This window comes from Phragmites australis, chromosome 16 (genome assembly GCF_958298935.1).
Source record: "Phragmites australis chromosome 16, lpPhrAust1.1, whole genome shotgun sequence".
NCBI lineage: Eukaryota > Viridiplantae > Streptophyta > Magnoliopsida > Poales > Poaceae > Phragmites > Phragmites australis.
In genome coordinates, this window is record NC_084936.1 from 17,889,100 (window position 1) to 17,961,188 (window position 72,089).

Below are 72,089 nucleotides of genomic sequence, written 5' to 3' on the forward strand. Positions count from 1 at the left end.
AACGGAGTACCTCTGGAGCCGGGCAACGGCTAAGGGCTGATGGGGTCGCAGACCGCCTCTCCCGCCTAGCGTTTGGCTTCGCCTTCGACGCGCCGTCGCCAGGCTCCGGACAAAGTAGCTCCGGAGCCAGACAACGGCTAAGGGCCGAGGGGGTCGCGGACCACCTCTCTTACCAAGCCTTTGGCTGCGCCTCCGACACATCATCACCTTCAACACGGACAGTCACTAAAGAACCCGAAGGGTCAAGGACCACCTCCGGAGTTCGTCTCCAAAGGTTCCAGAAGGACTTCGCTGAGTCGGAAATCTGAAAAAAAACTAGGAAGGAGGCCCTACCAGTCCCAGGCCCAAGGAGTAAGTTGTAACCAGGGACAACAAGGTCGCCACTGCTTCACCCGGTTCTCCTTAGTTACCCTACGTATCCATCACCACCAGATTCTCGAGGCCACCTCTCCCTCAGAAGAAACGAAATCCGCAATGATCTATACGAAGGCTCAGTGAACCGGTCGTAAAAAAACTAGCCATCACCTTCGAAAGGGACGAAGAAGCACGGTTTGGAGTCACGAAAGCACGCACGCATGCGGTCACCCGTTCAAAAGATCCCCTCGCATTCCGATACGGAAGGAGACACGACCGTTCCTAAAGGTCCACGTTATATTATTAAACAACCAGTACATCCAGGGGATACAAACTAAAACAACAGTACAGAAATTGCCGCGAAGAAGATAAATCCCTACGGAGCAAAACAAGGCGAGAAAGAGTACAATGTGACTAAGTTCAGTCGTGACATGGATATATCACGGCATCACCAAGAACGCTATCCCGGTGACCGCCTTCACCTCCTACGGGTCCCGGCAAGGGCCATGCATGGGACGATGTATGCGCCTCATCTGCGGCCTGCCACTGAGGAAGCTGATACAGTAGCCGGTTCTCGAGCTGTCGGAGGACGCTGAGGAGTCTGAGGAGGTCACCAACGGGGCCTTCTCCCTCGCCTTCCCGGCCTCCTCCTGCTTCGCCGTCGAGCCCACAGACACCGGCACACTCTCCCTTCGCAAGAGATCCTAGTTGATCTCCTCATCGTCATCAGAGATATCGATGATCTCGACAGGCATGCCCTCCCCAGCCAAAGGTCGGGCCGGAGTGGTGGGCAACCGCCTCCCCTGCAGAGATGGAAGCGGTGTCACCACCGGCGTCTTTGCCGACAACCGAAACGGTCCGCCTGAAGAAGCCGTCGAGATCATCGACATCTCCAAAGAGGATAAGGAGGAAGATGATGCCATACTCAAGGTTAACTGCTTGCTCGTGGGGCTGTAGAGACTTCAACCGGGTAACCCCAGCTTTATACTCGGGCCACGCAACCATGTAGGTCCGGAAGATGAAGCGGGACGAACATCGCCGTGTCCTCCCATTGAACACCTGGGGGGGAGGCGTGGCCATATCCGGGTTCCCCCAACACGTGGCAGCGCTCCACGACGAATACCTCGTTTTCTCGCGCGGACGTCCCGTCACATTAATAACCTAAACCCCTTTCAGCGCGTGACAAGGTCGTGGGCGCAAGACCCTATGACCCCCGCATTATCCCGTCAGAACGCAGCATTGGCACGTCTTGTCCTGCCAGGCAAACGCGTGGGATTCTCCAAACTCACACGTAACCTTTACTCTAGCGACTTCAAAGGACAAAGAATTACTATCAGGCATCCTTGATACTCTACCAGGCTGGGGTTGATTTTTCCTCTGCATCCTCTCCCCCCTCCGAAACATCAGGGCCCAAGAATGAGGGGGTACTGTTGGGGAGAAAATAAACCAGCCTGAGGATAATGGTTGAAGATCACCATCCAGGTCCCTCCGGAGCCTTGATCTCCGAACCCTCTGTTAAAAGCTCGATCTCCGATGTCATCAGATCTTTTCACGGTACCCCTTCATACCTACGAAGCCTTTCCTTGGCTCCGCCGGCTCGACCTCCCGAAGGCTCCCGAAGCCTCGATCCTCCGAAGCTTCGGCCTCCCGAAGCCCCGGCCCTCTGGTGTCCCGCTTCTCAAAGCCTTCACTTCCCGGTTCTATGCCTCCCGGGGCCCCTGTCTCGGGCTGATCAAGCCGTGCCTTCCCGAAGGCAGCGGGGTGAGTCAGCAGGCCTTAGGAAAGATTCACCGGAAGGGGAGCACCGGTCGTGGTTTACCTGCAAGGAAGTGACCTGCATTAAATGTCTAGGCTAATGGACGCCACTCTGACACCCCGACGTGATGAAGGTTATCCTAACACCCCTGACGGTGCGCGCCGGGCCACAATCGGCGACCAGCTCGCCCCCTTCAGGGGTAGGCACCACGATAATTACTACAGTGTATATTTATCTCCCCAATAGGATAGAAGGTAGTTATCCGGAATAAGGTCCGGTAATTTAGTCAGATCCTGATATTTGTACACTATGATAACTTGTACGTCAAGCTACACATGTCCATATAAATAGAAGGCCATGGTCCTCTAGGCAAAGCACGGACACAGCGGGAAAGAACAAGCAACACAGCGAACGTTGTGATACTCCTCCCAAAGTGATACATTTTTACACCATTAATATATTCATGGTGTTCCTTCCTCTCAAACTTCGTCTCCAAACTTGAGTCTACTTTTTAGAAAAAACTCTTGCTGTACTTGCTGGGACAAGATGAACTCTTACTCCAACAATAGTTAAACCATATTGTAGTTGAATTGTTGATTTCTATCAGATTCTATATAATTTTTAGCATATATGACTGAATCATGTATGTCTGAATTGTTAATTTTTTGGTTCTGTATAATTTCAGTTTCCGTGGTGTTCCCGGCGGATTTTGGATCCTCGCGGGGTTTGAATTCAGAATTAATTTTACACCTATTACGTGTTTCAAGTTTCCCTTCAAGTTTAGATAGGATTTTTCATTCAGATTTCAAGTCAGTCAGGTACGTTGTTACTACATTCGACCCCGACTTACTATGTTGCGAGGCCTATTCCAATTCGTGTTGAGTCTGGCCTACACGTTTTCTCTTTTCAGAGGAAGAATAAAGCAAAACCCGACGAAAAAGAACCACCGCGTCGCCACGTGACTGGGGTCCAATGCCCTGGCCCCACCCACGCCAGCCCCCTTTGTTTTCTGGGGCCCACCGCCGCATCGGTCGCCCGTTTGGCTCCTGCAGCCACACCGCGCGCTCATCAGTCAAGCCATCACGACGCACCAACCCAACCCAACCCAAACCCAGATCCTTGGTTCCTCGCCACCGACCAGCGCCCACCACCATGCTCGCCTCCTCCGACGAGCGCCCCCTCGTCGAGCTCGCCACCGCCGCCCCCTCCACCCCAACCTCTTCCGCCCCCTTCCCGGCCCCTGCCACGCCGGGGTTCTCCCGGACGGTCCGGTGCAACGCCCCCTCCTCCTCCTCATTCCCAGCCGATGGCGGGGGCGCCGCGCAGCCGGCGTACCCGGGGAACGCGATCTCGACCACCAAGTACACCGCTGCCAGCTTCGTGCCCAAGTCGCTCTTCGAGCAGTTCCGCCGCGCCGCCAACTGCTTCTTCCTCGTCGTCGCGTGCGTCTCCTTCAGCCCTCTCGCGCCCTACCGCGCCGTCTCCGTCCTGCTCCCGCTCGTCGTCGTCATCGGGGCCGCCATGGCCAAGGAGGCTGTCGAGGACTGGCGACGGAAGCAGCAGGTAAGCGCCCCCCGCCCCTCCCCGCCGCTCCCTTCTTCTTTGCCCCAGGATGGGGGTGGGGGCGGGGCATAGGGGACTGGCGGTTGCTGATCCCGGCCCACCGGGTGGTTGGACTGGTTGGTTGGTTAGTTCGTGGGGAAGTGGGGGCGGATTAGATTTGTTCCATCCTTCTCGGGACTACTGTGGTCTGAATTCGGTTTGTGCATATACAAGGCAGTTTAATAGTCGAAGTGAAGCTCTGAGTCATTTTCTTTCATGAATCTCGCACACGTACAGTCCATATCCTAGAACTCAATTGCTTTTTTTTGTCTTGCAAACGCACTATCATTTCGCTGTAAGATGTGAAAGGTCATACATATTTATACGCTTGGGATTATCAAAGGGTCATATTTAGTTTGTGTGTCTGATCAAAAGCTTGCATTAATTACTGACAATAATATAAGAGAAAGCGCCCATGCAAACTTGTGGGTGTGTCAAATTCACTATTGCTTTTAGTTAACATGCATGGTTTTACCGCACATTAACAATTTGCATTGTGTTTCTGAGATTTGAACTAATACATATTTTGTGGAAGTCATTTTTAAATGTTTGTCACTCCTTGAGGCTTGAGCAATGTATTCAGATTCTTTTCTTAAATTTTCGACTGAACTAAGCTTGTTTTGTCCTTTTTCTTAGGACATCGAAGTGAACAATAGGAAGGTTGAGGTGTATGATGGGGCCCAATCATTTCATGAAACAGAATGGAAGAAGCTTCGAGTTGGTGATATAGTTAAAGTTAAGAAGGATGAGTTCTTCCCTGCTGATCTTCTTTTGCTTTCATCGAGCTATGAGGATGGAATATGTTATGTTGAGACAATGAATCTTGATGGAGAGACAAACTTGAAGCGGAAACAGTCCTTAGAGGTGACTATGGGCTTGAATGATGAGCATTTTTTGCATAGCTTCAAGGCTTTCATTCAATGCGAGGATCCAAATGAGAAACTATATTCTTTCCTAGGGACGTTGTACTGCAATGAGCAACAATATCCTTTGTCTCCACAACAGATCCTACTAAGGGACTCGAAACTTCGGAATACAAACTTTATATATGGCACTGTAATATTCACGGGGCATGACACAAAGGTGATGCAAAATGCAATGGAGCCACCATCAAAGAGGAGTTCAGTCGAACGGAGAATGGATAAAATAATATATCTTCTTTTTGTGATTCTCTTTACTATTGCATCTTTTGGGTCAGTTGTGTTTGGAATCAAAACAAAGGGTGAGCTAAGTGCAGGAAACTATGCATGGTACCTTAGACCAGATCAATCAAGTATATTCTTTGATCCAAACAGAGCATCATTTGCAGCCTTTTGCCATTTTCTCACAAGCCTTTTGCTGTATTTGTGCTTGGTGCCTATTTCATTGTATATATCGATAGAAATTGTCAAAGTGTTACAGTGCACATTCATAAATCAAGATCAGGATATGTATTGTGAGGAGTCTGATATTCCTGCAAGGGCTCGCACATCAAATTTGAATGAAGAACTTGGTCAAGTCCATACTATACTCTCTGACAAGACAGGAACATTAACATGCAATTCAATGGAGTTCTTGAAATGTTCTATAGCCGGTGTTGCTTATGGGAACAGGCCTACAGAAGTAGAGATGTCTTATGGAGGAATAGATGAAGCTTCTGGCTGTAATGGGCCTAAAGATGCTGCTAAATCTAAGAGACTAGTCAAGGGATTCAACTTCACTGATGATCGTTTGATGAATGGGGAATGGACCAAAGAATGTTCTCTGGATGCTATAGAGATGTTTTTCCGTGTGTTAGCTGTTTGTCATACTGCAATTCCTGTGGTAGATAGAAATTCTGTTGGTATATCTTATGAAGCTGAGTCTCCTGATGAAGGAGCTCTCGTTACAGCCGCAAGAGAGTTTGGTTTTGAATTTTATCGTAGGACACAGACGACCATATCAGTTCATGAATACGATCCTGTCTTTGGTAGAAAAGTGGATAGGTGCTTATCGTCTCTACTGTTCTTAGTGATTATTCTTCAAAGCCGTGACCATTGCCTCTTACATAATGCCTAATTTTTATTTCAGAACCTATAAACTACTCAACACCTTAGAGTTTAGCAGTGCTCGTAAGCGTATGTCAGTTATTGTGCAGACTGAAGAGGGTCGGATATTTCTGTTCTGCAAAGGAGCTGACAGGTTCGATAAATTTGTTTCAATATGTGATGTCAATCTTCTATGTTCCACAAAGTGTAACATTGAAGTATTTATTCATTTCATTGCATTGTATTGTATTTACCCTTCTTAAGCTGATTACATGTCCAAATCATGATAGTATTAGCTTTCAAGTTAGGCAAAGCACAATATGTGAACTATTACAGCTATCTTGAGTGGAACTTACTTAAACTTACAAATTTAACTTGCTATTCATTTCTTAGCCTTCTCCAAGTTATGTTAAAATGCTATTTTTTTCTTTTCATATTTGTTCTTCAGTATAATACTTGAAAGGCTCTCCAAGGATAATGAAAATGCTTGTCTGACCAAAACAATGTGTCACATCAATGAGTACTCTGAGGCAGGTCTTCGGACACTGGCACTTGCATATCGTGAACTTACAGAGGAAGAGTATGTTGTATGGAATGAGGAGTACTTAGTTGCCAAGAATTTTGTACATACCGATCATGATGCAGCTGTGGAGAAGGCATCAGAAAATATTGAGAAAAATTTGATTCTCTTAGGTGCTACTGCTGTGGAGGACAGATTGCAGAAGGGGGTACGTTCATTTCCACTTGGTACTTTTTTTTGAAGTCTTATATTTATTTGAACAGACGAGCTTCTTCTATGTTTGTTCTCAGTGACTAACAGACTATTGTCCTTCGGAAAACCCCCTCTCTTGAGCATTTATATGGTTACTGTCACATAGTTTGTACTTGTTATAGTTTTATTTGTTCACTTGTTTTGATATCCTTTGAGGAAAAATCTTCCCTTTTGAAGTTTTTACCATGTAAGCGAACTGTCCAACTCTTCTGCAGTACAGGATCAATGCTTGTATCAACTCTAATTTCTTTGCAGGTTCCAGAGTGTATTCACAAACTTGCTCAAGCTGGAATTAAGATCTGGATTCTAACAGGCGACAAGCTAGAGACAGCTGTCAACATAGGGTTAGTATCATATGTTGTTACATGCCTGAGAACTGAGATCTCACCACCTTAAAGTTTAATATATATTAGTGCTTGGTATCCAGTTATGCCTGCAACCTATTGAGGAAGGAGATGGAGGAAATTTTTATCACGCTGGATAACTCAAGTACAAATGATGGCGAGTGCAATGGAGAAGGCAATAGAATGGTATGTAATCAAGAAAAAAAACACTTATTTGCTGTTACTTGCACGTATGGATAAATAATAGCGGAATTATACACCTTTTTAAAATGCTAGCAAACTTCGAAGATATGTCTTTATTAAATGTGAATGCTTGATGTCAATAAGTATGGGTATTATTAGATCATCTTAGTAGCGTAGTGTGTGGGGGGGGGGGGGGGACGAGCACTTGCTTGGTTGGTAGAGGGTGCTGTCAAGCACCAAGCCTGCCCAGGCTTGAATCCAGGTGCCTACCTTCTTAATTTGCACGGTAGAGCTCCTGGCATAACTGTAAAAAAAAGCATACTGGGCAAACAGATGGGATGTATAAGATCAGATTACATCGTGTATGCTCTACTGTTTCTAACTTTTTGTATCTGCTCATATAGGCTCCCTACGAAGAAATTGATAGAAAATTACAAGATGCTAGAAGAAATATTTCACAGAAAGGAACTTCGACTCCATTTGCTCTTATCGTTGATGGCAATGCTCTAACACATGCTCTCATGGGCAGCCTTAAGAACTCATTTCTGGATCTGGCCGTTGATTGTGCATCTGTTTTATGTTGTCGGATTTCCCCGAAACAGAAAGCTCTGGTGAGTAACAACCACTACATATTACTCTTGTTTGATCACTTTCTAACAATTTCATGTAGGTTCTTACATTCATTGTTGAATGTCATTAGCTGCTTGGTACAATTGCAGATCACCAGGTTGGTTAAAATTAGGACAACCAAAACTACACTAGCTATTGGTGATGGAGCAAACGATGTTGGTATGCTACAAGAGGCTGACCTTGGGGTTGGAATAAGTGGTGCTGAAGGAATGCAGGTCTGTAGTTCCATGCCTATATTCATTTTTTTAAATCTGTCAATATTATTCTGTTGTTATGACTTTTTGCCTATGTTTCGATTCTTGAAATGGACCAAAAAGAGCTGCAATCATAATGCTTTAAGTTTTTGCTTACAAGACCTGACAAAAATTACTCACTTGGAAATCAAGTTGGAAGTTCGTAGCTGCCTGAAAAAGCTTGTTCTGTACTGTGTTTTAGAACTGAGAGTTACTGATTACTTGAGTGGACATTGAGATTAATTACCAGTTGACCATATATCTTGATATTAGGAATAAGCCTTATTTATGTCATGAGAAGAGCACTGTGTGCCATCATGCGAGAATTGAGAAGAATGTTGCATTTTAGCTTTGGTGCTTCAAGGGTTTTTTTTATCTGTCACCATGGGAGTTATTTGGTGATGCCAACAATGGTCTGCTCACCTTTTTCATTATCTTGTTTGAATCACCTGGTCATATTTCTCATGTTTGAGTTGTTTTGATGCCTTGAAACTGTGAAATTAATATCTGGCAGAAAATTGCATTGACAACAGACTTTGTTTTTTTTTCCAAATTGACAACAGTCTTTTCAATTGAACTCCAGGTTTTCTACAGTTTTACTCAGACTAGCATCCTACCTTTTATCCCGTCCTCACAGCGCTGATTTTTGGTATCTGCTTTACATTATCTACAATCTGATTTTTTGAGAGAATTACCTAACATCTTACGGCGCTTTGTATTACAGGCTGTGATGGCGAGTGACTTTGCAATAGCTCAGTTCCGTTTTTTGGAGCGGTTACTTCTTGTGCATGGTCATTGGTGTTATCGCCGGATTACAGCTATGGTAAAGTGCTGCCTCTTCTGCTTCTTTCACTCTTCAGTGAACTACTCCCTCCAGTCTAATTTGCTTATCATTTAGTACAAGACACTCTCCAGTACACTGCTTTAACCATTATATTCCCAACAGTATGTTTAAGGATATTTATATAGAAGTCCTTTTGATGATGAATCTAATTTCTATGTGAAAAATTAAATTCTTGTTTGTGTAGTAGTGAACAGAGTTTTAAAGGTTAATTGCACACTTCTCAGGATGACATTAATGTTGGACTGGAGATGAATAACTGTTAAGATATCATGGTATAATAGATCCACCTAAAACATGCATAGAAATTACCGATTTCTTTGCAGTAACTGAAGTTCCTTGATTCTGTTCATAAGTATGTCTGGTTTTTCCTTTTCTTTTTACCTCCGAAAGATTGTTATTTGTGTATCAGACTAAAATTTCATGCGCATCTCAAGACACAAGATATCTAATTTTTTTTACGCATTTTCTTATTCACTGAAGTCCTGTATACTTGATCATATTATTCAGCACTGAAGTAGCAAAATTTGTAGTATTATTCTCAGGTTCTTAATTTAGCTCTTGCAATTTCTAAACAGTCTGCATTCTGTTTGTGATATGGACAGATATGCTATTTTTTCTTCAAGAACATTACATTTGGCTTAACACTTTTCTGGTTTGAGGCTCATGCTATGTTCTCAGCCCAACCTGCTTACAATGATTGGTTCATATCTTTCTACAATGTTGCCTTCACATCTCTTCCTGTCATCGCTCTTGGTGTGTTGATAAAGATGTCTCTTCTCGTGTTTGCCTCGAGGTTTGTAATCTCCTGCCAGATTCAAAGTTTTCCTTTTGAGATGGCTTGCCAGATTCATGTGTGTGGTTATAATGTATATCTGAGCTTACTTTAGAGTTGTTTCAATCTTTGCACTTGTTCATTTCCCTCCCTTCCTAAACATTTTTTATTCCTTTCCATCGCAGGTCCCTTCATTACATCAAGATGGTGTGAATAATACACTCTTCAGTTGGCCTCGAATACTCAGCTGGATGTTAAATGGGATGTGCTGTTCGATAATAATATACTTTGGTGCCCTCAATGCTGTTCTCATTCAGGCTGTCCGACAGGATGGTCGTGTTGCTGGGTTTGATATCCTTGGAGTGACCATGTATACTTGTGTAGTGTGGACAGTGAATTGCCAATTGGCACTCTACATCAGCTACTTCACATGGATACAACACTTTGTCATCTGGGGAAGCATACTGATTTGGTACACTTTTCTGGTCATTTATGGCTTGTTTCCTGCAGCAATATCAACCACTGCGTATCATGTTTTCTTGGAGGCTTGTGCTTCGAGCCTATATACTGGTTATCCACTCTGGTAATTGTTGTGACTGCCTTGATCCCATTCTTCGTCTACAAAATAATGTGGTCACTGTTTTACCCACCGTACTATGGTCAAGTGCAGAGAAATAACTCAAAGAATTGACGATGCCTGTGGTATAAGATGTTGCTGAATGATATGTACAGTCCTTCTATTTAACATACATTATGGTTCACTCTCTAAACCATGGTATCAAAGGCAATGTATATTAACAAAGTTGGCTGCTAATTAGATTACGTGCATACATGGGTTTATACCTGTAAAATTACAGATTCAAGCTATAGGACTGGGACTGTCAAACATCACAATGGAAGTGGTGTCTCTTCAGAATCTCGCTGTCAGGTGGAAGGAACTTCAAGCAGCAAATTGATTTTTGGGTCATGCCGTGGGTATATGACGATCCTCTGGGACCTCCCCCTTTTTTTGTGGTGGGCTGAGGTTATCGTGGGGCAAATTGCAACCTGGGTTATATAACATGATACATGGCATGGAGGAAACTGCAAGTATGATTGATTGATTTCCATAACATACTGTACGTAGTATTATACTAGGGAAAATACTGTTCTTGTAATATGGAACATATTTTGGTCACAGTTGATATCCTTTGATGGTCCAATGGTTTCTGACTTGTCCTTGCTCAGGCTTGTCCAGTTCCAAGTCATTTTCTTCTGATGATTCTTGACGGACTACTCTTGTCTGCCTTCTTCGTCAGTAGAAGCATTGTCCAACAGTGCGCATTCAGATTTATTGCTGCTTCAACAATCGTTTTAGAGCCCAAGTACCTGTCTGATATAGTAGTTTGATTTAACTTTTGATTTGGTTTGGTTGTTAAAAGATGAGATGATCTGCCAGCTCGTACAGTTACTCAAAGGTGAGGCTCTTCTAAGAGTTTACATTTTTTTTTTTTTGGCATGATTTTTGTCCTTAAGCACGCGAAATTGCAAGTATGGATATCAGAAATTTTTGTTCTGCGATTCTTGCAAGGGCTCTGTGTATACCTGTGATCAGTTGCTGGTCCATCATTTTTTGTTTGCCATTAGTAAGAGGCAAACTGAAGACCAATGTTAAAGAGGCATCTGATGCAGGGAAGAAACAAAGAACAGGGACACTTGGAAGGAACAACTGAATCCAGCAAGCAAGCTAGAATGGGATGGCCCATACTCACACTGGCTTCTTTCTCATATGCGTCGTCTCAGTTTTGTCGACGAGCTCCTTGTCTAAGCACATTTTTATCAACCAAATACTATCCTTATCATCCACTGTCATCAAACCAAGTGGCTTTCACCCACGTGGCATATGACATGGACAAGAGAACTGACGGATAGAAGAAAAAAGGTATCCTTTATTATTGTTATTTTTGTGCGGTATCATGTTTCTAAATTAAAGATAGCTTAATCGATGAATTCCATAATGAAACGATTTCTATTTTTTCTGTTCTAGAAATGTTATCTGGAAAAACGTTTCGCATTTCAGTCCATTAAATCTCGTTGATTGAAAAGGTCATGCGATTTTAGGCGGTCGCCTCATAATCCTTCCGTCCTCAAGGGCGCGTTTGGTTCTAGAGCTTGCCTCGTCTTTCCGAGGTCTCGCCTAGCCATGCCCGCGTTAAAGAGCTATATTTGCCGGCGAAGAAAATCCTAGAGTAAAAGGAAGCCAGACAACCTTGGTCAGGAATCAAACACTAGTTGAACACTGATTTTTCGCCCATCCCGGCCGGCTACTAGGCTAGGTGAGCTTCATGCCAAGAGACAAACACATTCGAAGTCGATGAGTTCATCCGAATACACTCGAAGCTGATGTGTTTACGTGCAAATGTATGGGTTACGATCTTAGATTAAGATTATAGTTCTGTTTGGCCTCCAGCTCAAAAAAAATCTTAACTAGGTATTTCTAATTTTAGAAAATTGTGAAGCTGAAGTTGAAGCTGTAGATACATTAAAGATATTTAGATGAGTCATCTTATTTCTATTTTATATTAAAAATTGATCATTAAATTATTTTATTTTAACCTATAATATCAAAATTTAACATAAAATTGGAAGATAGAGCTTCGCTAAATATGATGTAAGAGGCATCCAAACTATCTCCATATGTAGAAGACTCAATTAGGCTGCATACATCTTTGGATGTAGGTGATTAGATAGCTTTATTCCATTATTGGAAAAACACTGGCAAAATTGATTATGGAGGATGCGTTTGGTTCCTTTGCTAGCTTTTGTCTCAGTCTTGCTCTATGAGGACATGAATTAACCACCTAGCAGAGATTTTCTTGGCTCTGTTCGAGCATGTTTGGTTAGGTTGACACTTTTTATTTTTTTTTCTGAAAAACTACTTTTTTTAGCTTCTGATTTCTGGTTATTAGTTTTTATGATAAATTTTTAGCTTTTTAGTACACTAAAAGACAGAAATGCTTCTTTCGATCAGCTCCTCAGCTTTTAGTTCGTTTTATTAGAAGCTAACTTTTCTTTTTTTTTTAAAAGCCAACTCAACAACTGAGATGATTGGTTCAACTTTTGACTTCTGAGAAACTAAAGACAGAAAAGCTGAACCAAATACAGTCTTAAGCCAAACTAGCCAACCTGCTTAGATAGGTTGGTACAGAACATATGAACGGGGCAAAATGCTTAGCGGCATGGCTCAAAGGTCTATCATCAAGCGCTAGAACGTGGAGGACTTAGATTACTTGTGGGAAGTGCTTTAAATATAGGTTCACACTACTGTAGAAAATATTATCACTATCGATTCAAAAACTGTATTACTACCGATTTTTGAACCAGCAGTGGATAAGTAGTAGTGAACCAGTAGTAATACAAACTTTCACTGCCGGTTATACTTATCACTGCCGATACCAGCTACGAACCGATAGTGATACTTAATCTAAAATAAAAATATATAGATTTAAACATTTTTAACCAAGATTAATATTACTAATCACAATAATAATAGAGTTTATATCACACTAATCATACTGTACACCATAAGCTAACGTCATTCATACGGCTGTGTGCAAAACCCTAAACATGCGCATCTAAACTACATGCGCTCAAGATGATATTCAATCCAGAAGCGGAAGTCGTTGTCGTCTGCGTCCTCATTGTTGGCGGCGTCACCATTGCCATCGCCAAGGTTGTCCCTAGCCTCCTCCTCCTCTTTCTCCTCATCCTCATCCTCTTCCTCTTCTGACGAGCTCGACCAAGACTTCTTCGCCTTTGGCTCGTCGATGAAGAAATCACACACCTTATCCTCAAAGAGGGAACCCACCGAGTCACCAAAGTCTAAGGTCGGACGTGCCTCATCTGACCACCACGATGGTGGGGCCTCCTCCTCCCCCAGATGAGGACGCGGGTGTGGGTGGTGTCCTCGGAGAAGGCAGTGGAGGCAGTGACGGATCCATGGATCGTGCGGTGCGACGACGATGGGAGACAGTGATGGTGGCGAGGGTTGGTTAGAGCGAGAGCGAGAGAGAGTGAGCAATATTTAAAGTCGCTGGAAGATATCGAGCAACCAGGCGCGTAAAACCAAGCAGTCACGCGCGTGAAGCATACGAAATTAACTTTTGGGAAGAAAAAAGAAAGACCACTATCATTGTTGGTTCTTGTTGACTCAATTTTTTATGTGCGTCTGAAGCTTCTGAACTGATAGTGATATGATATCACTGCTGGTTATTTTTTAACCGGCAATGAAGAAGGGACGCAGATGATCTTTTCTGTAGTAGTGACATTAATAACCAGCGATGAAGAAGGGACGTAGATGATCTTTTCTATAATGGTGACCAACAAAGATTGACTCACAGTGTTTCAAATTGTAATCGGGGGATGTGCGCAGTACGAATAACAAGTTGTAACTCACAGTGTTAGCTTCTCGTATTGCAATTATGTATTTATGGACGTGAAGTTGTAACTGGTCTACCTAACAAGTTGTAACTCAGTGTTTCGAGTTGTAACTGAGGGATGTGCGCAATACGAATAACAAGTTGTAACTCACAGTGTTAGCTTCTCGTATTGCAATTATGTATTTATCGATGTGAAGTTGTAACTAGTCTACCTAACAAGTTGTAACTCACAGTGTTTCGAGTTATAACTGGGGGATGTGCGCAGTGCGAATAACAAGTTGTAACTCATAGTATTAGCTTCTCGTGTTGCAATTATGCATTTCTGAGCGTGAAGTTGTAACTGGTCTATCTAACAAGTTGTAACTCACAGTATTTCGGATTATAACTAAAGATGTGTACAATGCAAATAGCAACTACGCATAAGCGCAGAATAGTCTTTCCGTGTATATGTATATCATGTTGACTATCACAGAGACCAAATGCGCCGTCAAATATTCAACAGGAAGGGGCTCCAGGCTCCAGTAAAACAATACGGTGACCCAGATTTTGCTTAAGCTCAACTATGGACGCACAATATTGGACTCGTTTTGCATAAAAAATGGCTTTTTTCCACTCAAGTCCACTATTGTTTATTAAACGAAGACTTTAGGTGGATTTGAGACTTAGGGTTGAGAGAATTAAGCTATAAACACGAAGGAGTAGGAGAAACTCTAATTCGATCTTTCATATATCTTTTTTATCTTTGCTATATTTATATTTTAGTCCCATAATATTCGGTTAGATATATGCGCGTATCCTACTATATTTAAGAAAAAATCTAAGTAAAATTTAAAGATCCAACTAAATAAAGGTAGGGGTGTATCTTTTAGTTTCACATTACTAGCGGAGGTAAAGAAAGATCAACTTAAAATGAATTGTCTCTTCCATTCACTTAATATGTGTGGATAATGTGTGGATAAGAGAACTAGAAGAACACACGCACTGCTTGCCTCGCTAAAAGCAAAGGGTGCGAGCAAATAACACTTGCATGAATGGTCCAATAAAATCAGATCTAGTAGCTTGCACATGTGCCGCCTCCTTGTGCAGTTTTTTTTTGTCAAATGGATATATATGGAAATCGTGGCACATAATCGAGTCCAATCGTAACATGTAATTAAATCTGATCATGACACGTCTCTACCACGTAATTCTCACTCTATATATATCTATCGGGCGACGTTATAAACTATACAAGCAATTATGGTTTTGCTCGTCTCTCTGTTGCGTTATTGCACATAGTCTACTCCATCCTATAGCGCCGGTATTCACCGACGAATGAGAGAGAAGGTCTCTAGAACCCATCGCTCTTGGGATCCTACAGCAGAAGAGAGAGAATAAGATTTTTAGAAGCACTCGTCGCAACTGTTTATTGTCTGCTTTCTCTACATCATCACGGTCTGCTTCCTTTACGTCACATCTGCCGTCGTCTGCTGCATCACTATTACAGAGACACAGCATCTCACATTGTCGATAGGTATGTTCACTTTGATCTATCATATTTAGCATGCCTGTTTTTTTTACTGTTTTTGTTTTAAAATATATTAGAGATATATGTCTAAGATAGACACTTGTAACATATGTAATATGTAATGATAATAGATATGTTCCTACTTATATTATATTTAGAAATTAAATTAAATCTAAAAGTAATAATTTATCCAACATATTCATCATTACAATAAACTCACACACCAGCATCCGCCCCGTAGCTTAACTACACAAGCCAAATGTCATCGGCTCCGGGATTTAAACCCCACGATTTTTAGGCCACCTTAAAAAAAAAGGTGACATCCGCTATTTGTAAGGTGTGCCACATATGATTTTTTTTATATGGAGTAGTGTTCATAAATAGAGAGAAGAAAATGGTCTCTTGACAAAGAGTCTGTAGCACGTCAAACTAGGTCAAATTTATTGGTTAAAGGACTCTCCGTTGTAAAAGGTGTTTTTTTAAGCTGTAGATAACATGGATCGTCTAGGTGTGTTTGATTCACCGTACAGGAGTGGATGGAAATATGAAATCGCCTCGTGCAGATTTTTGGACTTGCTTGCTATTTGATTCATGGATAAGGGTGAACAGGGTCATTCAAGATTCCTTTAAAACCTGACGAGCTGGTCCAGAAAAAAGACCAGGATATGTTCCTCTGCTCGCTAGCGAGAGTGGGCTGTGTTGTATGTACGTGTGTTGGTGTTTTTTTATTAAATTTTTAATTTTATCTAAAAGTATAAAAGTGGTCTAAAAATTCTAAATATTTTTATAGTTAAAGTAGAATTCAATAGTAATCCGTTTTAATTATTTTAATAAAAAAGTCTAAGCAAATATTTAATTAAAATTCTCTAAAAAGCCTACTTTTATATCTTCTATCAATTTTTAATGCTGAAAATAATTTCCTTAAAAAAATTACTAATATTCTTCTCATGTGATGTACTAATTTATAAAAATATTCCAATCCTAAGTTATTTAGTGAAAAAATGAGTTCCTTTTGATACTCTCTTTTCAATTTGATTTGAATTCAAACAAATTCAAAAATACACAAATTTATCCAAATGCTTATGAAATGCATATAAATATGAATGTGCATAATTTGGGGTGTGACAATTCATCCAATCCAATCCATCTAACCAAATAGAAAACAGCTCATCCTATCCACTCTAATCCCACAAATCAAACAGAAAACTGACTCATCTTATCCATCCAACCAAATATAAAATTAAATCATTCCATTTTGAAAAATAGAAATGACCCTATCCTATCTAAACTTATCTTCTAACTAAACACACACATAATGAATAATAACTGTCTCTCCACTATTGCACATACAGTTAACATGAGAGGAAACAATTACTACCTCCGTTTTTTACTTGTCACTTTTTTACTATAGCAATTTTGATTATACATTTTTTATAATTTTTTTAAATACTTAAAAGTATAAAATACTAATGCAGTATATTTTATAACAAATTTAATGATAAAAAAGTTTTGAATATTTATAATTTTTTAAAATAACATAAGGTCATAATTATTACCGTAAAAAGTTGCTGGCACGTGGAGCAGGTGTCGCGGGCCACAACAAAGACAAGCCCGAGCATGAAGCCTTGAAGACGAAACGCACCGCGGCGTGGGCCCCACTCCTCCCTGTGCCCGCGCAAACTCCCAAACGCCCCCACGGCCCCACCTCCTCCTTGCAGTTCCGTTCCACACACTTCCCATCCCACTCCTCTGATCCCGTGCCGCCACTTACCCGTGCCCCTCCCTCTCCGCCGCCGACCCCGACCCCGCAATCCTGCGCCCATGGCGCCCCACCTCCACCTCCTCCCTACACCAGCCCTCACCATCACGACCGCCGCCGCCCCATGCTGCGGCGGTGGCGGCGCCAGATCGGCGGCCCTGCGGTCCCGAGCTCCCTCGTTCTCATGCTCGCCAAGGAGGGGGCGGGGGTGGGGGAGGACGAGGACAAGGCTTAGCGTTGCGGCGGCGGTGGAAGGGAGGGATGATCACGCGTCGGGCGGGCCCGCGGGGCCGATGAGGCTCAACGAGTACATGGTCGCGGTGGACCGGCCCCTTGGCATCCGTTTCGCGCTCGGTGCCGACGGCCGAGTCTTCGTCCACTCGCTCAGGAAAGGGGTAAGTGGCCGCGGGCGGGCGCGAGCCCCGAGCTTCGCGTCTGAGAGGGATCGGGGAGTGACTCGTTGGTGCTGCATGTGTGGCAGGGGAACGCGGAGAAGTCGAAGATCATCATGGTCGGCGACACGCTCAAGAAGGCGGGGTCTGCCCATGGCGGCGGAAGGCTCGGCACCATCAAAGACCTAGGTGACACGGAGTACGGCACTAGTAATGTTACGTTTCGACAGTTGGAAGACAATTGCCCCTTTGAATGATCCCTATCGTTTTCCGTCAGAGTGTCATATAAGATTATTTATGATAGGAGGTGTTCTTTTTGGTCTGTTACCTTTGAACTTGGAACTACTATGCCCTAAAATTTCGTAAAATTTAACTGTCTAAGTGAAATTCCCATGTTCGCCAATCAGGCCACAAAATGTACTTCGAACTGATAGTTTCTGGACATTGCCCGAAAGCTTAGTAATTTTAAGATGCTGTTTGAATGGTTCAGTTGAAATGTTTCGTTAGTTATTGTAAAAATTTCATGGTACATTGCAGTGCTGCAATGCACAAATCCTTATAGCATGGTTAGTATTGTAGCAGTGGGTGATTTTAAATCTAACCCTGATTAATTGCTTGATAAAGTGTTGCCTTTCCTTAACTATTTTACGGTTACCATTGGATCACCTCCCTCAAGTCAAGACATCAGAAGTTCAGCACCCTTTGTTAAACTATTGCGACAACATCATGAGATGAGCTTAGCTCAGGACATCCTTGGTCTAGAGAATTTCACGAACATGTTTTATTTCCCTACCAAACTGAAGAATGTTGGATGGAACTACTGCATAAATTACGCTTTTTTTTATATGTTCTCTTTAACTTGTATTCAGGATTGCGCTGAGTGACAAGTCAGGACCATGCAGCCTTGTCCTTGAGAGACCATTTGCTCCTTTTCCGATCCATCAGTTACATCAAAATGAAGATTTCCACATCCTATTTAACAGAGGGCGGGTTCCTATTGCTTCCTGGAATAGTGCTCTATTGTCCACAAAACTGAATGAGTCTTCTGTGGGGAATGGGAAATCTGGTTTTGCTATATTTTCCCCAAGGCTGCTAAGTTCTCAAGGATGGGCACTTTTGTCTAGTGAGAAAGGTGGACTAAATCAGAGCAGTACGAACCTTGTGAATCGCATAAGTGAGATAGTCGGTTTATATTCTGATGAGGATGATGTAGACGCTGAATGGGCGCATGGCAGCTTTCCTTTGGAGGAATACATTAAAGCACTAGACCGTGCTAAAGGGGAACTGTACTACAATCATTCACTTGGTATGCAATACAGCAAGGTAGGGAGGACTGCTTCTGTTTGCTCATGTTATTTTCTTATAAATACATGATATGTACCTTTATGAAAGGTGTGTCAATATGATTTCAGTTTCAGGAGTTCAGGATCACTTTATCAACGAGTATCTATAACCATGGCATTTGTTTGACATATTTTTATTTTTAACAGATTACTGAACAAATATTTGTTGGGTCATGCATACAAACAGAGAGAGATGTGAAGATGTTATCAGAAACTGTGGTAGGCTTCTAACACATGCAGTGAGCAGATTTATCAGATTGCCTTTGAATTGTTGCATTTATGCTTTCTTTTTCTTTATAATTCAGTTAAGTTTCTGATACTTCAAAAGACTTCAGGGTATCACTGCTGTTCTGAATTTCCAAAGTGAAAGTGAGCGCATTAATTGGGGAATCAATTCTGAGGCGATCAACAATTCTTGTCGCGAGAATAACATTTTGATGGTTAATTATCCTATACGGTACGCTGTCATTTCCTCTGTTTCAAAGATGAAAGGTTAAGATGTTTGATTCTTGGTCTCCACAATAGTTATATTGAATTAGATGTTGTTGTATTGTTTCTCTGAATTATTGCAGCAGTTTTCTTAGGAAATCTTTTATGTGCTCTTAGTGTCTAGTTCAAGTAAATATGGTTTGATTGCTGAACGAGACCATAGAGTTTTTCATAGGTGCGGATCAATATTTATTTATACAACGATCTAGGTGATATTTTGCCCACTATAATACTTGATATTCAGTGTTATCCTGTTATGTACTGCTTTTTGGGGTTCAAATTAATGTTGTTGGCACTGTGCGTGTTATTAGTCTGTTAAGGTTAAGGACATACTTGTGGTAACAAGCTTGCAAGATCATCCTGCTTCACCTTAGTTGTTACTCGCTCCAGCCCGAAATAAGTGTCATTTTGGACATTGACACGGTCCCCAAAATATAACTTTGACTATTACTTTTTGTTGTAATATATTGATAAAACATAGCAAAAATATATTATTATGGAAGTACTTTTCAAGACAAATCTACCCGTGTCATTTTTTAGTATCCAAACTCAATACATAAAAAGTAATTTATAGCCAAAGTTTGAAACAGTTGATTACACACAACCCAAAATGACACTTATTTTGGACTGGAGGGAGTATTTGAAAACAAAAAGAAGGAGCGCTATTAAATTTTGGTGAAAATCTTTCTTGGTCTGTAGATGTGAGAGGTTTGCCAACCTTACTGCAACCTGACAGTCCTTAAATTATAAATGTTGAATTTTTTTCAGAGAGGTTGATTCCATGGACCTTAGGAAGAAGCTTCCTTTCTGTGTTGGTCTTCTATTGCGCCTGATAAGGAAGAACTACCGTATATATGTGACATGTACCACTGGATATGATAGATCACCTGCATGTGTGATTTCATATTTACACTGGGTTCAAGATACACCTCTACATATTGCTCACAAGTTCATCACTGGTTTGCACTCTTGTAGACCTGACAGGTAATTATGGTTCAAAAAAGTTATATTACGATGGTCACTGTTGCTGTTATGACTACTGGTTTGGGATCTAAAGATTTGATTAAACATGCAGAGCTGCAATTGTTTGGGCAACTTGGGATCTTATTGCGTTAGTTGAAAATGGAAAGCACGATGGCAGTCCCACACATTCAGTATGTTTTGTTTGGAATAGTGGTCGGGAGGTAAGTTCCTTCTATACAAAATGTGTCACTGAACAGGGAGTATGTGGCATGAAAAGTCATTTGTTCAATTCGGTGTGAGACTTCATTGTATGATCTTGACAATCTATAACCTGAGGGGGTTGACTTGAATTTGACAAATTGCTCCAGGGAGAGGATGTCGAATTGGTTGGAGATTTTACAAGTAACTGGAAAGACAAAACAAAGTGCATCCACAAGGGTGGGTCAAGATACGAGGCTGAAGTTCGACTTCGACATGGAAAGTAAGTTGCCACTTCTTTGATCTTTCTTGAAATTTAGTAATAAGTAAGATTCTTTTGTTCCTTGGAATTTGTGCCCGAGGAAATTAGGAATGGCATCTGTGTATCCTGTCAGACCTTCTCTTCGCTGCTGATGGTTATGGAGTTAACTGACACTAACCCCGAACTCATTCAGATACTATTACAAGTTCATAGTTGGGGGGCAGTGGAGGCACTCGACTTCATTGCCGACAGAAACAGATGAACATGGGAACGTCAACAATGTGATCAGAGTAGGTGGCATTGCTAGGATTCGCCCTGCTCCTAGCCAACTACATATAAGGGTATGTAAACCCACTGTCTTCAGTGGCTTCGATTGAACTTATATCTATGCCACCTGCCTGTTTGTATGCACATTCTCTCTTAGTTTCATTCCGTCATTGAACCATATACGACTTTTTGAAGGTAGTAGTCTAGAACCTATAATATGTTGGCATCTCTCATGGCAGGACCCAACTGTTGTCAAGGTAATAGAAAGGGCGCTAACCGAGGACGAGAGGTTTTCATTGGCTTTTGCAGCGCGCCTCATGGCATTTGCAATCTGCCCAATCAGATTGTCCCCCAAGCAGTAGACATGTCATCCCTTCCCAGTTGAACCAGACAAATGGTCATCGAGGATCAGCAATTTCGTAGTTACAGAAAACTCATGTAACAACAAAGGGACCTTACTGTATGTGCCCGTTCACACATAAATGAGGCGTCCATAAGTGGTTCAGCAATCATCACAATGTACAACTTCTGTAATTCTACAACTGTACCTGAAATAAACATCGTTTTAGACAGGCTCTCAAATGGCCAGCGAACAAACTCTGCAATTTACAGCTCTAATGGAGTCATGGGATGGGAGAGATGACTACTTTGCCGGTAGCTCTCCCGGTCTCAAGGTAGGAGAATGCCTCCACAACCTGCGAGAAGGGGAACTGTCCCTTCGGATCGAGGACCGGCTTCACCTTCCCGGACTCTAGGTAAGGGTTGAGCTTCTCCAAGACGGAGCCATTGGAGGTGACCACGAACCGGAACCCTGGAGGGGTGACGGCGCCGGTGAGGACCACCACACTGCCTCCTTCCTTCACCACCTTGACGGCCTTGTCGCCCTGACCTGGAATCCGAAACAGAGAGCATATCGCCTCAGCTGAGGATTACAGACGACATCAGATTGTGCCGGCCTTTCGACGGTGATCTTACCTACTGCGTCGAAGACGACGTCGTACTTCTCCGGCAGGTCTTCGAAGTTCTCCTTGATGTAGTCGATGGCGACATCGGCGCCCAGGCTCTTCAGGAGCTCGAGCTTCTTGGTGCTGGCCGTTGCGGCCACCTTGGACGCGCCGTAGACTTGCTTTGCCAGCTTCATTGCACATGATTAAGCGCAACATCGTGTCAGAAAGTTCAGTTCAGTACCCAACTACGGCAGAGCTGAAATTCAATCAGCCAGTGGGCAGTTGAGCAATGTCCGACCTGGATGCTAAGGGAGCCGACCCCGCCGGCGCCACCGAGGACGAGGATGGACTTGCCAGCGGAGAAGCCCGCCCGCTCCAAGCCCTCGTTGGCGGTCTCGACGGCGAGCGGCAGGCAGGCAGCCTGCGCGAAGTCGAGGCCCTTGGGCTTGAGCGCAAGCAGCTTCTCCTCGACGGCGGTGTACTCCGCCAGCGAGCCGGACTGCTTCGGCCTCTCCAGGGGCTTCTCGCTGATCATGCCATACACCTCGTCCCCTTGTTTGAAGTTCTTGACCTGGCTGCCCACCTTCACCACGACGCCGGCGACGTCGTACCCCGGTACGGTCTGCGCATCAATAATTTTATTTCAGTCGGTCAAAATTGATGAACGATTCGATCGGATGGAAGGAAAGAAGTTAAGAAATGGAGTGCTGCAAGAAGAAACGAGGAGAGCTTACAGGGAGAGGTGAGTCGGTGGCCTGGAACTTGCCGGCCCGGCGCTTGGAGTCGACGGGGTTAAGCGCGGCGGCGGCGACCTTCACGAGCACCTGGTCCTCCCCGACGGCCGGCACCGCCACGGCGCCGTCGAGCCTGAGCACGCTAGCGTCCCCGTAGGTGTCGTACATCCACGCCTTCATCTCAGAGGGCACCTCCGTCGCCGCTGCGGCCGTGGCCGGGGACGATGACGCGGACGCCGCCACGCACCGCCCTGGCCGGCCTACCTCCGTGGCTCTCCTCGCCACGGCGGCTGCCGCAGCAGCGCCGCCTAGTTTCACTAGCCCCGGCGCCGGAGGGAGGAGAAGTTTCACGGAAGCCTGAGGCTGCGGCAAGAACGACCTGGTGCAGGGAGTAGCTGGGATCGAGGAGGAGAGGAAGGACGCTTGCATCTTTGCTGGTGATGTTACGGGATCCCGCGCCTTTGCTGAAACGGATCGGAGGAGAAAAGGATGGAGCTTTGCCTCGCTGCTGCTGCTGCTGCTGCTTTGGGGTGTGTGTCAGTGTGAGTGTGTGACTGTGTGTAGTTCGCAGCTTGCCGAGTGGTGTTATCCGTTGGTGGCGGTTTGGAGTGGCGGGGAACGCTCTGGCCTCTGGGGGAGATGCTCATCGCACGCGGTGGCGGGACGGGCGAGTGAATCTGGTCCAGATCCGCGTGTTTGTGCACCGGTCCAGGAGCTTCGAATGCCTTTTTTTTTCCTTCTCTCCTTCGGCGGTGACGTCGCGTCGTGTCTCCAGAATTTTTTTATTTTTATATTTTTTCAATTAAAAATTTAAATAAATAGATTCATCGTGACAAGAATTGTATAAGTAGTCGTCTACCGTCCCCTGAGAGAGCATGTGGCCTAACCGCTCTCTGAGAGGACGGTAAGGGGTCTAACCACCCTCTCAGAGAGCGGGTAGGGGCTTCCCGTCTGCCCGCCCCTCTTACCGCCCCTGAGAGTGCGGTTAGATCCCTTGCCGCCCTCTCAAGGGGCGGTAAGGAGCCAGTCCCGCGTGTCCCCCTCTTCTCTTCTCTATAAAAAGGGTGAAAAATGAGAATAAATCTTTATTTTAATCTGAAAAAAGAGAAAAGTCTAAAGAAGATAGGAGAGGAAGAGAGCGCGGCGAAGCTTTGCTGTTTTTATCTGTGGATTTGAAGAGTATTTTCCGGTAATTTCTTTTTATACTTATATTATTGTTAATAAGTAAAGTAGCACCGTATGACATAGGGTTTAGACATGTATGATCTAGGGTTTATAGTTTAGAAAATACTGTATTTAGTATAATATTGTCAATATTAATTACGACGTGGTAGGATAGCAATTAAATACATAGTAGTATTTGTAGTATGGTAGTTTCAAATATGTAGATTGTACAGAGTAATAATTGTAGGTTAGTTTGGTTAGGGTAGTATTGTATGACATAGGGTTTAGCACTGTATGATCTAGGGTTTAGCGGTATGACTAGAGTTTAGGGTTTAGAAAATATTGTATTTATTATAATATTATCAATATTAATTACGACATGGTAGGATAGTCATTAAATACATAGTAGTATTTTTAGTATAGTAGTTTCGAATATGTAGACTGTACAGAGTAATAATTGTAGGTTAGTTTGGTTATGGTAGTACTGTATGACATAGGGTTTAGCACTGTATGACCTAGGGTTTAAAGTTTAGAAAATGCTAGTATATTGTTAATATTAATTTTGATATGGTAGGATAGTTATTAAATACATAGTAGTATTTTTACTATAGTAGTTTTGAATATGTAGATTGTACAGAGTAATAATTGTAGGTTAGTTTGGTTAGGGGTATTATTGAAGAACCTATTGTTAGGTATTAATCGGTGTCGGTAATTTTTTTAGTTTTGATAATCAGAAATATAGTTTACCGGTCTTAACATTGGTTATATTTGCGGATGTTTCTAGGGATGACAGATAAATTATTTTTTCAGATATATTATGGTGAGGGTGAAATTAGTTATGGTCCTAACGGTGTAGATCTGTCTGGATTTTGTTATGTCGTCAAGGGTCTTAGTAAAGCTAATGAGAGGACCATTGTGGGTGTGTGCAAGTGGCTGATGTGGTTTTTTCAATTGGATCCGCAGCAACATGATCTTAAGCTGAAAGCTGTTCTTAGCCGTGCTAGTTAGGGATACTTTGGCGAGCTTGTCCCGATCGAAGCCACATCTACTTGGAGGCAATATGTAGATATATCATGTGAACATGGGCTGCCTCTGATTTTGTTAGCTGAGGCGTACCAGAAGGATTAAACAGAGATAAACTCTGCGGAGGCAGTAACGGGACCAAGTGAGGCAGTGGCAGATGAATTAGACCCGGTAAGTGTCGGGGTTAGGGCAGATGTTGGGGATATTCCTGAGATGCAACCGATGGGTGTTGCCGATGAGGGGGAGCATATCCCTAGCATAATTGAAGAGATAGAGTTGGAGGATCAAGAGCTGGAGGAAGCCGTTGCCGATGAGGATTCATCTGACGAGGAGGGTAATGCTCCAGTTCCTGCAGAGTGGAGGGATCAGAAATTTTCAAAGCTGGTAGTTAGTGAGGCTGATCGGGCACCGTGGGAGTATCATGAGAACGAGCCCAGTGCCGACACCCTCACCACTCACAGGCTACTCAGGTACTGGTGACACTATATTACCGTATTCAATATATTCAATAGTACATCTAATATTGTCCACAGATTATTTCGGTGATGAGGCCGGGCCATCTTCAGCTGCATCGCGACCGATCCCACCACCACCGTTCGACCCCTACTACGGCACGCACGCTTGACCATATGCTACTGCACCGGCATACCACATAGGTACAATAGTGCATTTTGTACAACTACTTTCATTTCCACATTTTCCATATCTAATATATTCATCTGTTCGTAGGCCCCTCCAGCCAGTACACATGGACGCCCGCGGATCCTTCTCAGTCTTCATACTCGAGTCAGGAGGATGAGCCTGAGCCAGACCCCCCGTTCAACCTCGTGCGGGATTTCTTCGGGGGCACACCAGACTACGACATCCTCCAGCAGTCCCAGGTACCCAGTGCTCCACTTCGGACACAACACACCCAGGAGGAGGCCTCGACACCGGTGTTCCCTACTAGGCCTACCAGACAGGTCGGTCCACCCGACCCCCCTGACCTACTCTAGGGGCCACGTGAGGGCCAACCAGCGGCAGCAGTAGCGGACCATGATGGGGGAACGGCCGATGGTAGCGGGGGAGACAGCAGTAGGATTATACATTTATTTTTGTAACTTACATATGCATATTCGATTCGTGATTTATTCTTACATATTCGGACGTGTGTAATCTTTATGGTCCACTTACCATGTCGTAACTGCATTTCTTATTCTAATGTGATTGCACGCTAGTTGCATTTCTTAATCCAACGTGACCACACACTACTTTCTATCGTCCTCGGCCATGTACGAACCGTTCACGACAGATATAGAAAAATATTTCTTACAAAGCTACTTATACACAAAGTGACTACTCGAAAACTCTATCGGGAGTCTAACTTTAGTCACGAAGTGACCACACAACTGAACTTTAACCATTAAACGACATTACCTCTTTCCTGGTGTAATCTGCAGGCACGAATTGACCGCACCACTCAAATTTAACCATGAAATAACAACACATTTGTCCTTGCACAGGCTATAGACAAGAAGTGACAACACGGGATAGATTTTACCAAAAATTAAATGATAACACATGTAGCCTGACACATGGAATCTCTGTCCAGCATCAATGCCACAATTTTTCCATTCTTCAAGAGGGAATCCAATGCTCCTGTCCCCCTCTAAGCCCTTCCACCCACTCCTTTCTTCAAGAGAGAATCCAATGCTCCTGCCTTCCTCTACCATAAATAACCCAAGCTTCATACATGGATACACCACTCATTTCTCAGTTCTCTCAACTGCAATATCTTTCTCAGCTCTATCAAGCCCACTCAAGAAATATTGGGGGATTTTCATCCCTCAGGGGGTCGAACCACAGATGTGCTTATGTGGTGACCGTTGTAAGCTTTGCGAATCCTAGGATATCTCATACACCTATGGGTTGCGTTTCTTCATGTGTGTCCACTACCAATACGACAAGCCTCAACATGAACCGTATGAGTATCCACCGGTATAACAATAAAGATTCCACCGGTATAACAATAAAGATCAGCCACATATTTCCCAATTTCACACCCTGTTTCACTAATCTCTCATCTTGCCCTATTTGTCCAGTCCCCTCCACCGATCTGTGACTTTATTCAATGACTTGACATTGAGCAAAATAAAGATCAGAAGCGGTGGGTCGACATGACCATGCGGTGGTGGAGGGAAGCTTTCACACGCCGGGAATACGAGCAACAACAAGAGGAACTACGCCTGAAGCGGCAGGAAGAAGAGCGTATGAGGAAGGCAATGCAGGACCATACCGTCGCTTAGGCTCGAGAAGCTGAGAGGGTAAGGAAGCGGGAGAGGGCCTGTCGCGCTAAGGCGGCAGGTCCCGATACCCTACGAAAGGGCAAATATCCTAAGTGCACTTATTAGAGAGTATCTAATATAATCCGACATGTTTTCACTCTCTAAGGCATGTTATGATTAGGAGTGGCGCACTATTAAGTAGGTTTTTGTGCAAACCGTACATGCCACTTTTTTTTGTCGTGTCGTCGTGGTTATAGTCTCATATAATATTTTCCACCATATGTATAATTTTATGTTTGTCGCCGTTTGTAACCTCATTGCCGCGTAATATGCTGCGAGTGCTTCACATATATAATTTGTTCACAAATATTGATTTTTATCCTCCGAACAATATGTAAACTACTCCAAAATCTCGCTTCCCCAATATGCCGTTTTGGTCACTTTTTAACCATTTTAATTCCAAATTTTGCAAAAAAAAACCAATTTCAAATATTGAGCAACGTTTTGCAGTAAATTTTGCAACTTTTTTAAAAAATAGCCTACCCATCCATTGGGAGGATGGTTGGAAATGTACCCGTCCTCTCATTGGACGGGAGACCCTACCCACCCTCTGAGAGGGCAGTTAGCCCCCTTGCCGCCCTCTCAGAGAGCGGTTAGACCACCCGCCCTCTCAAAGGGCGGTAAGGATTCCTTACTGAGGGCTGCAGGTGCTAGTTTTGCAATTATTGCAATGAAGAATCTATTTATTTAAATTTTTAATTAAAAAATTATAAAAATGAAAAAACTCGTGTCTCCAGTCTCCAAGCGTCCGCGTCTGGTGTCGATGGGGATGGCCCATGACCCCACTCGTGTAGATACGGCCCGCTGAACGATCCAAACGCACACAATCCTGGCCTCGGCTCCGTGGGTCAAGTAGGTCTGGGCCGAGAGATCGTTTGAACAAAAGGCAGGAGCCCTTTAAAACGGATGCTTTCCTGTTGGTTAATGCCCTGAAAAGACTGAAATCGAGCCCTGAAAAGGCTTGTAACTGTATCGATGCCAGGCCGTAAAAGAAATATTTACTGACGGCCTTACAGTACCCAACGGGTGGATTTGTTTCTGTAAGGCCATCTCCAACGGGGTCTCCAAATTTGAGGATTCTAGTGCTACAGTGTTTTGCGGTATACTGTAGCACTAGAAATCCATCTCCAACAGATCCTCTATCCAGTGATACAGTACTGCTACAGTATTAGGGATAGAGGATGCTGTAATAGTGATAGGGGATGCTGTAATAGTATTTTGAGGATAAAGATTTGAGGTAGCTGTTGGAGATGGTCTAAGACTGTAACGGTGCGGTGTGAGTCTGACAGAATAAAGTAGGCCTTCACTAAACTTTTGGGTCCTCGATTTCTTAACCAGAGGTTAGGTCTTCGGACATTACACGTGACACATGATACATCAAATAGTAGTAGATTTCAAATAACCCTGGGTTTTATGGTCCTCGTGTCACAAATCCGTGAGTTTTGTGGTGCACGTCGGGCTACACCTTTGGGCTGGACTGTGGGACCCTGAGGCAACTCGCCTGTAAGCATTCAAAGACATCGTCTAGCCGAACGGAAGGCATCGAAGAACATTTACAGAATAGACTCCTTATACCTCCAGCTCCAATCCTCTCCTTGCTGCTTTCTCCATTCCCTATCTCCTTCTCTCCTATCTCAAACTAGATTGCTTCTTTCCATTCTATGCCTCTATTCCTTCATCAATTTATATCCGTGAACTAGTTGAACTCTTAAGCTAGCTATATATGTATTCGGTTGGATTGATCTGGGTGATTTGAATGTTCTTATGTGCTTGGATCAACTGAGATTATGACAATTGATATCAGAGTCGTTCAATTCATGGAATCGGCAATATCGAGAAGGTGTGTGAAGACCCATGTGCAGCATTGTTGGAGTAGCTTGCGGAGCGAGGTTGGATTCTGAACCAGTTGAGCGAGGCCGTAGCTGGGCTGACGACAACGTTGCAAGCTGCCAGACTCGTGAAGCCGGAGGTGGAGAAGGAGGAGCCCGAGCCGCTGATCGAAGCAACCAGTGAAGACGCCACGTCTGCATCCACCGACAACTCGCCCGCACCCATCGCCATCGTGCCAATGTCCACCCCGCGTCTGCATCTACATTCACAGCCACCTCCTCGACCACGTTCGTCCCCATCTCTGACAGAGATTCCAGCATCATACACACCATCTGCACCACCTACGCCCACTCCTGCAACCGCATCACGCTCAACTCCTTCCTCCACGGGCAAACACCCGCCAACTATTCAACAGGGTGCCTCCACCACCTGCTCAAGCTCTCGCGTTGCCGTCCTCCATCTCACGGTCGATGGGTCAAGTGGATTGTAAGTCAGATCGTGGCCCGTCACGCACACGATCATCACGTTGTCACGCACACGGTCTCGACCTCTTAGGAACCGACATACTAATGCACGCGGTCATCACTCTTGTCTCTAGGGCGCATAGGCTACTATGCGTGGCCACGTGGGCCGTGGGTCACGAGTTATGGCCGTGTCAATGTCTGTCAGGTCACGACGAGATGGGCTTGGGTGGAGCTACTTGTAGAGCTGTGGTGGCATGATAGATGATTATTTCTGATTTTTTTGGAATCGCATTTTATTTCTGCAAAAAGGCAAAAAAAGATTATTTAAAAAAATTCCTGAGCAAGCAATGCGTAATGGATATTCCGAGCCCAGCACAGCGAGATTTGTAGGTTCAGAAGCACACATGGATGGAGTGCATGTAACACCGTTCTCGGTAGCCGAAAAAGATTCTTTTGCATAACTGATACGTAGTTTTAATTGTTAAATTCGGAAAAAAAATGTTTTTTTTTCAAGGGCAGGAGACAATGATTTCCCTTCTGAACACAAGAAGGATACGAAGTGAGGAGACTAACAAAGATGAGAACGAGGCACGGAACTTCACTTCTGATCTCGCTTCAGAACAAAGCCTCAACACAACTTCAGAACTCAGAAGTTCAGCAACTCTCAGGTGTCAACTGAGCAAGTGCAACACATGAACACAACCTGACGTCCTGACAACCTTAGCTTAGCAACACAAATTATTGAATTAACCTCGGAAGTTCAGGTAATCAAATGTACCAGTTCTGCCGCCCTTCCTCACTGAGTTCGCTCGACCGCCGACGCGCGCCTGGCTCATGGCGCCGATGCACGCCATCTCGCCACCGCCGCACTTCAGCCCTTGCGCTTGCGCCCTTGCCGATTCAGCCATCGCCCATCAGGTCATGGTCGTGGGCACGGGGCAGCAACAGTCATCAGGGCAGGGCAAGTCACAAACTCACGTGAGGAATGGCCGAATGGCCGAATGGGCCTTGGCCCGTGGGAGACCGAAGACTGGGTTATGGGACTGCCGGACTGGATGAATGGCCGCGTGCGCGTGTGCTTGCCAGCCTGGGTTGGACTGAGATTGGAGAATACTGCAGACAATACTACATATAAAAAAATAATTTTGCTATTTATTTGTTGACAGATTTATTGATTGGAAATCTGTCAAATTTGTAGTTGTCTGATTTGCTTTGAAAAACGTAACCTATCTGATTAATAGCTTATCGATTTTCGTTCTTAACAGGTATTCGGACCGCGCCAACCCAATAAGACACCATTGTGCGGAGGAGGCATTTTAAAATTCAACCTTGATTTGCGCACGCTCACTCTCTCTTGCCTTTTTTTTCGTGTCTCACTCTAACAGCACAACGCTTCTCTCTCCTTTTTCTTGAATGCGACAAAGCTGTTCTCCAGAATGGTGTGGTGGCGATGCAGCTCTCCCCTTCGCTTCACCCCACTTCTCTCCTTCCTCTGCATCGAAGGTCAGTAGATCCGTAGAAATCATAGGCTATCGAAGGTCCGTCGTGCCCATTTTTGTTGTTTTGAGTCCATATTTTTCTTTTTTTCTTTCTTTTTTAGGGTTATTTAGTCCTGGTTAGGGTTTGATTGGAAGTTTTGCAGATTTCAAGTCTTTTGGAGTGTGTGTGTTTAGATTTTGATATGTTTTTGCTGGGATTCTAGGGGTTAGGGTTTGGGGGAAGTGTTGGTTCAAGGTGCCATTTAGTGGAATAGAATATGCAATTTCCCCACAATTTTTTTGTTCTTGTTCGTTTGTACCATTTTGTGTGTTTGTGCATAGGTGCCTATATGTAACAATCGACCAACCTTTCGGCTAATGGACCATCTATTCTCTGTGTATTTTTGTGTGTAGGTGTATGTGTTTCAATTGACCATCCTTGGCTCATGACACCATGACGCAAATCTACAGTTTTTCATTGAGGGTCCATTTCAGGTGAGTGTTACCATTTAGACCCTTTTTTTCTTCGTTCATTTTGTTCAAAACCCATAGCATGTATCTGTATGGTATGATGAGTTTTACTTTTCTGCAGAGATGAAGCATGCTGTGTTTTTTTGACATTATATAGTTATTTTTCTGTATGCATAGTTGTTTTATGGTTGACATTAAATTATCTGAATTATAGACATGATACTATTTGTGTTTTGTGCATGCACATTTGTGCTTTAAAAGTTTTTTTGCTTGCTTATGACTACTGCTGTTAGATGCTTCTTTGCTGGCATGGATATATTATTTGTTAAGTCTTACTGTGAGTTCACATTTGTTGTTGTGTCCTATATTTTAGCTGTTTTTTTTGTTAGAATTTGTCTTGCTGATCACTTGATTGGTATATCCAGTTATGTTCTACTTTTGTGTAGAAGAAACTTTGAACCTTCCTTTGTTGTTAGCTTCAACAGGTTGCTAAGCATTAAAACGTGGAGTTGTATTCATTTATTTATTTTAATTTGGCCATTGGGAATAGGGAACTGCTAAATTTGCCTATGCTACTTGATTTTCGATTATGTTGTGTATGCTCTTATGTGCTTTGAAAATTTTCTTATTTAGTTCATGAACTTGGCTGTTAGAAATATTTTATTAAAGTTGTGTTTGCAGCATAGATAATGTTTTCTTTTTATCATATTAAAAATACTAGTAATCATGTATTATGTGCCAAGATTTAATGGTTTAATGAAATATGTTTAAGCTTCATTAATTCATAACTAAATACTAGTAACTCTAAAATTGTTGAAATCAATTTTGTTAATCTGGTTAATTTATACCGTGTTCAGTAAAAATGCTCACACTCATGTTAAACATAGTTACCTTTCTATTTAGGGTTAAGCTTGGGTTAAGCTTAATAAATCAATAAAATGTTAGATAATTAACAATAATCCAAGTGAAGAAAATCTTGAGGTTTTAATCTCACGGCATAATGCATTACATCTCCACTATTGCCATACACTATGGAGCATCTGTCATTGCACGTCATTCATCCTCATCATTGCATGCGTTCTTCAGTAGTGAACGAAGGTCCGGACTGTGACGCGAGTGTGTTCGAGGGCGACATCGAGGTACACCACTTCTGCGAGTTCTGTTCAGGAAGTATCGGGCAAACCGCAGAGCAGCAAGGTAAGCATTTAAGCATACTGCACCCTTGATCAAATTAAATGGAGTCTAAAATTGATAAATTATGCTTTACGTATGTTTGCATGCGTTGAATCCAGTACCAGGTTGATATGGGTAGAACCTATGTTGATACATTATCTCCACCTTGACTTATTGATGAATCCTTATCCTTGTAGCCTTGATGATATAGTTGGTGCTGCCGTTATTCGCGAGCCTAGGGCTTAATCACTGTTCACAGATACAAATATGAGGTTGAGATGGATGGTTGAGATGTGAGATTAAGGCGAGATATGGGTGGTGTTAGGGGTATCTTCTACCTAGGAGGAGTCATTTGGGTAGTTCAGAAGAGAGCCCGGGTGCCATAGACCGTTTGCATCGTTTAAAGTCATCCGTCGGTACAGTTGGCTCTAGCACTTTCCGTACTCACCACATGCTGATCTAATGGTAAGGTAAGTCGATTATCATATGCCATGGCGACACTTGCCTTACGGCTCTATGACATGTAAGAGAAAAATAAAAGGAGAAGCAAGGTTGTAGGGAGCCGGAGGTGTCCGGGACACACTCGCGGTAACCCTAGTGCCATAGGGGCATTACAAGTGGGTGGTTCCGGGTATGAGAAAGTTGACACGAGTACCCCCTTGTGTGTACTTCCATGAGTAGCACAAGTCGTATGTTCCTCGAGTCGTGTGGGTAAAGTTGTACCCCCTGCAGGGTGTAAAAATATTTCGAAATGCCGCACTCTCGATCATGAGCATGCTATTATTTCATTTGTATCGATCGTAGAGTTTTCGAATGTGGGATAAGGTTATGGTATGATAGAAATGGTTGGTAGATTGTTGATGAGATACTATGTTTCCTATACATACATGTTCAAGTTGTGGTTTACAGGGTAGAAAGGTAGTTGTTTTTGAGTTAAGTATAGATGCTCACACATATGTGTCTAGATTGTTTACCGCATATATTTTGCTTAGCCTTGTGGCTTACTCTTGCTAACAGCTCAATGCATAATCCTTGGAATCGAGCTATGTATATGTGCTCTATATGGTTTACGTCTTGCGAGTACCTTCGTACTCATGCCTGTACTTTCAGGTTCTGCTGGTGAGGGTGAGGCGGTGTTTGGCTACTTCGTGCCCTCCGATGCAGGTGGTGGGCAAGAGTAGTGCATTCTACTCTGGTGAGACGTAGCTTTTGGGGTGGAGCCTAAGGGTATATGACTCTACTCTCCTTTTGTTGTTGTAAAGGTTTTAATCTTCCGCTGCATAGTTTCTCTTTGTGTAAACGGTTGCAAATGGTTGCATGCTTAAGAACTTACAATATAACTTTAATTACTCGTTCTTTTTTAAGCTATGTTGTGATGTACATGTCAGAAAAGCATGTGTTCTGATCTTAGACACAAGACACGTATCGGGACTACCAGGATGGTATTCTGGTTAATCATTGAGGTTGTATTTATGAATAATGATCATCTTGATGATTAATTAGAATATTGTTTAGACTGTTCCTCACAATCACTCACATGAATAGAGTGGTTAATCTACATATTAACCTTCGAGTGAACAACACTGTAATTAGGGACCAGTTCTTGTGGTCATGTAACCTATATTGTATAGGAACAATTGTGTGACAACTTTGTTGTTTGTGAGCTAATAATTACTGATAAGCATTCATATTTGCTTCTAACCTATTTTATATATTTTTTGTTTTTCAAAAACACATCAGTGATTATCTGAATCTGATTCATCACTGATGTATAGTCATTAGTAATATGTCTGAATTTAGACCCGTAACTGATATATAGTTATTAGTGATAATTCTAGATACAGAGCCATCACTTATATATGTCTAATATCTAATGTATCCTTATTAATGATACATTTAAATGCTAATAAGCTATTCTGATACAGTGCCCATAGAAATAGATCAAGTAATTGTAACAGAAGCAGCCACAGTAGCCTCACCAGAAGGGTACACGTCCAAAGCAAAGGACACATCTCTACATGCACTGACGTATATATATATATAGCTTCTGAAAGTTGAATGCGTGTGGGGCCGCCACTCTTTTGGAATGTCAGATAATTCATCACCTGTAGACGCCTGTGAGCTACCCTTGGACTTACCTTAGGCTAGGCCTCAACTAAAAGCATAAATATTAATGCAATTATACTATATGAAATATTTTTTCTTAATTAATTAAAGTGTATAACACTATACAGCTATCATTTTTTCAATGAATATTAGTTGGTCGGAAAATCTATAAAAAATTCCATATGATTTTATTATGCTTAAAGATACTTTTATTAGTGGTTCCGAAGCTTCGTATACCTAAAAGTTTTCAAATAAGAACCACAAAGTATAAGCCACCACAATATAAATGACAAAGTAGTACTACTCATTACAGTTTATTGGAGTCACCGCAATATATTTGACTTTCATCTGTGATGAAAAACTTAACATGCAAAGGTATCATATAATTAAATTCTTTCTGACGATCCTTGTGATTAGTAGTGCGAAGAGTCCAATGGTGATGTGGAGTTAATATGCAGATTATATTCTTGTTTGAATACACTAATTAGAAGGTCCAGAACCGGTGGGCTACATATGATTTGTTATGATATAGCTCAAAATATATGATTTCGGCATCTCGAAATGATACAGAGATATAGTACCTTAGTGCTTAGACCTATACATTATACTGTGGTCGTACTATACATATGGGTGCTACGTACTCTTCACTACTTATTCAAATCAATTTCGTCAACATATATACATATATATATATATATCACAAGTTGGGGGAATATGATCCAGAAATGATGCTTGAATGGGAAACCATTTACTGTATCTCTTATCATATTTGTACCTTACAGCAGGACAGGATCAAGCTAGTGTCATGTGTGAATGTCCTCACATATATACGCACCTGGGGGACAAAGAACAAGGGAAGCTCACATGCAAGCAGGCATTAGGACAAGGTCGACAGAGGAGAGGCAGAAAAGCGTTCCCAAACATCCACACATTCTTTCTGGAAACCACACGTATCCGTCTTCCCTACCTCATATGCATGGATCCAACCAATAAGACCTGCACCAACACATGCCATGCATCACGAGAGAGAGAGAGAGACAGAGAGAGAGACAGAGAGAGAGGTGATTCTTCAGAACTCAGAAGAGACGCATGCGGCCAGAAGGCTAGTTACTACCTTGTTGTCAGGGGCAGACCCAAGACAGGTACCGCCAGGGCACAGGCCTCCATTTAAATTCTTGTTTTTAGTAGATTTTAGTAAACTTAGATTTTCATAAGTTATAAATGCTCAGTTACTCGAATGCCCTTGCTCAATTTTCGTGCTAGGTCCGCTCCTGCTTGTTGCTGTATGTCTATTTTTGCCACTGTGTGGACATTTGAATTTTCCAACAACTTCTCTTTGGCATGCTCTTTTAGTTGTTGCAGCAATGTGTAATTGAGGCTCAGATTGGCTTTTATGTTTTTTACTCTCTCTTTTTTTGCATACATGTAGTTATGAAAGGATCAATGGCTGGATGCATGCATGCTTGTAGTCAGTGAAAAATATGCGTGTTTTTATAGTTACCACACACTGATCTTTTGTTAGGACAAGGAGAGATAATGTTTTTTTTTGGTTTCAATACTGAGAAAATGTTGTGTGGAAGAAGCACTAGACAAACAGAAGATGAAAATCTGACTATTCTTTTCTTTTCTTGCAGATCATCACAGGCATATCCTTTGGATTCAATATAGACACTATTAAAATGAACAAGGAATAAGCTAGTTAGCATGCAATACAAGACAGTACTGTTCTTGAGCGTGCAAGGTAAATATACACTTAGTATTATATTGTTTGCAACACTCAAAAAGGTACCAATAAATCTCATCCATACGTGCTTACATCAACTTAAAATATTCAGCAGAATAACTCGGGAAATCTTTGTTCACTTGTCCACCTCACCAGTCAGAGATAGAACACGGGAGGCCTTTTGCTTGGCACTGCATGCGTTAGGTAATTAGATGCTAAGATTCCATTGGCCACTAGCTAGATCTCCTCTTATGCAAGTCATTTTGGTTGCTGAGTACACAAAATATGTATGCGCATACACATCTTGAGGTACAAGATAGATACACATTCCACTCACCCCAACACAGACCCACGAGAGTGCATCCAGTATACACACGCTACAAATCTTACGGGCCACCAAGGCCTTCCACATGCCTTCCAGTTTAGTGCACGTGTTTTATTAGAGCAAGTTCAAAAAAAGACAAGTATTTGTCAAGAGCATGTCCAACAATGCATGCCAGCTTGGTATAAGTCTGTCCGTCTCATATTTGTGTCTACGTAGAGGAGAAAATAACGAGAAAGGATAAAAGTAAAGCTACAAACTAGTAGAACTTTAGTAGATAGTCTACTCTTTTAATATATTAGTCTTACAATTTATTGGATAAGGGTCTAAATTAATTTATAGATAATGCTACATTTAATTTATCGGAGATGTTATCTATAATAATATTTATTATTGGCATATACAACTCTTATAGATAGCAATTATGTTATAGGTGATATGTTATCTCTTCTATTGTGGAACAATCTTTTGGTGTAGTGGTGGAGGCGTGAGGATAAGACTCCATCTACTATGGTTTAAATTCTAGTCCTCATGATTTTTGTATAAACGAGTATTTTTAACGGTATTATCTTCTATTTTCTTATCAACATTAATTTTTTAATCTTTTACTGGGCCAACTACCCACCTCACTTATTGGCAATCTCTCAAACCCATCCTTGCCTAGGCCTAGCAATAGGGCGGGTCGGATCAAATGCAACGAGAAGGCACCCGACCCGAAACCCGAACCAAAAAATCCGACACACTCACTAAACACCTAATGGGCAAAAAATCACTCCCGACCCTGAACCCTGTGGGAACCCGAAACCTAACGGGAACCCTGCAGGTGGGAGCTGGGTGCCGACTACAGAGCGTCGCGTTGGCCTAGGGCAGCGCCGCGGGAGGGGGGCAGCAGCTCGGCCGCACGGAAGGCGGGGACGGCGGCACGACGGGCGCGGGCAGCGACGATGCAGTATAACACTTCTAACAATTTTGACCATGTGTCACCTAGAAAATTATCTGGTGATCACATCACTTTGTTCATCAAAGCATCTAGTGCATCGAGAGTGTTGCCTGTCTTGAGATAACTATATGCTTCGATGAAATCACTTTACATAGACTGGATCATCCGGTGAAGTAAATTTTTTTTGAACTCATCTAATTCAAACTTTCTTGAGCTCTAGCTTCTCGACATGTCAACTATGGGTTTCTATGAGCTACATAGTACTAGAATTTTACAAGTGTGCATCAAACTAAGTTTAGACTCACTAGGTCAAGCTACTACTCTTAGCCACTCTTTATAGTACGATCAAAAAAACTAAAGAAAAAAACAACCTATACCACTCTAAGTATTCTTCATCTCCTTTATGACACTTACAACTAGAAAATTCTTAATTTTAATGCACAAGTCCTTTGATCATCCACATAATCGCCTTAGGACTAAGAATACATAATTATTATTGTGAACTAAATTTTTAATTTCCTTCAAAAAATAAATTATTAATCATAATAATATAATTATCATTAATCATCAAAAATACTTACTACTTACTAGAAATCTAAATATTACATCTACCCATGACCCCTACGGAACAAATTTCCCATCCACCCTCCGCTCCTACCAGCTCTAAAACCCACGGGGACCAACCCATCCCACCCAGTTGCCAGCCTTATCCTTACACACGCACGGGCCCCATAACCTAATCAAAACGCGTAGCGCTGATCGCCGGATGAAGCCACAAGTAGCGCGCTCTCTCCCGATCAGCCAAAAAAATTTGACGTGGTGGGCATTACGCCGATTGTTGTAGTCACTCTTATGTGTTCTGAATAATGAGGCACGCCTGGTCGAACCTTGGGTGACATTTTGTGTATACACATATGTGAATACTACACAAATCAAAGCAAAATGAAAATTGTTCCTCAGGCAAGGGAAAACCGTTGGGCTACGTGTTGAAGCATTTCTCTAGCTAGTTATCATGGAGTACGTTTCTAGCTAGTTATGATGGAACGCATTTCTTCATTCCAATAGCAGCTAGCACTATCAGAAGTTTAAGACAGATGGCATTTTTTTTTCTACCCCGTATAGCCTTTTTCGAATGTGTAAACCACACATTGATAAAGATTTTGATAACCATTGGTATGATACATTGCAAACATAGGGATATTATAAAATATTAAAACGTAACCTTGAGATAAATAGTTTATGCATGTTGTTTATATGTATAAACCATAATTTGGTAAACATTTCGATAACCAAAGTGCATGCCAGCGAAGACATGACACACTGAACTTCAATTTTTGTATAAATGCATATTCTAGTTATGACGGAATACATTTTTTCAAATTCTCTAATATCAACAAAAGAAAAGCATCACAACATGAGGTAAGTATGTAATATATTGCTGACACTGTACTATTATTATTATATATGCATGCGCTTATGTATATAAAACAATGGGCTGATTGGTAGATCGACTAACCTACGTCGTTGTCATCGTCGTCGTCGTTATTATTGTAGGTTATCATTATTATTATTATGCCGTCGTCGTTATTATTATTATTATTGTAGGTTATTATTATTATTATTATTATTATTATTATTTTACTTGCGAGAAAAAAAACCTGACCCATCGAATCCATCATATCTGAACCAACAAAAAACTTGTCAACCTAGAATGATATACAGCAGGCATACAAGCAAGAAAGAAAAGCACCACATTTCAGCAGTGGATCAATGAGAATAGCAGCCTGAGCAATAAGGGCTGGGATCACTGAGCCACCGCGAGCTCCACTGCTCCAAGCCAGCTCCCCGCGCGGAACAGCATACACCAGCCATCGCGGAGGGAGCTCGATGCCATCGCCACGTGCATCAGCAACCCGTCGACACCTCCATGGCTGCGCAAATAGCTAGATTCCCACCGCAACTTGGGAAGCTACCGGCCTCTACCACTTTTCGGAGCTTAGGTTGCCACCGTTGATGAGAGCAGAGAAGAGGGAGAGGAGGAGAAAGGTGATGGGAGGGAAGTGCCAACTCCACTGGTGGGAACGGGAAAGAGAGGTTGGGGGAGAGAGAGCACCAGTGGGGAAGAGATAATGTTGTCTTGTGTGGTGTGAATCAGAGAGAGAGAGAGAGAGTATCGGGTGGGAGAAGACATAAGAATACCACCGGACTTGAGGATTGGCTGGAGAAACAAAATTGCATTGAAAAGTGATTTCGGGTCCGGCTACGTTTCAGTGCCAGTTGGGAGCTATAACCGGCACTGATGGTCGGTATCAGTATCGGTTCGTGACTAGAACCGGCACTGATACTTCAGTGCCGGTTCTAGCCACGAACCGCATTGATAGTGACTATCAATGCTGATTTTTTTACGCCTTTCTCATTGTTCACGCGTGAAAGATTAATAACTGGCACTAATAGGATGCTACTTTTGATATGTTCTGTAGTAATGTTTGGATTAGCCGTATCCACATTGTACCATTGAATTGGCAATGTAGAGTACATACGATTATCATATAAAAGATGTTATAGTAAAAGTTGCATATTGCAGACCACGTTAATGTCCAAAGGTCATATGCACTGCCTGCACGATTGTACAACCAAATAACTAAGGCTCTTGGCCATATATAATTTTGTACCGCAATGCATGGTACTATATGCTTGCATTTTCACTACGTGAGAATAGCACATTAGTGACGGTTCAAAATCATTATCAGTGACGGGTCTTAAACTATCATTGATGAATCAGCACTGATAGTCACTGACTACTAGTGTATGGTTTGGAACCGGTATTGAAAATCAACATCAATGCTGGTTCGTGGAACCAAGTGGCACTAATAGGTGTACTATCAATACCGGTTGGTTTTACCAACCAGCACTGATAGGTCTTTCCCCGTCCTTTTCAAACTCTGCCAGTTGCCACCAATACCTTGCCCATTTTTAAATTCAAACCTATAGCAATCTAGTAACTAAATCCAACTAAGAATAAATGTAGATCATCTCTATACATCTAACAATGACAAAGTTGCAAACTTTTTCTAAATTAGATCTCAAAATCCATAACCATATAATAAACACCAACTATCAACCCAATCTACCAAATACATCTATCTAAAAATGAAATATAGACCATCTCACTAAACTTAGAGTAGTTAACTCCTCCAAATCTGGAATCCTCAACGCAAAAATCTTTCCTCCAACCACAGGACAGCATTGTTTGCTTGGGCTCGAGCAGCTCTGTTTTGGTCGAGCTAGGGGAGAAGGTGGGCTTTTATACTGTATCAGTATCAATGCTTGTTGGTATGTGGAACCAACACTTAAGTATCAGTGTTGGTTCCAGTCACGAACCGACATTGATAGTGACTATCAGTGCAGGTTCTTACCTCCTCAGTCATTGTTCGCTCGCGGGACTTAGAGAGCTGGTACTGATGCACCTACAGTAGCGGTTCCTGTTAAACCGACACTGATGAAACGCTATATATGTGATGTTTTGTAGTAGTGATTGCATGCTTAGGTGCAGTGGCATTTGAACCATGCAAATGTTTGGTGAGAGTTTCTTAAATTCTTGTGAATGTGGTGTCAGAAAAAGAACTATTGAGGTTGTTGACATCTCTTAGAGACAACAACAATTAATCGACAATTAATATCAATATATGTGTCTTGTAGAGCTGTTGTGGAATCAGCCAACATTGCCTATTGTCCTTGGATAAGCTGGCCTGACATTCGCCGTCAATAAATTGATCTGCACTGCATTGTCCTTGCTGACATAGATCGATCCCCAGCAACCAAATTGTGTGAATGGACTTGTATTTGAAGCAAAGTTGAAGAGGATAGATTGCTTGTATTTGGGATCCGAGGAGTACTGTTAATTGTATGCTATCATTTTGTTACATAAAACTGTAGAACGAAGTTATATTACACGTCGATCTTCGTATCCAAGTGTTTCTTCCTGGAACAGAAATCCATTTTCCTCAATTCGATCGCAAGATTTAATTAAGTACTTATGTTCCCTTATAACACATGCAGGATTCCAATGTAACAAATATATACTATCTATTCACACTATTTCTTTCAAACTACTGAACAAATGGCAAGCATATATTTGTGTTTTGTGATTTGCCAGAATGTTGTAAGGCCTCCTTTGGAATGCATGAACTTTCCTTATTCCTGTCATATCTGGTATTTTAAAATGAATTTATAACATTGTTTGTTTTTGTTTTTTTTGAATTCTTGCATCCCCAACATGGAAAAGTAATGTAGTTGTACATGTTTATATCTGCTTTCAATATATGGTGACTATATGAAGCAGACCATTGACTCCTTGCGAAGCAGTGTGAACCGAGCAGTCCACATTCATTGCAATCGCTCGTTTCGTTTTAATTTTGTTTCCCTATCTAAACACCTTAATTATTCACTACAACTTTTGCTGGAGATATGAATCATGCAGACCGAAAGCTTAAGTACCATTGATGGAGATATGAATCATGCAAGAAAGCGTGCAGACCGAAAGCTTAATCGGTCCAAAGTTTTTATAGGAAGGTTCCATGATGCTGGTATTGTTGCTGCAACTTTTGTAAAAATACTAGCCATTTGCCTACACTTGATAAAATACAAATCAGCTATGTATGGGGGTCGTTTACATGAATTTAGTTCTGTGTTTAACTTGGAGACAGTGGCTGATGGCGAAAGAGAAACAAAAATAGTTTAGTTCGGTTTTTAACTTGGAGAAATTTATAGGGGTGATTTGCATGAATTTTATCCTAAAATATATTTACAAAAATATCTTGTTTATTCTGTCTCAAAATACCAATTCTCTCTGAGAGAAGTTAATGACACCACCCACCCTTGTTTGACCCGTCCTGGTTCAGGCCAAACAGAACAATAAGTGACATTTCGGTATTTACTTTTTAGTTCACACTTGTGTTGTCCATAGTAACAGGCATATCTCAGCATGGCAACCACGACCCCCTACTTCTTTGTTGACAATGCTAACTTTATTTTGGTAGCTGAATGTTGTTTTTGTGGAGATGGTAGTGTACCCAAAATGGCGCCTTCCACCTCACCACACGGCTCCCTAGTTCGTTGTCCATCACACTAAGTTACCATTATCGACATTGAGGTATGGCCATTCATCTACCATAACCGTTGAATAAGTCTGTCTTTCTGAAACGCTAAAAATAATCTTGAGTCAAGCTTTTAATAAGAAATCCCAAATTTTGATGTGGCAAAATTCCAACTAGGAATTTCAATTTAACCAATAAAATTTAATTTTCATCTTAAATATGTCACGTTTTAAAGTCCTGTTGCTTAAAATTTTACTAGTGTTTGCAGAGATGAGAGAGGCGGTGCATGCAAACACACTCACCATCCTTACCTACTACTACTCTAATAGTGCTCCCAAAGCATCGAGGTGTGGCATATAACTAAGCAATATCATGTCACTGCTATAGAATAGATCTTATATGTCGGTTCATCACTGTTGGTTCTTTAAGAGTCGGTAGTGATAGAGTATCACTATCGGTTTACAGTAAAATCCGGCAGTGAAGCTTCATATGGGCGTGAACTGGTAGTGAAAATAATTATCACTATCGGTCTAAATATACCAACCAGTAGTGAAGATGTACACAAACCCGAATATTTTATGCAATCTAATTTTGGCTCGGTGCCTCAAATCCGACTCCAGATCATTGTATCTCTCCTGGCTCTCTCCTCCTCACATCCTCTCTCTCTCTCATTTTTCTAAGTCCCCTCTCTCTATATTCTTCTCTCCCCACCCCAAATCCATAACCCTCTCGCTCTACCCCGCCGGCCTCCTTTGCCCCGACTCCTTGCCTCGATTCAAGTACCCAATGAGCCTCCTCCGCCCCATCTCTCCCTTCGCTTGGGCGCCCACCACGACTTGGGCTCAGGCTCCTCTTAGATCTCTCGTGCCGGTGGCGGAGGAGGAGGAAAAGGAGGGAGGCCACCCATGATGACTCAACCTCGGGCTCCCTCCGCTCGGCCACCCACGATAACTCGGCCTCGGGCTTCTCCTGGATCTCGCGCGCCAGTGGCGGCGACGGCTTCCTCTCCGCCTCCGACCGCGGCACGAGCGGCGTGGAGTGTGTGGGCGGGGGCACGTGCGTGGTAGGAGGGGGCACACCGGGCTGCCCGCATGCCGCACCTCCCCTTCACTACCGCCGAGGCTAAGGCCAAGCCTGATGCCGACGGGGACCCGCGATGGGACCGCAGGCACCTGGGCTTCGGCCGAGCTGTCGACGGTGTTTTCAGGATGGCGCGGATTGTGATGTGGCGGTGGCCTTCGAGCCGCCAAGTTTTCTTGTTGCCATCGTCGGTTGATGTGCCATCGGTGGCAGTAGAGTTCACGCGGCGGGGGCGGCCGAGCGTGGCAGCTCTGGCTCGAATCGATCGAGCCGGTTCATGTTTGTTTTAAAAAAAATTCTGGAAGAGGTTTCACTGCCGGTTGGAGACCTCCAACCGACAGTAAGGTCTCCAACCGACAGTGATAGTGGTCACACTATTATCACTGCCACTTACCCACTGTCGGTTCACTACTGGAATTTGAATTTAACAAAAAAAATTCACCTTTTATCGTAAATATGTCACGTTTTAAAGTCCGATTGTTTGAAATTTTACTAGTGTTTGGACAGACGAGGGAGTCGGTGGAGGCAGACACGCCCTCACCATCCTTCCCTACTACCACTCTAATAGTGCTCGCAAAGCATCGATGTGTGGCGTATGACTTCGCAACGGCACATGAAGAGGTGATGATGTGCAAATGCTCCGATATGTAGTTGATATATGAAATATGACTGCGTTACCCTCCCATTTAGTAGTTTGACTGTTGTATGTGCGCATGTGTCGATACTTTTAAGTGAAACAAAATAAACTAAGGGGGAAACTAAACTTACCTGCCTATGTATCACATTTAACAACAAAATGTAAACCTAATAGGATGGAAAAAGGATCGGAGAAAATAGAAACTAATATCGCCTAAAAACTAACACTAAGAATCCTAATCTGAGTTATGCAGTACTGATTTGTTTTTACTGTTCTGATTACACGAAAGGCCAATGCATGCGCAACATTATACCAAAGTATGGTCACTCTTGATGTCTTATTTCTTAGGTGATATCTAAAAGAAGAGAGTAAAAAATTGATGTTAAAAAATAAGCTTTTTAAAGCCTCTTCTAGTGTTGGTTTCTTAATATCAATTAGGTGTTCAGCTAGTGAAAAAACTGACCTGATAAGCAATTTAAATAGGAGAGAGAAGGAACTTATTTCTTATGAAAAAATTAACTCTTTGAGTAATACTAGACAACTGTGAGATAATTAATCGTATAAAACTTTGCCTAAATATAAATTCACTAGAACTTCGACACTGTCACTAATATGAAACTTCGACTAATAATATCTATTAAAATATAATATTTTAAATAGAAAAGAGTTATATTATAAATTAATTTTCGCGATAAATTTAGCAACATCAACCTTATATTGTCAATCTACATATTTTTTTTACTATTGATGATCAAACTAAAAATGTTTTTGATTTGAGGCAAACCCAAATAAACTTATATTTGAGAAGGTAGTAATAAATAAAACGAAAGCCTCGAAATTGCATCTGATGCCTAATTTTACTCTATACCGCCCTTGTGTTCGAGTTGCTAAATCGTTACGGGCATCCGCTGAATTACAATAGTTAGTAGTCCTAATCGAGTTATGCAATGCCGATTGAATTGGAGAAGAATCACCATCCGACTAACAAGTTTTCCAGCTAGAATCAGTTTCTAAAAAGACACTGTGCACACGCATCGGCACCCAAAAACGCGTTTTGATGATATTCGTGTTATTATTGTGAGAATTTTTTTCTTTGAAAATTGCTGGTAAAATTATTGTAATATTGTTACGTTTTAAAAGGCCTTAAATAAAAAAACACTTTCTATTATTGCATTTATGTTCTCACCATTGAAAGTTTGTGAAGTATCAAATATGGTCTAGGTAAGGAATGACAAACTACAAGCAAAGAAATAGGGGAAAAACAGAAACAAAAAGTTAGAGAGAGAAAGGGTAGAGAGAGAAGGGGAGGGAGGGAGGGAAAGATTTTCCAATTTTCCATGTTCACATTCTCACTCTCACTCCTCACTCGCTCCCCACTCTTATTAATCTCGCCTTCATCTTCTCCCTCAATCCCCACCCCCAAATCTCTCCAATGGCTTCCCCTTCTCCTCCCCTCCCCGTCCTCTCCACCACCATCCTCCTCCTGCTTCTGCTCCTCCCGCACAGTGCTGCCGGCGCCGGCTCCGGCGGGTCGCCGGCGGTGAACCCGTTCACGGCGAAGGCGGCTTTCATCCGGTACTGGAACCGCAAGGTGCCCAACAACCGCCCCCACCCGGCCTTCTTCGTCTCCAAGCTCTCCCCTCTCCCCGCCGCCGCCGCCGCTTCCTTCCCCTCCCCGCTGCCCGACATCCGCGCCCGCCTTCCCGCGCTCTGCTCCAAGGCCGCGCTCCTCTGCCCGTCCGGCGAGACGGCGTCGCTGGAGGGCCGGGCCGCCGGGGCCGGGGGGCCGTTCAAGGGCTACAGCAACGCAAACTTCACCAACTACGGCACCGGCGGTGGCGCCGGCGCCGACTCGTTCCGGAACTACTCCCCGGACCTCAACATCGCCGCCGATTCCTTCCGCCGCTACGGCCGCGACTCGTCCGGGCGGGACGACAGGTTCGAGAGCTACGAGGCCGACGGCAACGTCGTCACCGCCAACTTCACCTCCTACGCCGGCGGTGCCACGGGCGGGTCGGGCTCCTTCGCCGCCTACGCCGCCGAGACCAACGTGCCGGACTCCACCTTCACCAACTACGACGCCGCCGCCAACGGCCGCGGCCGAGGGTTCGCGTCCTACTCCCAGGAGGCGAACCACGGGGAGAACGGCTTCTCTGGCTACGGCAAGAACGGCAACGGCCTGCGGGAGACCTTCACCTCCTACGGCAACGAGTCCAATGTCATGACATCCGGCTTCGCCAACTACGGCGAGTCCGCCAACGGCGCCACCGACACCTTCACGGGCTACGGCGTCGAGGGAAACGTCCCCGAGAACACGTTCCGGAGCTACGGCGCCGGCGGCAATGCCGGCGTCGATACGTTCAAGAAGTACCGCGACGACGCCAACGTCGGCGACGACAGCTTCGCCTCCTACGCCAAGGGAGCCAATGGGGGCGCCGCCGAGTTCCAGAGCTATGGAAACTCGGCCAACCCGGGCAGCACCACCTTCAAGGGCTACGGCGAGGGCACCAACCCGAATCACCACATTGATTTCAAGGAGTACGCCGGCGAGAACAACACCTTCAAGGGGTACGCCAAGACCGGCGTCGACTTCAAGGAGTATCATAACACCTCGAGCACCGCCGCGGCGCTGACGGTGTCGGCGGAGGCCGCGGCATCTGGGCATCGGCACTTGAAGTGGTCGCCAGAGCCTGGAAAGTTCTTCAGGGAGCGGGAGCTCGTGGCTGGGAACCGAATGCCAATGCCGGACATCAGGGACAAGATGCCACCCAGGGCATTCCTGCCAAGGGACATTGCCACAAAGATACCATTCGAGCCGAATGCCGTGTCGGAGGTGTTTGGGGTGCCGCTCGACACGGCGATGGGGAAGGCGGTGGCATCCACGGTGGCTGAGTGCCAGCGTGCGCCGAGCCAGGGTGAGACCAAGCGGTGCGCGACCTCGGCTGAGGACATTGTCGACTTCGCTGTGGAGATGCTAGGCAATGACATTGTTGTGCGCAGCACAGCCTCGACAGCAGGCGGTGGCGGGGACATCAAGCTCGGCAGGGTCACTGGCATCAACGGTGGCAAGGTGACGCGGTCTGTGTCGTGCCACCAGAGCCTGTTCCCGTACCTGGTGTACTACTGCCACTCGGTGCCGAAGGTGCGGGTGTATGAGGCTGACATCATGGCCGTCGACTCCGATGAGAATATCAATCATGGGGTAGCGATCTGTCACCTAGACACGTCCGATTGGAGCCCGAGTCATGGGGCGTTCATCGCGCTTGGTGGAAAACCCGGTGAGGTTGAGGTTTGCCACTGGATCTTTGAGGGAGACATGACATGGACAGTCGCGGATTGATGCGATCAGAGGCATCCAATCGGCTGGTTAATCTTCTTCTTGCAAAACTAAGAAGAATTTTTTTCTTTGGCAATTTTTCCCCTTCTTTCTCAACCTTAGGTGTTAAAGAATTCTGCAATTTGTGTAGGAGAAAAGGGTCGGTCGATGATCAAATGTAAACTATAAATGAGAAATTAAGTGGATAAGTGTGTTGGATGATATGTGTGATGAGTTATTGATAATATTTAAGTTGAGTTGGATTTGATTAGTATGTATTAGTTGATGCTTCTTTTTTTCATGATTAACTTGAGTTGAAGGAGAATGGAATTAGAATGATTTTATCAGAGTCTATATGATTTATTTTTACCGGATTATTCGATGTCTGGGAAATTAGCTTCACCTGATGATCCGGTATGGTACTGATGCTGATGTCGGAGGTTTTCAATTTGATGGCAAAATTTGAAATAGGCATCAAATGGTTTGGTACTGGCTACTTGTGTTCTTCAAACTATTTCTGTTAGAGAAGGATCCAAACTGAGTTCTGGTGAGTTGTACTCATCGGAGAGTTCGTTGATGAGTTGTGTGAACATCGAAGAGTACACCGAACCTTTTCATACATAGAGCACTTTTTCAGTGTATGGGGGACTTTTATGCCCAAGATTATCCGGTGGTGGACAGCGTGCACATCGGCGTATAGCACCGGACTAATTCTTGTAGAGAGCAAATTTTTAGTGCGAAGAAAGAGCTACACTCAACGGATGGTCCGGTGTTCAGAGGGTGAACACACCGGAGCATCCGGTATTCACGATTTCTGCATGATGTGCTTAAATTTGAGGATTTTTGTTTGAGCTAACCTGGAGATGGTTTTGGAGTGGAAGAAACGTGTTTGCTTGTTTCATGGTTTGCAGGTGATGGATATAACTTGGTGGACGATAGCGGGATGATCGGGGCCAAGTGGGTGCTTGATGCTGGATGATCAATGAGGTCAGGCGAAGTTGAGAGTGATCCTAGTAGTATACATGTAGGTCAAGCAAAGCATGAGGTAATTGATGAAAACAACGTGTTGACAAAGTCAAGCGAAGAGGATACTGGTATAAGTGACAAGACGGCCCGAGGGATCGGGAGCGGGAGTGGGAGAGACTTGTTGGTGTTTAATTTTCCAACCTTCTTCTGAGCTTTGGATGTGGCATAGGAGATTATGGCACATGAGCTTTGATTTGCTTACTCCTTTGAGTGCCCTACGTTTGATTCGAGGATTACCTAAACTCATATTTGAGAAGAACCTTGTTTGTGCTCTTTGTCAGCATGACAAAATGGTTGTCGCTTCTCACCCACCAGTCAATCTGGTGATAACTGAACGACCAGGTAAACTTCTCCATATGGATATTATTAGTCCTTCTCGGGTTCGCTTGACGGGTGGGAAGTAGTATGTACATGTTATTGTTGACGATTACTCTCGCTACTCTTAGTTCTTCTTTTTGGTATGCAAGGATGAAGTGTTCTCACACTTTCGGAGCTTAGTTTTGAGATTGTTCAAAGAATTCCTAGGTGCATTGAAAGCAATTCGTAGTGATAGTGCATCAAGTTTAAGAACTATCTTTTTGATGTTTTCTACCTTGAACATAGCATTGAGCATCAATTTTTTACCCCACGTGTTCCTCAGCAGAATGGCATGGTTGAAAGAAAGATCAGGACTTTGGTGAAGATAGCTAGGACGATGCTCGATGACTATAAGACTACTAGGAAGTTTTGGGCTGAGGCCATTAGCACAGCGTGTTGCATCTCAAATCAGATTTTCTTGCGCTCGATTTTGAATTTAACTTCTTATGAGTTGTGTTTTGGGAGGAAGTCAAATGTTTCACATTTTAGAGTTTTCAGTTATCGGTGCTTCATCCTAAAACATGGCAATCTTGATAAGTTCGAGTCACGCTCTTTCGATGTCATTTTCTTAGGGTATTCTTTTCATAGTCATGCTTACAGGGTTTATAATCTTGACACTAACACCATCATGTAATCCTGTGTTGTGACTTTTGATAAATCAACCCCCTATGCTAGTTCTATATTTGAGTGTGCGGGTGATGAGGAGATAAACAAAAGCATCTTTGTAGATAACGACCTTACAGCTCTTGGTGATGACGAGGATGATCCACTAGTTCCCTCAACCATACCTGCTCCAGAGTTGGCTCCTGCTTCTTCTACTCCAGCAGAGGGTCCTAAAGGCTCTACTTCCACTTCAGCTGCTCTTGAGCCTACACCAACTGTGTTTGAGGGAGAGATTCTCTTAAGGCCTGAGGCTTCTCAACACATTCAGCGGTGACACCCTCTACACATGATGATCAGGGATCTCAATGAGGGGGTAACTATGTCTAAGTCCACTCACCATGCTCATTTTACTGATTCTGTATTTGTTGCTTCCTTTGAGCCCCGTGATGTTAGACATGCTTTATCTGATTCAAATTGCGTCAATGCTATGCATAAAGAGTTTGAAAATTTTAAGAGAAACCAAGTTTGAGTTCTTTTAGAGCCACCCCCTAATGTTCACACCATATGCACAAAATGGATTTTCAAAAACAAACATGGGGAGGATAGGTCTGTAGTGAGAAACAATGCTATACTAGCGGCTCAGGGTTTCACTCAAATAGAGGGGATAGACTTTGAAGAGACCTTTGCATCGGTAGCTAGACTAGAAGCCATTCAGATCCTTCTGATTTTTTCGGCATCCTAGGTTTTCAAGCTGCATCAAATGGATACCAAGAGTGCGTTCCTAAATGGTTTTATACATGAAGAGGTCTATGTCAAGCAACCTCCAGGTTTTGAACATACCAAATACCCACATAGAGTATACAAGCTTCAGAAAGCTTTGTATGCGCTTAAGCAAGCGTCTAGGGCTTGGTATGATAGGCTTATGTCTTTCTTGTTAGAGCATGGGTATGTCATGGAGTCGGTTGATAAAACTTTATTCACTTTTAGGCATGGTAAAGATTTTCTACTTGTTCAGATTTACGTGGATGATATTATTTTTTTGTGGATCTTCTCGTGCACTTGTGGCCAAGTTTGCAAAAACTATGACCAGGGAGCTCGAGATATCGATGATGGGTGAGTTCAACTTCTTCCTTGAACTTCAAATCAAGCAATGCAAGAAGGGTACATTCGTCCACCAGACGAAGTACACCAAGTAGTAGCTGAAGAAATTAAACATGAGCGACACGAAGCCTTTGAAGACACTGATGGCTATCTCGACTGTGCTTGATCTAGATGAAGATAGCGAAGTGGTGGACCAGCGGGAGTTCAGAGCATGATTGGCTCCCTTCTATATCTGACGACAATAAGACCGGACATCCACTTTGCCGTCTGCCTCTGTGCACGCTTCTAAGCTTCATCGAGGACGTCTCACCGCCAAGTAGTGAAACGCAATCTGAGGTACGTCAAGCACACTCTCGAGTATGGACTCTGGTTTTCTACTTCCTCTTCGCTTTCTCTTCGAGGTTTTTCTGATGTGGATTTTGCTGGGTGTAGAATTGACAAGAAAAGTACTTCTGGTACGTGTCATTTCTTGGGTACTTCTCTTATGTGTTGGTCTTCTTGTAAGCAGTCTAGCTTTGTGTAGTCTACTATTGAAGCTAAATATGTAGCTATCGCTAGTTGTTGCTCGCAGATTTTGTGGATGATTGCTACTTTGAGAGATTTTAGGTTAGATTTTAAGCATGTGCCACTTTTATGTGACAACACCAGTGCCATTAGTTTATCCAATAACCCAGTTTAGCATTCCAGAACCAAACACATAGATGTAAGATTTCATTTTCTGAGAGACCACAATGAGAAAGGAGACATAGATTTGAAATACATTGATACCCAACATCAGCTAGCCAACATCTTCACCAAGCCTTTAGATTCTACTAGATTTGCCTATTTGAGTGGAGAGCTTGGTGTGTGTCATCCCTATGACATTGTGTGAGGGGAGTCTTTCATGTACATACTCTATCTTATTTTTGTTGCATTTGCATTTTCATCACATTTTGTAAGATATTCATAGTAATTAAGCTTCACTTATATGTTCATTGCACTTTCTTACACTAGGTGTTAATTTGTGCTAAGTGTAGTAGATGTATAACAATTTGTGCAAGCTTAGGCTCTTATTGAGACATGTCATAAAATCTGTTGAGCAAGCATGTATTTTATAAGGATGAACTTGATATGAATGATAAAACTAAGCACTTGTCACCATTGAGTGTTAGATTTAGCTTGATCAGTGATTATATTAGGGTTAGTTTTATGAAAAGCTTGTGCTAGGTCGCTTTGTTCATCTTAGCGGATTGGGGGTCTTTGATGTTTATCTATGTAAATATTTAGGCCATGATTAACCCTTCTGAGAGCATGTGCTCTTTTGTGCCGCAAAGACACAACTTGATTTGGCTTTTTGAAAATTGCATATCTTGAATCCTTGTTAAGTTAATCATATGAATGATTAAGTGTTGAGCTAAATTTGAATCCAATATGGTGGCTTAATGCTTCATGTGTTTTGCCAAAGAAGTGAATCCATGGTTGCTAATGTTCACGTGAGGATAAGAAAATGATCGAATGATAAATTTTACTTGTGCTTTTATAATGTGCTAAGAATGTTTCTTTTCATCTTGTCAAACTAATGCTTGGATTAATATGTGGGTGTTTGCATAGCCCATCGGATTAAACTTGGTTGCCTAGTTTGAACTTGACATAACACTAGTTTCTCTAATATTTTTTGTACTGATCATGAAACCGTGGATGCTTTTGTAGTGACATCTTTTTGATAATTGAACAATATGATCAAAACTTGCTATACTCCCGATGCTTGTGACGTGGAATCATTTTGAGACTTTGTACGCCTTTGAGTTATATTGTTTACTCCTTATAGTGCTTTGACATCTCTAGTCCTTGCAAGTACTTTGTGATCTATATTTGAAGCTCTATAGGTTTGCATCACATTCGTACATTTTTTTTACATTGCCCAAGGGGAAGTAAAATGGATGAAATTGCATAAGATAGGGGGAGCCTTTGCATGCCTTTATACCTTTGTGCATTTATGATGAAGCTATTGCCAATAAGGGGGAGAGAAAAATGATACCAGATGGAGAAAATCCAATGTCGTGAGCTTTGATTGCTTCTTTTTGGCTTCTGGTTTTGGGCTTTTGCAATTCCATCTTATGTTAAGTGATCTTGTTCTTGCTCTTCTTTGGCCTTTGGATCACTTCGATGTGCTTATTGGTTCTTGTGTTTCAACTATTTCTTTAATCTTCATGTGTGTTGTCAATGGACTCATTAAAGGGAAGATTGAGAAACCAAGTGGATAAATGTCTTGGTTGGTATGTGTGATGAGTCAATGACAATGCTTGAGTTGAGTTGGACTTGATTAGCATGTGTTTATTGATGTTTATTCGTGTTCATCACTAACTCGAGTTGAAGGAGAATGGAATTGGAATTATTTTCTCTAAGTCCATGTGATTTGTTCTCATCAAATTATCCGGCGCCTCGGAAATTGGCTTCACTGAATGATCTGGTGTGGTGTTGATATTGACACCAGAGGTTTTCAATTTAGTGGCAAATTTGAAATAGGCATCGGATGGTCTGGTGTTGGCTACTTGTGTTCACCGGACTATTTCCAGCAGAGAAGGATCCAAACTGAGTTCTGATGAGTTATATTCACCGGACAGTCGGGTGATGAGCTCTATGAACACCGGAGAGTACATCGGACATTTTCTTGCAGAGAGCAATTTTTTGGTGCATGGGGGACTTTTGTACACAGGATTGTCCGGTGGTAGACAATGTGCACACCAGAGTATATCACCGAACTAATTCTTGCATAGAGCAAATTTTCAGTGCGAAGAAAGAGCTGCATTCACCATATGGTCCGGTGTTTAGAGGGTGAACACACCGGAGCATCTGGTGTTCACGATTTTTGCATGATGTGCTTTCATTTGAGGATTTTTGTTTTGAGCTAACCTGGAGATAGTTTTAGAGTAGGAGAAACATGTTTCCTTGTTTCATAGTGTGCAGGTGATGGATGCAATTTGGCGGTCAACGGCGGGATGATCAGGGCCAAGCGGGTGCTTGGTGCCGGATGATAAAGGGGATCGGACGGACTCGAGGGTGATCCTAGCAGTACATGTGGATGTCAAGCGAAGCATGAGGTGATTGATGAAGACAGCGTGTTGACAAAATCAAGCAAAGGAGATGCTGGTGCAAGTGACAAGATGGCCCAAGGGATTGGGAGCGGGAGAGACCTGCTAGTGGTCAAGATCGTAATACGAAGGACACGCATCGACATCAGAGTGCTTGCTTGAGACAAAGCAAGTGACGGCTAGTCACGCTTTGAAAAGCATGCTAGGGTTTCACAATTTTGCCATAAAACTACGGGAGAACTAGAGGGTCACGTGGCATCATCATGAGGCTTGCGTCGTGGTGAAGCTAAGTCGTGAAGAAGCTGTGGCCATTCGATAGATGGAGAAAAAATTGACCAAATACCCCGATGATAGGTAGGAGTGTATTACTGGTGAGGGTATTTTAAGAACAAGAAAACTTAAGAGCCAAAACACCTCCCTAGGCCTATAAAGAGAGGGGTACGGCTGTAGAGGGAGGGTGAGCCAGTCATTTGAGAGCTTAGTGATAGGTTTTGGAGAAGAGGAGAGGATAAACTTAGTCTTTGTAATAGACTAGAGTTTATATTCTATCCGTAGAATCATATTGCCTTAGAACTTTCTTTCTTGCTTTGTCTCTCTAAAGTTTATACTTTCGTTGTTTGTTTTTAAAGAGCGTTGGGTAAACAAGGAGTATGCTATCTATTTCGCAAGAAATATGTAAGATGCTTATTCACCCCCTATTCGCCTACCTCGGTCCTACAGTAAATCCTGAAAATCTTAGGGGTGTTCTTGGTGATTTGATTTTCTTGATCAAATTGCTTTTGTTATGGTAAAAACAAAGAAGTTATCCAAAAGCTTGGTCAAATTTCCTCTAAAGTGCTGTGCTTCAAGTACATTGCTTCATTTTCATATGTATGTAGCAGATCAGAAGCAAATAGTGAGAGAGGAACACAAGTTCCTTTCTTATTGTCTGCCAAATCCAACCCTGGAAGTGATAATGGATTCCTGCTGTCATTGACATGGCTAAAGAAATGGCATCTCCAAATGATCTGATAATGATCATGCAAGGTACGTTTGTTGCGATGTCGTTTTCTCCGAGAATCTCAAGAAGATGGCCCTCTTGGATTGGCAATCCTCATGATCAAATACCTCTAACCATGTGATTTGCTGCTTCATTGTGATAGGTGACAGGATCGGGACACGATGTAGGTCTCCTGATTCCCAAGCCCTGAACTCCATTCCCATGCGTGTTCTTATGGAGAGGAGAGCATGTAAAACAATGGGCTCTTGTAGAGCCTGGGGGTGACTGCTGCTGAGCCGTTGTTGTGTAGTGCATCTGCAGTGGTAGTTTAATCAGGAAGGCTTTTTGGCGTTGCCTCCCTCCCCAGGATTGCAAGTTATCGGATGGATGGATGAATGGATGGCTGCTCACGAGCCCTAGGTAGGGCCTGTCCCCGTGATGGCTACTGCTTAACTCGATGCTCCTCTATGGCCTTGCAATCATGAGGGCAGGCTAATGGCGTTATAATATTCAGATAACTATAGTATTCAGATTACCATAGTCAGTGCTTCTGGCTATTGAGCGTGCCATGTCACTCTGCTCTGAAGAACATCCCTATCAGATGTATCCTGCCGCCTGTTGTTACTCAAGGGAAAATTCCATATCCTGATCTTTGGTTAAAAACTCGAAGAAGTATCGAGATCTATTTGGTTGCTCGTGTGCTCTTTAAATCAATATATCATCCACATTCTAAAAACTACCAGTGACGAACAGGATGGTATAAATCGACCTCTAAGATGTAAAATATATATGAATTTTGTTTAGTACAAGATAGGAGCACATGTGAAAACTGGACAATTCATATGTCAGCTTGGATGATCTAGTGCTAGCTGGGTGGTGGACATGAGTCAGAGCACACCTTATGCAGGGCACCCAACATGCCCAAAGCAGTTGGGAGGGCCCTGTGGTGATCTTCAATACAAGAGAGATGCCATCTTTTATGGTAGGCATGCATTTGTCTTTGGGAATAGCACTGTTGCTACAGTTAGGTGAGACTTTTGAGAGGAGTGAGGAACACTACGTGAAAAATAGGTAAATGAGACATAATTTAGTTACAGATCATTACACTATCCACCACTTATGTCGTCTCAAGTCATGACAGGATATAGACCCGTCACAGATATTAGGTAAAATGTGACGAATCATAATATTACCAGTCACCTATAACATGAGTGACGGGTAACGACTACACTCGTCACTTATAACATGATCATAAGTGACAGGTCTCTCTGGACCAATCATAAGTAATGGGTCGTAATATGACCCATCATTTATGATAAATAATAAGTGACAGGTCATAATACGACCCAACACTTATTACATGATTCTATTTTAAGAGCTCGCTAGTCACTATGTGGCCAAACAGTTAGTCAACAATGCCGCCCATATAGTGCTGGTAATTTTCACTGGCTCCGCTAGAGATTTTAGGTTTAAAGTTATTTGAATTTTTGTTCAGCTAAATTTTTTCACTTTGAAAAGTAAAATGTGACGGGTGAAATTAATCAAACATCACTTATTATAATAGGTGACAGATAAATAATATTACATGTCACTTATTATAACTCATAGGTGACAGGTTAACATTATTACCCGTCAGCGATGCTCTAAAATAAGTGACGGGTGATTGTAATAGGTGACGGGTAAAATATATCACTCGTCGCCTATTAGTTGCATGTATATATTGGCTGCGTCCCCACGTGCATCGCCTAAGTCATTTCCCGATCGCGCGCCTAAGTCATTTCACGCTAGGGTTCACCACCGCCCTCCACCCTCCACCGAGACCATCACTGTCGCCATCGAGCCCGCTGCCGTTGCCGCGTTGGATCACATCGTCATCGCCGCCCCCGCCGATGATGCCCTCTCCACCCCCGTTGGAGCCCTGCCGCACTCGGAGCACCATCGTCGCCCCCAAGCACACCACGATCTCCCCCACACCGAGGTACGCCCCTATCCCCACTTCTCCCCCTCCATCTCCTCCCCCATCTCTGCTCGATGCTGAATGTTTCAACTACAGTGGAAAGAGACCTTCGAGTCTTGCGCTCTTGCACCAAGTCCATGCTCTTGGACAAGTTGGTTTAGTGGGCTATTCGTTGCTATCTTGATGATTTTGTAGCCAGTCCAGTGGGCTATTTGTTCTTGCTAATCTTGTAGCTAGTCCAGTGGGCTATTCGTTGCTATCTTGATGATCTTGTAGCCAGTCCAGTGGGATCTTTGTTCAGTAAAATGTATCACTTGTCACCAATTTGTTCTTGTTGATCTTGTAGTCAGTCCAGTGGGTTTGAAATATGGCCATTCATAATTTCATAGCATGTGTTATCTGAAATATGGTCATTCATAATTTCATAGCGTGTGTTATCTGAATTATGGCCATTCATAATTTTGGGTACTTTGAAATATGGCCACTCATACTTTAATAGCATGTGTTATCTAAATAAGCTCTTACTTTGTGAGTTTTCCCCTCTTTTTGTTCTGGACAGTACTGTTACATACTCTAGTAGTTTGATGATGAGTTGAGAATCTGAAACTAGGCAATTTATTAAGTACATTAGTTAGACCTGTGATACACTAGTTCCGTGATTTGTGTGATAGCCCCTGATGATTTACTTTACTGGCTCTCGCTGCCTTCTGATGAGTGCTGAGACACATTTCATGTGTTGATTGTCTAGTGGGCTATCTGTTGTGGTTCTGATGGCTAGTTTGTGTGCTGCTACTGTTAGTCCAGAGATAGCTTACCAGTTTTGATTTTGGATAATGAAGCTGGTTCATCTTGTTTTGCTATTGTCAGTACATGATTTAGTTCTTTTTGTCCTTTTGATTGTCTCTAACTCAATAGCTATCATATTGTTCTGTTCAGTATATGAGCTATTTCTATTCTAGCACAGTAGCACAGCTTCTGATGATGTTCTTTAATTATTGAGAACTTGTTCCAGGGTCTAAGAACTAGTTGAGAACTTGATAAATTATCCAGTGAATGATGTTTTCAATAGGACAATTAGGGGGCATGACCTTGTTAGTCCTGGGACCAATTGTCATTCATTTTCTGAGAGCACTATTATGCATAATATGTATATGATGTCTGGAACACTCTGTATACATAATTTTGGAAACTGATTTTTGTGTTTTGATGTCATATCTTTCAAAGGTCATGTATATTTGGTTCATTCTATTATTTTTTTATCTATGTTTATGTAAGATGAGATCCATGCTCATATTGTTTGTCATCTTCTGAAAGCAATTATAGTTACAATAGCCATGTGTAGTTCCTTGGATGCTTTAAACATGATGACAGATACCTGTGCTTTTAAAACTGTCCTGCAAATGATGAAAGGAGATAACTATTTACCATACATATGAGTGCAAAGCTCAACTAGGATGTTTATTACACATGCACTTTGCATGTCTTTTCACTTTCCCAGTCGAGCTTGCACTCGTATATAATTATCTCCATAATATGATTTGGTATTTTCCAATTCAATACATCCATCCCTATGATCTGACTACTAATATTTGTCTTATACCATGTTCTTAACCTTGATTCATTTTCTTTCCTCTAAGAAACCATGGGGCAGAAGAGGGGCATTGTGTATGTTGATATCTTAATGGGTATGCTTAGAGTTCTTCGATATGTTGAAATTCTTGGGATGATGTTGTTGCAGTCAGCTGGTTCTTGCTAATACGTTGTTAGTAGAAGCGTGAGATAGTGAATGTGTGTAGTTCTTAATCTTGGTTCTTGCTAGTACGCTGTTAATAGCAGCGCGAGAATTTAGCTTATATGTTTGTGTTTTTCCGCCACCTCTTTTTAGCAATGACATCTTAAGATGTAAGTTTGTAGTAATATGAGCAGTTTGTAGTAACTTTGATTTCTTTTCTTTCCTCTATTGAGAACAGAATATACTATACATGATTTCCACCCTGACACATGATGCGTCATCCTCCTCCAGTCCGAGCCCTGACCCATCACCAATGCAGGACGCGCAAGTGATAAAGAATACAATCCCGCTGAATAGGTATTGATATGACTCAATGCATTTTATACTTGTTGAATGGAGGAATATTTTTTGTTTACGTCAACTCCCCTTGGTTTCATCTCTAGATGGTGGTAGCGCAGTCTCCAAGCCAGACAACTGGTAGTGGTGCATGAGCACGAAAGGCAAGGTCACAAACACAGTGGCCAACGGACAAGGTTACCATTACGGGAATCGATGCTGATGGGCTATCTACGGATGAAAAGACCCTAAATAGATTCCGGAGGGTTGCATGGCTCATTACTCGAGAGAGGGTGCCGATAACGATTAAGTTCAAAGAACTCAATGATGAAGCTAAGAGCGACTTGTTCGATAATGTCATAAAGGAGTATCTGGAGTACCCTGGAAACATGAGCGAGTGTCAAACAATCACCGCGGTCAATGCAGTAATAAAAGTGATCGTAAAACTTCACCGAAGCTTTAAGAGCAAGCTTGTGAATTGGTACTTGGCTAAAGGGCCCACACCCTGCAGCCTTGTAATCATGCTGGCGGGTATCACATCGAGGTTACAAGGGGCTAGGTGCTTCCAGGCGTCCGTATCTTACATACGGTCCCGATACGTGCAGATTATGCCGTGGTTATAGTGGACATGGTACATAGCAATGCCATCGACCACGTGTTGGAGCTCTCCCCCAATGATGAATTCACAACTCTGGGTGAAGCTCTTCGTCAAAGGATCTAGTGGAAGAGGAGCGACATCATGGTCTCCAATGCATCCCAGTCTAGACAAGCTCCAAGTGCACCGCTGTCACGCCCCCCATTTCCAGAGAAGGCAACTTCACTGCCTTCTCCTCTGCATCTGACAACCTCACTTCCAGATCCAATTCCGTCCCCCAGAGAGTCCAAAGAAGAAGGAAAAGGAGGCCGAGAAGAAGGGCTCCAAGAACCACCTGTCGAAGAAGTTGAAGGCCATTATACCGCTAAAGAATTCCACAGATATTGGAGTAGCGTGGACTAGTGCCAACATGAAATTCCAATACGAGAAGCCCATGATGACAGTAGATGACCTAGTAAGGGCGGGAAAAGCATGTATCGACCTGGAAAATTACCACATGTAGGTCTCTAGAGACAGCAATGCCACATCCATAGTCGTACAGTAAACGATGACACCTCTTAAATAATGACGATAGCTACTTCATTGTGGGTTTCAATAACTTATACGACCTCTTCAACCTTGATAGCCTGGACGTTTCGTTATTACGGATCTTCACATTGTAAGTCTTTTGAAACTGAATATTCATGAATTAATACCACTAAGTCTTAAATCTAACTATGTTCTTATATATAGACACTTGATGAAAGAAACAAAGAAGAACAAGGATTCTATTGCATGTCTTGGCCCTGAGGCCATTACGATACTGGTCATCCAACTTCACCCCGACTACGCTGTGGAATATGTGGCCAGGGCAATGCAATAATATTCCAAAATGCAGTACCTGATGGCAGCCACAACACCGGTGGCAATTGGATCTTACTGGTCATTTGCCAAGCGAGACTTGGTGTTCTACCACGACTCCTCAAGACCAGTAGGACCAAAAGGCAAACTTAGATAACATGATTACAATGCTATAAAAGGAATCCTTGACGCGTTAGTTTTGCCTGACTTAGTTTACATATGTAACTTTTCTAACATTCAAATGCTCCCTAATCGATTCATCTTTATGCAGGGCTTTTGACAAGCACCTTCGAGCTCAACCTGACTACAATGAGAAAGACAGTCACAGACTGACACACAAGACATACTTCATGGTAAGTGCTACCAAACAGATTACTAGATGCTCCCTATTGCTTTTTTTTTCCTTTTGATCTAACACTAAATTTTTTCCCAGTAGTGCTATCAATAACCACCAGGCAACACCTGCGGATTCTATATTGCGTAGAACATGCTCCTCATACTCCGCGTGAAGGATATCAAATCCTCCGATGTAAGTTCAATAAGAGATTATTCATAACTAATTTTAGTACTTAGTTTAATTCCATGATAACATGACATTGGTTACGTGTCAACTTATGCAGAAATTTGATGCTCTTTTTTTGACGACGGTGCATTCCTAGAGATTCAATAACGGATCGCCGAGTTCTTGGTATCTGAAGTCATCAGCCTACATGACGAGTTCCACTATAGAACCCCTAGGTTGTGAGGTCTTATGTAATATGAGTTGATCGGAAATTTGTAACATATGTGATTCTATAACGAATTGACTGGAAGTTTGTAACCGTCGCTATTCTGTGATCAATACTATTCGAGCTAGTGTTTGTCGATATGGATTTAGATATGTTGCTGTTGTTTGTAGGGAGAAGACGACTGCTAAATCCTGGCTATGCTTTAGGATGCAGTCATGAAGCAGGTCAATCTATCATTATAACCTACATATAAGTGACGGGTAACTAGGTTACCGGTCACTTATATATTCCTCCCTAGCATATAGGTGATAGACATAAGTGACGGATAACCTAGTTATCCCGTCACTTATGTTAGGACAACCTAGTTACCCGTCACTTATGTTAAGACATAAGTGACGGGTGAAGAGGTTACCCGTCACTTGTGTCTGTCAACCCAACATATTGAAGACGCTTATAGGTGACGGGTCACGGTTATGACCCATCACCAATGCTAGTCATCAGTGACACGTTCAGGGTGACGGGTGTGAGATCCGTCATCCATGTCCGTTATGACTCGTCACCCTACGTTTTTTCACGTAGTGGAATCCATGGCTGGTGAGGTGAGAGCATTTTGGAGGTCAAGGAGCTGGTAGGAGTTAATGGCCAGAGTGTTGTGCATCACATGAAGAATGGATCAAATGGTGGCTCTAAGTTGAGCTTCTGTGATTTGTCAATTAATGTAAAGTCTCCTTCACAAGAGAAGCACAAAGGTGTGTCCTCCCTCCCTAATCCCTATCCATGCAGCCAATGACATTCTTTTGTTTTTTTTTTTTTGGGTGGTGCTGGCAGCTCCCTGGCTCACCCTAGGGCTTGTCTACGAGGGTACCAAGGAATGAGTGGCAAGTTTGGTGAAGAGATTTAGGCTCACTAGCCATGATGTTATGAATCATTTGTCAGTGAAAAAATTATCCTTATGTTCAAATCTTTGTGAGTTCCTGCCTTCCTGGTGCTGATGATTGCATATTTGCATGTCTGAAAAATCACCGTGCATTCCAGTGTGGTCACAGCATCACAGTACATGATCTGCTTCTGAAAGAAACCCATAGCATGATAAATAGCAATGATTCCTTGCTTCAGAACAATTGACTAGATGTAGTTCTTAGATTTGAATCGTTCTTCCATGAAATTTTTTTATCGTTTTCCTTCAGAGACTGATGTTGGTACACTTGGATTTGTTTCTGAAACAAAAGATACAAGTTGAGAGCCTGCAGTTTCCCTATCTCAGCGACTCATTGATCTACGGAGTAAACCAATTTTACTTTTACACCCGCAGAGAAACAATTTTACTTTTTACTGCCTTCGTGACTATTATACGTAAATTGCGTTTGAAGCCAGTCACATAAAAAATGGCAAGGGCTGAAATGCGCATGACCTGCCATTCTCACTCATCTTCATTGCATATTTGTTCATCCTATTCTTGTAAACTTCCTCCAGTAGAGATGAATGAACGAAACATCATAGTTCGATAATGAGACGGTGGCAGATTTTTCAATGCTGCACTTGGGTGGAGACAATTACACCATAGATCTGGTATTTTGCAATGTATGCTCATACAAGTGTATGCCTTGAAATTATGAGGCCTATCACTGGGCTAGCCATATGGTAGCATGGTAGGTTCAAGTTAATTTAAGGTTGGATGTTTCTGCCACTCACAAAGGGGCCACTGAAACAACTGAATAGTCTTATCAGTAAATCTGCAAAGGGCATAGCGCAAAAGTTTTTTTTTTTTTTTGGAGTTTCCTCGGTTGGTTTGCAAACAAGGCAAAGCTGACATAGAATAAAACAAAGAAGGTTATCACTAAAGTTAATTTGTTCTTTTACAGGACCAACTGACAAAAGCTGATCAAGATGCAAGATCTCTTGGCTACATTGAAAAATGTGAGCAAGCAAAGCATTTTATACATCCCATACATGTTTAAGTTGAATGAAATTCGTTCTTGAGATTAAATTATGAAGGAATTTTGTCATCTACTGTGGTCACTAGCCAAAGTCAGCACAGGTCATGCTGACGACATGGTAGACAGCAAATCTCTAGTGTATTGTCTGTTTTCCATAGTGCAACAGCTATGCTAAGGACCACCTTTTGAACTCCCCTTGAAGGTTCAGGAGGGATCAAACATGCACTCTCATGATCTTATTGTTAATCAGTTGTGCCGTCGCAAAGTTTAGGATTTGTTTATCATGGACGAATGTGTAATCCTAAGATTTCCAAATCCTAAAAATTATACAAACTTGATATAGAATGATGTAGTTTTGATGCAAAATCTGTTTGTTCCAGTTCCACTCCGCACTATTTGACCGCAAAAAGTCACAACATCCTCAATGGATGCAGAAAGAAAAAGGCAGGCACATGCATCATGAACTTGCTCATGCCTCTTGTATAGCTTTGGCAGGAAGAGTGATAGATAGCTAGCTGGTGACAAGATCCCCTCCCTTTTCATTTTGGTGTGTACCAAGGTCACAGACAAGTGCTCGCTATAATTGGCTTTATTCCCTGGTCTCTGCTCCTTTTGAGCTTCCATTTGTTTGGTTTGGTTTGGCTTTCAGATTCTGATCACTAGTAAAGCCTTAGCAATGGTCCAAAAAGTGACTCATTAGGCAGTAATCTTTGGCCCATAAAGTTGCTCCTTTTGAACTTCCATTTGTTTGGTTTGGTTTGGCTTTCAGATTCGTAAAGCCTTAGCAATGGTCCAGAAAGTGACTCATTAGGCAGTAATATTTGGCCCATAAAGTTACAAAGCACCATGACACCTGTTTGTTCATTTTTAAATTAACACAGAAACAAACAAACACCAGTTACTTTACTGGCTTTCAGTTCACACTATTTTCTAGAAGACCATTGCTCTAGTTCTTTCAGCCATATCTCTCTTGAGTCAGTGTGTCTAAATTGCCCTTTGTTGAGCAAGAATCAATCCATATTTTTGATTTTTTTTACCCTTCAGAACATCATTGACACGCTTATTAGTGCAAAAAGAGATCACAATATTCTATCCATCACAAAAATCACAATATTCTTCAGTATCTGCGCCTGTCCTAAAAAAATCGAAGGCTTTGAGAAGGACCCGAATTACAAATAAAATCACCAGCAAAAGAATGGTTCTAACTATATCCTGGCATTGTAACGATCGATCGATTGGGTCGCCATGGTTCATGCCATTTACTTCAAATTATTCCAAAGGATTCGCAACAAAATTGCAATGCTTCCACGCCAAATCATTGAGCCGTTATGCATGCAATGGCCATGTGCCGGAGGGCGCGGTGTAGTGGCTGCTGTTGAGGTTAGTTAGCAGAAGCCTCTCCTTGGTTCGGCGCCATGGCTGCTTCCTGTTGGTGCTTTACCTCAAAGCCTCTTATTCCTTCAGGGAAAACCACTGCCTAACCAACATGGAATGGAAGAGAGGACATCCAGCTTCAGATAAGCCACATTGTGCGTCCACTGAGTATGATGGCATAATGTGATGTGCAATTATGAGTGTGCTTGTTGTCATCTGGTTCAGAGTTTCAGACGTGCAAGTGACTTGCACCATGCATGTGAGATAACTTCACTGATCACTGCAATATTCTTATGTGAGTAGTGTGGTCCTATTACTTTGTTACTGACATGTGAATGAATGTTTTTTTCTTATCGTTCTGATTGTGGAACAGTGCCTTTGCTTCTTGTCCACGGCTGTTCCTGTGTCAGATAACAAAGAGCAATCGTCGTTCGTCAATCGATAGGTACAATGTGAAAAAATTCGACCATGTGCGCGAAGAAAAATCTGATTTCTTTTTTTAGATAATGCGAAGAAAAACCGGATGATCGGTTAATGGAGACTGCAAAGATTAATAGCAGCAAAGCGAAGTGATATGCATATTTTGCACGGATAAGAATATGAACTAGGAGTAAATAAGCATCATGTGATCCTCTTTTCTCTATGTATAATTTCACTGCAGTGGTGCCTCTGGTGTGGTCTCCTTTTGTTTTTCAATAAGGCAAGGCCAAAATCCAATTCCAAATGTCCCTTTGCACTGCCAAAATTCAGTAACTTAATTCCTAACAACAACAGGGACACTGTAAAAAGTGAAAAAAAGAACATATGCTATATTGAACGAATTGTCCAATTTACTAGTGTTTGACTACTTTTCATTCTTTTTTGTTTCTGTGAAAGATTGGTGTTCGGCTAGCTCAGCAACAATGGCAGCAACTGTCCGTAAGCATGAGGTGGGCTACTCCTCAATAGCTAGTCAGATCAGTCGAGGTGGGCTGTATTGGGGCCGATTGCAACCAAACTGAGTCTGGTTGAGCAGAATTGTCAGGCCCAAAATGCTATGCATATATATACTGGTCCATCCTAATTACACTAATTTGGTCCTCTAAAAATATTACACTACATTGGATGAGCTAAGAGAGTTTTTTTTTTAATTTTTATATTTTTTGATTAAAAATTTAAATAAATAGATTTTTCGTAGAAAAAATTGCAAAATTAGACGTCTGCAACCCCCTGAGAGGGCGGCTAGGGGTTGCCTGCCCGTGTCCGACGCCTTACCGCCCCCTCAGGGGGCGGGTAGGGGTCCTTACCGCCTTCTCAGGCGGCGATAAGGGTCCTTCCCGCTCGCGCCGCTCGGCCTCCACCCCCTCCAGCCTCTTCTATAAAAGGGGCTAAAATTAGCCCCAAATCCCATTTTATTCAGAAAAAAGAAAAAATTGTGGAGAGGGAGGAGAAGAGAGGAGATGAGAGGGGAGGAAGAGAGCCCGACGAAGTCCTACTGCATTTGAGCTGCAGATTTGAAAATCATTTTCGGGTAAGTCTCTTTTTTTTCTTTTTATTATTGTTAATTAGTGCAGTAGTAGTATATGACATAGATTTTAGACATGTATGATTTAGGGTTTAGGAAATTCTATGTTTAGTAGGAAATTGTCAAATTTATTTAGAACATTGTATATGATAGCAGTGAAATATAGAACATTATTTTTACTATATTAGGTTTGCAAATGTAAATTTTATAGAATAATAATTGTATGGTTGTAATATGTGACATAGGAGGTAGCACTATATGATAATTTGCGAACCTAGGATGTAGCATTTAGAAAATGGTAGCGTTTAATTTGCACACGATACAATAGGTAGTAAATATAGATTGTATAGAGTGATATTTATAGGTTAGTTTGGTTAGGATTATTATTGAAAACCTATTGTTATGTATGAATTGGTGTCGGTAAATTATTTTATTCAATAATTAGAAATATAGTTTATCGTTCTTAACATTGGTTATGTTTGCGGGTGTTTCCAGGGATGGCAGATAAATTAATTTTTCAGATATATTATGGTGAGGGTGAAATTAAGTATGGTTCTAACGATATAGATCTGTCTGAATTTCGTCATGTCATGAAGGGTCTTAGTAAAGCTAATGAGAGGATTATTGTGGGTGTGTGCAAATGGCTCATGCGGTTTTTCCAACTGGATCCACAGGAACATGAGCTGAAGCTGAAAGCTGTCCTCAGCCGTGCTAGTCATGAATACTTTGGTGAGCTTATTCCTATCGAACCCACATCAACTTGGAGGCAGTATATAGATATATGTTGTGAATGTGGCCTACCTCTAGTTTTGTTAGCTGAGGCGTACCTGAAAGATCAAACTGAGGTGAACTCTGCGGAAGCAGTAGCAGGACCAAGTGAGGTAGTGGAAGATGAATCAGAGCAGGCTAATGTCGGGTCCAGAGAAGATGTTGGTGATATTCCAGAGCTGCAACCGATAGGTGTAGCCGATGAAAGGGAGCACATCCCTAGCATCATTGAAGAGATGGAGTTGGAGGATGAAGAGTTGGAGGAAGGCCTTGCAGATGGGGATTTATCTGACGAGGAGGGTAATGCTCCAGTTCCTGCAGAGTGGAGGGATAATGAATTTTCGAAGCTGGTGGGTAGCGAGGTTGATCGGACACCGTGGCAGAACCATGAGAACGAGGTGTCCCAGGGTGCTATGTACCCTACAAAGGAGGCAGTTATTGATGCAGTAAAATTCTGGTCGTTGTTTATTAGAAGGCAGTTCAAGGTTGTTAAATCCAGTAAAAGGGAGTACGATGTGAAGTGTTTGGTGCCGCAGTGTCCTTGGCGGGTGCACGCATTCAGAGGGAAATGGGTAGACTACTGGCAGTGCTCAATAGTTAAGGAACATAATTGTCACATTGAGGAAATTGAGTTCGCCCACCGGAACCTGTCATCTGCCTTTATTGCAAATGTTATGTACGGGGAGATTGTGGATAACCTAAGGTATGAGCCACTATCAATAATTCGTGCTATTGAGCAAATGTTCCAGTACACAATAAACTATGCAAAGGCATGGAGGGCGAAACAAAAGACTATTGAGATGAGGTTCGGAACATATAAAGATTCATATCACAATCTACCTCGTCAAGTAGCCACAATTTGTGAAAGGAACCCAGGCAGCTACTATGATATCAAGCATTACCCCTCTATTGATGTGGAGTACAACGGGAAAAGAGTGTTGCAGCCTGCTTTCTTTGCATTCGCCGCAACTATCAAAGCATTTCGGTATTGTCGACCCATCATATGCCTAGATGGAACATTCCTGACTGGGAAGTACAAAGGGTAGATATTGTTTACAATTGGGGTCGACGGTAACAACCAAGTCCTGCCATTAGGGTTTGCTTTCGTGGAGAGTGAGAACGGGGACAGCTGGTATTGGTTCCTAGAGCGGGTCAAACATGCTATTGTTCTTGACCGACCAGATGTGTATCTAATTCATGATAGACATGCAGGATTGTTGCAGGCTTTGTTGGATATGCAACATGGTAGTGTTCGACGAGGTGTAGCAGCACAGTGGCCCGACCTCAAAAGCAAGTGGTTCATGCACCATATGGGTGCGAACTTCTACATACAGTTTAAAAACAAAGAGTTGATGAAGCTTTTCAAAAAGTTGTGCAGTCAAAATCAGCAATGGAAGTTCAATGCCCTATGTGCAAGACTTGATGAACTGACTCTAAAACAAACAGCGGAGGCTGCACCTAACGGTGATGAACCGATAGCTCTCGGACATCTTCCAACAGATACTCCGTAGATAGTAAGGAGATCAGGTTCAGCTATTAGGAGCTTCTCACAATGGATACCTAATGAGCCAAATGAAAAATGGGCTCTGTTGTACGACAGTGGTGGTGCAAGGTATGGAGTAATGACTACAAATCTTGCAGAGGTTTATAACTGGGTCATGCGAGGAATGAGGTCTCTAGCACTAGTTGGAATTGTAGAAGGCATTTTGCATGGGACTTGTAAGTATTTTATTGATCGGTATGTAGCTGCTAAGAATGTAATGGAGGACAATCGTATGCTTTACCGACGGATGCTATGTGAGTACATGGAGAAGGCCAATAAGAAGGCCCCCATGCATCACGCAAATTAAGATGGGACTGCGGAGCACAGGTTCAGTGTCTTGTGCCGGGATAAGGGTCGGAGGGGGGAAGACGTGAGCGGTATGTTCAAGAGTGTGTGTTAAGGAGTTGGACATGTATTTGTAGTTGCCAGAAGCCACAATTACTCCACAAACCTTGTACACACGTCATAGCTGTGTGTGCGGAGCACCATATGCTTCTCAGGCAATATGTTTCAAAGTATTTTATGAAAGATCAAATACTGAACACTTGGAATCATGAGCTATATGGTTACGGCATTGTTGACACTTTTACAAGTAATCCAGGGCCTACAAGAATATATGTGCCTGATTTGGAAAAGATGAAGAACGCACCTGGCCGAAGACAAACTCGTCGGATTCGCAATGATATGGATGAATCCGAGGCTGGCCCTAGGGTCAAGCGATGCAGTCAATGCAATGAAACAGGTCACACGTACAAGTATTGTCCCAAAAATACACCTGGTGATGCACCTGTTGTCTAAGTGAGTATTATGACGCGTTGTGCTCGATTTGTAGCATTTGAACCTTCATTTGTAGGTAACTGTCGCAATGTGTTAATGTTGCATATAGTGGTATAGTGAATTTATATTCAAAGTATATTGTTCCTGTCTACATCTAACAATGCATTAATGTACATATCTTTCAAATGCAGATATGGCGGACCCTGCGACCCCCGAGCTTCTAGACCCTGCAGTGGACAAGAGGCATCGCAGCTTCTTGTCCGCCGAGCACCAGACGGAGCTAGGAGTGTTTCGACCACTGGGCCCTGGAGAGCTGCTTACGATCGACGAGCAATGGAAGCACATGTACTTCAATAATTTCATACGAAATTGCCATATCACTAATGTAATTCCATATTATTGATGTATTGCAATACTTTTAGGTTGGCAGCGGCAGGACTCCTACCGCTTTGCCGTTTGGTTGAGGCCCGATCGACGGAGAACCCCGAGGCAGCGGCGCGTCGTTTCTACTTTGACCAATCGCTGATAGCAGCCCTGGTTGACCGATGGAGGTCGGAGACACATACGTTCCATCTCCCGTGCGGCGAGATGACCCCGACCTTGCAGGATGTAGCCTACCTCTTAAGCCTACCTTGCGCTGGAGCTGCAGTTGGGGTCATCGATATGGATGCTGACTGGATCAACGTCATGCATCAGCGCTTTGGCCCTGTTGAGCGGAAGGCGGACGCACCCCCCTACGTGCCTGAGTTCTTGTCCGATACACGAGGGCCAACGAAGAAGTGGATCCTATAATTTCAGGTTCAGTACAATACAACCTATCATTTACTATTCTAGTATCTAGTAATGATCGTTATTAACACCAGTCATATTTGCCGCCGGCGTACATACACCCCCATACCAACACATACTCGGTCTCCAGGCATTTGGAGGCCTTTCTTCTTTTGTTGTTTGGGTGGGTTATGTTCACCAGTGGCCAAGGCCACCTGGTTGCGAGGACGCTTGTGCCGTACGCCAGGTTGATAGCGGATGCTGATGGCGAGGAGGTACCGTCGTTCATCGGTGTCGGCACCCACACCACCCCTTTTACCACGTCATGCAGGCTCCGAGCAAATAGGTACGATTTTTTATTTCGAATGACATTCAACAATATTCGTTACTTACTACTGCATTGATTATTAAACTTTCATTGGGTGCACCTACACAAGCCTCGACGCAGCCTCGTAGACCGAGCCCTGTGCATCCATCCTCAGGTACTGGCAGCCCCCTTCATCCCAGTTTTCAATACATTCAGCAAATTAAGGTAATATTGTGCACAGGTTACTTCGGTGATGAGGTCGGTTCGTCTTCAGCGGCCCCACGCCCGACCCCACCAGCATCGTTCGAGCCATACTACGGCACGGCAGCCTGGCCTCCTTCTGCTGCACCGGCATACCACGCAGGTACAATTGTACATTTTTTATTACTACTTTCAATACCACATTGTTCATATCTAACATAATTATTTGTTCGTAGGCCCCTCCATCCAGTACACATAGACGCCAGGAGAGCCTTCACAGTCCTCCTACCCTAGTCAGGAGGATGAGACTGGCCCAGACGCCGCATACGACCTCGTTCGTGACTTTTTTGGGGGCACACCTGACTACGACGTCCTCCAGCGGTCCCAGGTACCCAGTGCTCCCCTTCGGACACAGCTCACGTAGGACGAGGCCTCGACACCGGTGCTCCCTACTAGGCCTACCAGACAGGTCGGTCCACCCGACCCCCTCACCTACTCCAAGGGCCACGTGAGGGTTAACCAGCAGCATCGGGACCACGATGGGGGGCACGGGCGACGGCAACGGGGGAGGCAGCAATAGAATTTTAGATTTGCTGTAACTTACATATGCATATTTGCTTCGCGATGTACTCCTACGTATTCAGACACGTTTACTCTTTATGGTTCACTTACCATGTCGTAACTGCATTTTAAATTCCAAAATGATGGCATCCTAGTTGCATTTCTTAATCCGGCACGACCACACGGTACATTCTATCGTTGTCATTATATCTTACAAAGCTACTTATGCAACGAGTGACACCTCGCTTACTCTGTTGGGAGTGTAACTTTAATCACGAAGTGACCACACTACTGAACTTTAACCATGACATGACAACACATGCCTTCTTGCGCAGGCTTTAGATAAGAGGTGACAACACTGGACAGCTTTTTCCAAACAATAAATGACAACACAGGTACCAATAAATGTGGAATATCTGACCATCATCAGTGACACAATTTTCTCATTCTTCAAGATGGAATCCAATGCTCTTGCCACCATCTAAGCCCCTGCACTCACTTCTTTCTTCAAGAGCGAATCCAATGCTCCTGCCTCCCCCAACCATAAATAGCCGAACCTCCTTACGTTGATGCACCACTCATTTCTCAGATCTCTTAAGTGCAATGTCTTCCTTAGCTCCACCAAACCCACCAAAGAAACATTGGGGGACTACCGTACCTCAAGGTATCGAACCATCAATGTGCTTCTGTGGTGACCTTTGCAAGCTCCGTGAGTCGCAGGACATCTCATACACCTATGGGCTGCGCTTCTTCATGTGTGCCAACTGCGAGTATGACAAGCCTCAACATGCAACATATGAGTATCGACCGGTATAACAATAGATATCAGCCTCATCTCTGCCGATTTTGCACCCTGTTTTACTAACCGCTCATCTTGTTCTATTTGTTCAATCCCCTCCATCGATCTGTGATTTTATTCAATGGCTCGACAATGAGAAAAATGAGGAACAGAAGCAGTGGGTCGACATGAACATGAGGTGGAGAAGGGAACCGTACTTACGTCGGGAGTACGAGCAACAGTAAGAGGAACTTCGTCTCAAGCGGGAGGAAGAAGAGCGCATGAGGAAGGCATCGCACGACCATACCGTGGCTCAGGCTCGGG

At 42.9% G+C, this 72,089-nt stretch overlaps 3 protein-coding genes, 1 long non-coding RNA gene and 1 pseudogene across 4 annotated transcripts; 4 read left to right on the forward strand and 1 right to left on the reverse strand.

Moving 5' to 3' along the window:
- Positions 1-3,152: 3,152 nt before the first annotated feature.
- LOC133894918 (probable phospholipid-transporting ATPase 8) lies at positions 3,153-10,710 on the forward strand (annotated as a pseudogene).
- A 6,420-nt stretch (positions 10,711-17,130) lies between these two features.
- On the forward strand, positions 17,131-21,676 carry LOC133896453 (phosphoglucan phosphatase LSF1, chloroplastic-like). Its single transcript, XM_062337061.1, has 10 exons — positions 17,131-17,575; positions 17,662-17,771; positions 18,442-18,895; positions 19,063-19,134; positions 19,251-19,372; positions 20,173-20,388; positions 20,480-20,588; positions 20,736-20,848; positions 21,021-21,168; positions 21,334-21,676. The coding sequence occupies exons 1-10, from the start codon at positions 17,243-17,245 to the stop codon at positions 21,454-21,456; spliced, it is 1,800 nt and encodes a 599-aa protein (XP_062193045.1). The 5' UTR covers positions 17,131-17,242; the 3' UTR covers positions 21,457-21,676.
- On the reverse strand, positions 21,534-23,433 carry LOC133896454 (2-methylene-furan-3-one reductase-like). The gene is made up of 4 exons (XM_062337063.1): positions 22,776-23,433; positions 22,340-22,663; positions 22,070-22,229; positions 21,534-21,983 (listed from the first exon to the last, which is right to left on the reverse strand). The coding sequence occupies exons 1-4, from the start codon at positions 23,202-23,204 to the stop codon at positions 21,718-21,720; spliced, it is 1,179 nt and encodes a 392-aa protein (XP_062193047.1). The 5' UTR covers positions 23,205-23,433; the 3' UTR covers positions 21,534-21,717.
- A 1,443-nt stretch (positions 23,434-24,876) lies between these two features.
- Positions 24,877-26,020, forward strand: LOC133896448 (uncharacterized). Its single transcript, XR_009905763.1, has 3 exons — positions 24,877-25,432; positions 25,496-25,618; positions 25,692-26,020. It is a non-coding gene; the product is annotated as an uncharacterized LOC133896448 (long non-coding RNA).
- Positions 26,021-45,925: 19,905 nt separating this feature from the next.
- On the forward strand, positions 45,926-48,200 carry LOC133894779 (BURP domain-containing protein 12-like). Its single transcript, XM_062334942.1, has one exon. It carries the CDS (start codon positions 46,039-46,041, stop codon positions 47,944-47,946), a length of 1,908 nt encoding a protein of 635 aa, XP_062190926.1. The 5' UTR covers positions 45,926-46,038; the 3' UTR covers positions 47,947-48,200.
- Positions 48,201-72,089: the final 23,889 nt, after the last annotated feature.

Bases quoted from the DNA above. Each gene is read 5' to 3' on its own strand.
- LOC133896453 (XM_062337061.1), top strand. From the start codon at position 17,243: ATGGCGCCCCACCTCCACCTCCTCCCTACACCAGCCCTCACCATCACG. The intron at 17,576-17,661 runs GTAAGTGGCCGC...CATGTGTGGCAG, and splicing joins TCCACTCGCTCAGGAAAGGG to GGGAACGCGGAGAAGTCGAA. The intron at 21,169-21,333 runs GTATGTAAACCC...CTCTCATGGCAG, and splicing joins CTAGCCAACTACATATAAGG to GACCCAACTGTTGTCAAGGT.
- LOC133896454 (XM_062337063.1), bottom strand. From the start codon at position 23,204: ATGCAAGCGTCCTTCCTCTCCTCCTCGATCCCAGCTACTCCCTGCACC. The intron at 22,664-22,775 runs GTAAGCTCTCCT...ATTGATGCGCAG, and splicing joins CCACCGACTCACCTCTCCCT to ACCGTACCGGGGTACGACGT. The intron at 21,984-22,069 runs GTAAGATCACCG...TTCGGATTCCAG, and splicing joins CGTCGTCTTCGACGCAGTAG to GTCAGGGCGACAAGGCCGTC.
- LOC133894779 (XM_062334942.1), top strand. From the start codon at position 46,039: ATGGCTTCCCCTTCTCCTCCCCTCCCCGTCCTCTCCACCACCATCCTC.